Source organism: Macaca thibetana, chromosome 3 (assembly GCF_024542745.1).
Source record: "Macaca thibetana thibetana isolate TM-01 chromosome 3, ASM2454274v1, whole genome shotgun sequence".
NCBI lineage: Eukaryota > Metazoa > Chordata > Mammalia > Primates > Cercopithecidae > Macaca > Macaca thibetana.
This window is the reverse complement of record NC_065580.1, coordinates 15,142,122-15,214,210: the sequence shown is the minus strand read 5'-3', so window position 1 is coordinate 15,214,210 and position 72,089 is coordinate 15,142,122. Positions and strand designations below refer to the sequence as shown.

Sequence of the window (72,089 nt, the reverse complement as noted above, 5' to 3'; positions counted from 1 at the left end):
GGCTTGATCCCCTGTGCTGACACCCTGGTCCAGGTTCCACCACCTCTCTCGGACTATGCCAACAGTTTCCTAAACAGGTCTTCACCTCTCGGGTCCATGGGCCACCCTGCAGCCTCAGTGACCATGCAATGGAGGCAGGCCATCACAGCCCTCCCTGAATACAGATTCCTCAGCTGTTTCCAAGGTCCCTCCCAACATGCCCCAGCCCCTGAGAAGCACTTTTGCTTGGAGCATTCTGCCTCCTTCTCTTCACCTGGTTAACCCCTACTTATCTTACAGTTCTCCGCGTAGCTGTCTTTCTCCCTAAAATACTTCCCCTGACTCCCCTCAGCCTCAAAAAGGCTAGCAGGGGTAACGTGTCTTATGAGCCAGTCCACCCATCTCTGGTTTACTCCTCACATCTGGCCTTCTCACCTATGGGTCTAGGAGCCTCACGAGGCCAGGAGCTGTGCCATCTTTATCACCACCAGCCCCGCACCTTGCACGGGCTCCAGTACACAGGAAGAAACTCAGCAAGTATTTAGGGAGCCACTAAACCCAGGTCTCGGGCTCTAGGCCACAATGTCTTGGCAATTCAAGGGAAGAGTGGAGGATGGGGCAACAGCTGGGAGGCTGTCCTTGTGACATTTCCGAACTCTTTCCTGAATGCAGTCCTTGAGTCCCGTTGGTGACTTTCCCCATGCAGACCCCTCATGATGGAGAAAACCACAGAGCGGAGCCGCCCCCTCTGCCTGGTCCGGGCCTGTATTCAGAGCTCGCCAAGATCCCCGCTTGGGGCTTGGCCTGGCCGCTGGCGCCCCAGCACCCTGTGCAGGGCGGCGGTGATCTCGCGGTTGCGCAGGCTGTAGATGAGCGGGTACAGCAGCGGCGTGACGTTGGTGTAGACCAGCGCCAGGGTGCGGTCCAGGCGCGGGGAGTAGCTGGCTCTGGGCCGCACGTACATGAAGGTGGCGCAGCCGTAGTGCAGGAAGGTGACTGTCAGATGCGAGGCGCAGGTGGAGGCGGCCTTGCCCCGGCCTTCAGGGCAGCGCAGGCGGCGCAGGGCAGCGGCGATGGCGCCGTAGGAGGCCAGGATGAGCACCGAGGGCAGCAGCAGCAGCACCAGGCAGGCGCCCAGCAGGGGCAGCTCGTCGGCGTAGCTCCGCGTGCAGGCCAGGTGCAGCAGCGCCGTGATGTCGCAGAAGAAGTGCACCAGCAGGCGGGAGCCACAGAAAGGCAGGTGGAAGACGGCCACCGTGAGCCCCACGGACACCGCCAGTCCCCCGAGGCAGCAGGCCAGAGCCAGTCGCGCGCACAGCCCGGGGGTCACCACTGCCGCGTAGCGCAGCGGGTGGCAGATGGCCACGTAGCGGTCATAGGCCATGGCGGCCAGCAGGAAGCACTCGGCCCCGCCCAGAGCCACAAACATCTGCATCTGAAAGGCGCAGCCCAGGAAGGAGATGGGGCTGCCCCTGCGGTGGCCCGGAGGCGTGCTCAGGTCGACCAGGGAGCGGGGCACGACCACCAGCGTGTAGCAGAGCTCGATGGCTGACAGCTGGCACAGGAAGAGCAGCATGGGCTGCCGGCTGGGCATCGAGGCCACGGCCACCAGGATGAGTAGGTTCCCGCCCAGGGTGGCCAGGTGCACCCCCAGCAGCAAAAGGAAGAGCACGGGTCTCAGGTGCGGGAACTCGGAGAAGCCTTGAAGGAGAAAGCCGCAGGGCACGGTGGCATTGCTGGGGCTGTCCATGCACGAGCCCGCCCACAGGCACCTGCGGGAGAGAGTCACAGGAGGGGAGAGCTTGTTGGGTACGCATGCTCTGGCCCTGCGTGTGGAGGAGGAGTCGGGTGGAAGGTAGAGGCTGGACCAGGAATGGTGCCTGCAGAGAGGTCGCAACAGTTCTTGGGTCCATTCCCAGTCCACCACTCCCACTCCTTCTCACAAGGAAGTCTTAGTGACTTGTTCAGAAAAATAGTTCAGTTTTTGCTGCCTCCTGGACAAGAATTCCTATAGCTGCTTTCTCAATGTGCTCTTTCAAAAGAAACCTGGATTTTAGCCGGACAAGAATTCCTATAGCTGCTTTCTCAACGTGCTCTTTCAAAAGAAGCCTGCATTTTAGCTCCTTTCCTTGCAATCATCACTCCTGACCTCTACTTACAAAGAATTCATGTGCCTCTATAGTCCAGTTATTATTTTGTGGGTCCTATAGGGCTGTGAGTATTGTGTCTGCTGCAGCCTGAGACATTTCCTTCCCCATGGCAGGAAATGTCTTTAGTTTCCGCTTCTGTCTCCTCCCGCCTTCCCTATTCTGTCATTTCTCAGTTGCCTTCTGTGGTGTATCATAGAATCACAAAAACATAATGCAGGTGAGGGCCTTAGGGATCATCTCATGTAGCTTCATAATTTTAAGGAGGAAAATAAAGTTCGGGTTGGGGGGAAAGGGGATTGTTGAAGGACGGATTGCTCACAGGAAGTTAGGAACAGAATCTGCATTCTGAGGCTGAATCCAGAACTTTCTATGACCCAGGTCCTGAAAAAAGGTCACTCAGGTCAAGGCAATCCATATTTATTTAGTTTTAAGTAGAGACCCAGATCTGTGCCAGGCTCTGGGGCAGGCACTAAGGCAGCAGAACACACTTTGTGAGAAGACTTCCCTGGGTGCATCAGGAACGACATGTCCCTAACATTTTTATTAATGCTTTGTCAACATGAGAAAAGGTGACGTGTATTTGTTCTAACTTGACTTTCAGTTAGCAGTACATTCCAAATTTGCCATCGGAACACAGTTTCATTCTAAGCATTATACGGTGACTCATTTGCAAGTAACATTTGGAAAACAGTGACAGTGTGCAGGTCAGCTGCATTTCTCATAATCTTCCGGGATGGAAGAACCAGGAGGTAGAAAGAGATTTGAGGTCATGCAAGCTGGAGGAGGAGGTTTAATTTTTCCAATAGATACTAATGAGCTATCTCTTTTATTAATTTTTAATTTTAAGTGTAAGCTCAACTATTTGCTCTTAAAATCACTGCTAATCAATGTTGGAAGTGGAATTTCTTCATAGTTGTTATATCCTAGAGTAAAAGAGCAATAAAGCTGGGTCAAAGGGCAACAGGAAAATCAGATGAAAGAACTGGAAGGAATGCAAAGAGTTGGGCTTTTGCTATCTAATACTTTTTTTCTTTCTTTTTGAGACAAAAAAAAAAAAACCAGTCTCAGACTGTTGCCCAGGCTGGAGTGCAATGGCACTATGATGGTTCACTGCAGCCTTGAACCCCCGGGCTAAAGAAATCCTCCCACTCTGGTCTCCTGAGTAGCTGGGACTACAGGCACACACCACCATACCGAGCTAACATGATGGGGTTTAGCCCTGTTGCCCATACTGGTCTCAAACTACTGAGCTCAAGCAGTCCATCTGCCTTGGCCTCCTAAAGTGCTGGGATTACAGATGTGAGCCACTATGCCCTGCAAAATACCTTTTTTTGAGAGGAGAATTCTAAGGGTTTTTATTTCTCTGTGTCACCCTGTGCTCTTCCTCATGGTATCTGAGGGCAGGACTTTCAAATGGATGTTTTCCATTTGAAAGAAGAAGTCTTCCACTGGAAAGAAGACTTTCTAAGGAAAGAGCAGGGTTGGGTTTTGGGTAGGTCTGAGGGAGGTGGATTCATTTCCCATCTGTTTTAGATCATTCACTTTTCAGTTTTTGGCCACCCTTCATGCTACTGAGCAAATGTAACAAACCTGTGTTACGTGCCTCCTCTTCGCCAATTGTTGTTTGCTATGAACACGAGAGAGAGGCCTGGCTGTCTTAGAGGATTCCTAAAGTGCCAAGACAGCTCTCTTCTCTCCGCCTCCGCTCTGTCCTCTACTTCTTCCTCTCCATCTCCTTAGAGAAGTGTGATGGGTGCAGGGGAGTGCATAAGAAAAGAAACAGAAACATCGCAGTTCTTCCTCCATGTTCATACCACACAGAAATGTAGATGACAAGCAAGGCCCGTTGATGGCACCAATACCTAGCAGCTCAAGGTACATCATGTTTTAAAAACACTCATGTGGAAGTTAAAACAAGTTGATCTCAGAAGTAAAAAGCAGAAAAGAGGATAGTAGAGGCCGGGAATGGTAGGGGGAAGGGGGCTAGGGACAGATCCTTTGTTAAAGGATACAAAATTACTGCTAGATAGAATTTCTTATGTTCTATAGCATTGGAGGATGACTGTGATTAACAATTTTATATAGTTTCAAATAGTTGGAAGGAGGATATTGAAGGTTTGCAATGCAAAGAAATGATACATGCTTGAGATGATGCATATACAATATCACTATACATTATACGTTTCAAAACGTCACTAAGTTCTCCATAAATATGTGTAATTATTATTTGTTAGCTACACGATAAAATTTAAAAAATCAAGGTGCTGTGAAGCAAGTCAAAGTGGCTAATTAAATGGAAAAGAGACTAAGGGGTGTTTTTGCTCTTAGAGTTTTTAGGAGGAATTGTCACAAATTCTAGGAATGCATGTTCAAGAATCTTTTCTCTGGGAGAGGGAGCGAGAACAGATACTTTCAAAGCTTCAGTGATTCAAATCCAACTCTACCCTTGCAGGAGAAGCTACAGAGAGAGAAGGAAACACCACAAGGCCTGCCTAAGCCACCTTCCTCCCCCAGGGAGAGGACAGATGTTCTCACTCTTCTGAGTGACGAATAACATCAGCCATAACAGCTAACATTTAAGAGAATGCCAGGCAATGCTCACAAGGACTTTGCAAATTTAATTTACTTATTCTTAGTGAGAGCGCAATAAGGTAAGTGGACTCTCTGCATACCCACGTTATAGATGAGGAAATTGAGGCCTAAGGAAATGAAACATCATGTAGCTAATTAACGGTAGAGCCAGATTTATACCCAAGCAATCTAGTCCCCAATAGTCCATAGTCTTATCCATATATCGTCGCCCTTATTTATACTTTTTCCAAAACTTCCTTCCCTCATGAGATATATCTTACCCTTTTTTTCATATCTCCCACCTTCTGCAGAAGAGAAATTACCCACAGTCTGTAGGCATTTCTGTCCTCAGATTTCCCTTTGTTGACATTTTTCTTGAGGACATGTAGATGTGAGCAGCAATGCAGATAATCTAAGATAGCAAATCTAAAAATAATTTCTCCTTAGCTTTGACATTCATTGCTGCTATTGTTATTGTTCCGGCAGATTCACTTTTTTAATTGGATAAGACTCCATGGAGCACCCACAGAGTCATGGCTGGCTGGTTGCCCAGGACATCTGGATGTGGCTGAGAGCCTCGCTGGGCTGGAGACGCAGATCTGGGATTTGATTTTTTGCTGTATAGAATAATTAAAATGATCTGCAATCATGATGTTTTTAATCGACCATTTCAACAGTTAGTGGAAGCACCCCTAATGGGTGGATGTGAGATGGGAGATGTGAGACCGGTCAGTCAGCCCCTTTCAGGTTTTGAGGATTCCACAGAATGCTGAACTGGAATGGAGCTTAAAGGTCAAACATTCTAGGCCTTCATGTGAGGTCCAGAGATGTCACTAATCAGACTTGGATCTCACCATGGTCTTTTAGCAGCAAAACTGGATTAGAGCCTGGTTCTCATACTTCTGGCTGAATGGTTCTATTTCTGTAAGAATTGTCTTCCAGAGTAGACCTGAGCTTACTGATCTGCTATTGTAGTTTACAAAAGCACCAAAGGAGGGGTCACAGCAGAATTTTATCATTGTCCTATAATATTTTAGGATAAAATTGTATCATTTCCCTGATCTTGTAAGAAGTTAAACTTAGAAGATTATGAATATGCCTGGATTTCTTAGCCTCATGTAATAACTCTTCATGGGCTTCGGGTCTATGAATTTACATAAGTTATTCTGAAACCCATTTTTATCCAGTGCTTCCTTTTAGGAATAACACACTATACATTCATTTATTTATTTTTTTATTTTGTTTAGCCTTAGTCCTTAGTGAAGTAAAAGGAGTCTCCATAGTTTATATTTCTACTTTGTTGTTTATAGTTTATATTTCTGCTTTGTTGTTTTCTGAATGCTTGATTTGGGGAAGGGGCAAGGTAATAAACTCTTCCAAAGCCTCAGACTCCTCACTGATTCAATGGGGGGTAACGAAAGAGAGGCTTGATGATGATTCCATGGAAATAACATGTACACATTTCTGGTACAGACCTGATACATAGTAGGTGCACAAAAACACTGAAAGCATTTGTGCTTTTATCGTTTATTACTTGACAGGCTTAGGTCATATTTTCTCTGAGTATTCATCCTCCCACTGTGGAACTCTCTGTAAGTGTGCTGTTTCAGGGGATTTCCTAGTGACTTTTCTCTTTCTGAGGTGCAAGAAACAAAGTGAGTGTATTCTGGGTGTAGGAACCTTATGGGGAGATGAGTAGACATAGATGTAGGGAAGTCTGTCTGTCTGACTATCTGTCTGTCTATCTTCTATCTATCCCCCTATTTCTATTCTTTCCACTTTTTTATCCTCTTACACTTCCTACTGTCTTTCTGAGACTGTACAGGCTATGGAAGAAGACATCACTAGATTAAAATCCTAGCTTAATCACTTATGTGCCACATTGAATTTCGTTGATGTACTCAATTTCCCTGATCCTCAGTCTCTATATCTAAATGGAGATAATGACGCCTAATTCACAGCATTGCTGTGAGAATCAGGCATATTATAAAGATAGCCCATTACACAGTGCCAGGCACAAAGAAGCTAACAAAAGGTGGTTTCTAATCATTTCATGTGACAACTCTCACTTCTACAATGTCATGTCAGTCTTTGTGCTCCCTTTGCATAGTAGCTGACAACTGCAATTACTGTAATGCCTCCTTTCCCTACATCATACAGGCCTTTTCCTTGGTTTATGACAGATAACCTGAAAATCATTAATTTACATATATTTGCATTATATATGTTATATTCAAATTTGTTTTATAAAATAAAATATTTTGAAATAAAACTCATTTACTTTTTTTTTTTTTTTGCTGTCATGCAGACTTCCACATATTTTAGTGTTTTTTTTTCCTCATCAATTTGGTAATTCCTTTACTGAAAGGAGCTAAATGTCATCTCTGGATTTATCGATTTCTTTGTGTTGTCCCTCCCCAACCTTTTATAATCTCAGCCTCCATCCCTGGGATATGTGTTATTTGCCTGCATGGTGTTTCTGTCTTGTGAGCCAGTTCCTTTTACATGATAAAGCCGCCTACTGAATCTGTGATGACTAAATTTGGTATGAGATCTTGTCAAGGTCTTTTGAAAGTCTAAATAAAAGAGACCCTCTGTTAGTTTCTTGTTAGCTTCTTTCTCTCTCAAAAGCATTTAACAATTAACGGATTCAATAGGGAATGTTTCCCTTACACAAACATTCTTGCTTTTCCCCCTTTATGGTGTTTTCTGAAGTGTTTAGTGATTCTGCATGTTATACAAATGAGATATCCTGGGTAGTTGTGGCATCGGCCCTGGAGCCCTTCTTTAACATGATGGTTATATGGTCAGTCTTTTAGTCTGCTAGATCTGGGTCAATATGCGACCTTTGTTTTTGCCTTTTGACCAACATGTTCCCCTCAAGCTTCCGGACAAGTCATAATTACCAGTCCCGACAATATGTGTACCTGTGTTTAGACCTCCTGAATAGTTGCCACTGTTAGTTTTCTTTTCTGCAAAGTCGATGGTGGGATCAGGGCTTGGAGGAAAGCATCATTTCAGGCTCCCTGTTCTCTTTCATTTTCATCTGGAGAAGAGCTTTGATCCAGGAAAATCTAGGAGTCCTGCTGATATTAGAGCTGACTTTGATACTTAAAAAAAAAAATTCCCTACTTCAATGAGGCAGCACCCGTTTTAACTAATGTCTGTCACTCAGGCTTCTGCCAGCAGACGAGGGATAAGCTTCAAAAATGAGGACTTTAATGTTCCACATCAAAATTATCTGGTGGAGAGACTGTCCCAGTTCTAGTGCTGTGAAGGTCAACTTCATCACACACAAATGTATGATATTGTACTTTCACATTCTGAAAACGACCCTAGGGCTGAGGATTAGTTACTTTATCTACTTGAAAAATATTAGTGTTTAATAGGGAAGCCAGTTTGTTTTCAAAATTTGTTTCTAAAAATAACTATCATTTTCCATGAAGTTGGTTTTAGTCAGCTTGAACATACTTTAAACTTCTGAACATCATTTCATGCTACAAAACAGCAAGAGATCTCCCTCAAAAACCCAGCAAGACCCTCCTTCTAAAAGATGTTTTTCTGTTTCTTGCTGGCCATGGACTGAGAGCTGGAATGAAGTACCAGGGCAAGGGAGCTGCTTGGATGAGGAAACCAAGGCTATCTCAGCACTGCCAAGATGTTTTCATGATTCATCAAAATGTAAAAGAAAACACGGTGAGAGAAACACTGTTGATCTCCCAGGCAAGCCACTTTCCAGGAGTGTGGCTGATTATTTTCAAATGCTGCATCAGGAAGTTGCAGGCCCCTTGGAAAATCTGTCACCCCTGAGAGTGATGCGAGTGATTTTGTGATTTTGGCTTCGGGAGTTCTTTACAATGGGATCATTTCCCTGCCATCCAATTGCCTGCCTTAGGGTTTCCAGAATGGATCCCTGTGGTTGCTGATAAAGAGCACTAAGTGACTAAATGATTCAGGAGGCCCGAGGCTGGGCTTTGAGGGGGGCCCAGTCTCTTCAGTGGGGAGTCTTTTCAGTGGTGGACCCTGTTATTGATGTGGTCTGGGGCCTGGGGATTTTGTTCTTTGACCAAGGAATGTTGAGGTAATACATGGAGCCTTTCCTTCCTAGGCTTTGTCTGAGGTCAAATATTTGTTCTCCCATGGAGCTAAAAAATAATCAAGGATATCATCTTCTTGAATATTCTCTATTCTGCTTCTAAGAGTTGAAGAAATAATATTTTCCTTAATTCTATTTTTACAGATTATTCTATAGAAACAACACATCACTGGATGCCTCTCACCATGCAATCCTCTGTGCACTTGAGAAGAAGACAAGACTTTCCTATTTTTAGATGGGAAAGCTGAGGCAAAACGGATGCACTTGGGCAAAATCATTTGATAAAAATGGAAGCAGAACCTCCAAGTCCTGGCATCGGTAGCTGCCTCATGTTCCTCCCACCTCACTCCACCTCAGTGTACCCGCGACTGGAGGTGCCACAGGCTGGGGCACACAAAACACTGTGTGCTTCGTGATTTCTGATGTGGGGTGCCAGATCCGGTGGAAGGAAGGTGGCTGCGTGGGAACAGATGCTCGTGTCACAAGGAGTTGTCTCTTGTGGGCAAAGCAAGCTGGAAAGTGTTTTGATTTCTTTATTTTCATGCTCTACTCTTGGTGCTTCCTTCTCCTCTGCCCACCAATCCCCCCAGTGCCAGGCTTCTCCTTACCTGGGTGCAGAGAGGGGAACAACTTGGAGGTGGGCGGAGAGGAGACTCAGTTCATGGTACTTGGAGGTGGGAGAGCTCCCAGGCAAAACAGAGAGGAGACTGTGGAGATGCCGTGGGCAGGTGGGGAGGAGAGGGAGAGCTTGAACAGTGAAAAACAAGAGATGGAGAGGCTGGGAGGAGGGTGAGCAGCCAAAGTGGGGATTTCCACAGTAGCTTCTGATGAGCTGTGTCTGGTCAGAACTATAACCTTAGCTTGCTTTATTTCCCTGGAGGGGTGGGGAGATAGGAAGGAGAGGAGTACACTAGTCTCTTCCAAAGGGAGGGCCAGAGCAAAAGCATCCTGTGATTAATTACTCACCACAAAATCCCTCCTCAAGGTTGGAGACCTAGGAGGGGCTTGGCACACAGACAACTCCTCTGCAGCTGTCCAAAGAAAAACAGCTCTTCCCATCTCAAGCTGCCCACCTGCCCAGTGTGCTATCTGTCCCACAGGTGACACACTTTCCCTAGAGTGCTTCTTGCTTCTCTCACAGCAATTCCCATTTTGCGTGCTGGACCAGGCGGCCCCCTCCAGATCCCATGGTGAAGTATCAGGTGCCGACAGGTCTAAGACGTCTTCATTTGTTCAATGGCTAGAGTAGGGAGCTGGCTGTTTAGATGCATGAATGCATTCCCTAACTCTCACATGTGTGCAGGAAACTGCCGTAGGAAGCCTGCACCAGTGGATTGCAGATCCCCTCAAGTTTGAGAGCTTAAGGCATGCTTTTGAGTGTGTGATTATGATCCTGCCTGTGTATATTTATGTCAGAATCATAGAACTCTAGAGGTCATCTGTTTTAATTAATTAACTCATTGATTGATTAACACATGCTTATTGAGTACCTACTATGTGTCAGACTGTGATCTGGATACTGAGGCACAGATCAGTAAGCAAAACAGACCAAAAGCTCTGTCTTCATGAAGCTTATATTCTACAGAGAAGAGATACACCATCATCAAATTAAGTCAATTATGCAGCATATTAGAAAGTGATAAGTCCAGTGGGGAAAAATAAAGGAGGATAATGGGGAATGTGAGGGGCGGCATGCAATTTTAAATAGAATGTTTGAGGAAGGCTTTCACGGGAAAGTGGTATTTGGTGCAAAACGTGAAGGAGGTAAAGAGGTGAATTATTTGGCTATGTGGGGGATGGACATTCCAGGCGGAAGAATTAGCTAGTCGAGGCTCTGAGCAGGGAGCAGATCTGGCATGTTGCCATCCCAGCAAGGAGGCCAGTGTGGCTCTGGTGGAGGGAGTGAGGATGGAATTGCGGCAGGTGAGTCCAGAAGAGTGATAATGGACAGCCAGTTGGGGGTGCCTTCCAGGTGATTGTGGGAACTTGGCTTTATTCTGAGTGTGATGGGGAGCCACGTGAGGCTTTCAGGACACGATGGTTAAAAAAAGGATGATGCTGATTGCTGTGTTGGGAACAGACTGTATGGGACCAGTTAAAAGTGAAGCAGTCAGTCTCACAATAATTCGGGTGAAGGAAAATGTGACTTGAATCAGATTCGCTGTAGAAGTGGTGAGATCTAAGTGGATTCTGGATATAATAAAAATATAGAGCCAGCAGGATTTCCTGATGGATTAGCTAAGGAGTGTAAAGAAAGAGAGGAGTCAGAGTGACTTTTTCCCCTGAGCAACAGAAAGTAGAGAGGTATCATTTCCTGAAAGGAGGAAAGCCTCAGGTGGAGAAAGTTTTAGAGGAGGTAAGATCAGAGGTTTAGTGCAAGACATGCTAAGTTTGAGATGTCTATTAGATACCCAAATGGATCTGTCTAATGGGTATTTGGGCAGATCCACTTAGACATCTGTCTCAATGGACATGTGATCTACATGTAGTTCACAGGATAAGTCCAGTTTAGAGGCACACATTTGAAGTCATCAAATGTAGGTGGCATTTAAAGTGATAAAACTGGACTGAGTGCAGTGGCTAACACCTGTAATCCCTGCACTTTGGGAGACCAAGTCAGGTGGATCACTTGAGGTCAGGGGTTTGAGACCAGTCTGGCCAACATGGTGAAACCCTGTCTCTACTAAAAATACAAAAAATTAGCCAGGCGTGGTGGCGCATGCCTGTAATCTCAGCCTTTTGGGAGGCCGAGGCAGGAGAATTGCATGAACACAGGAGGCAGAGGTTGCAGTGAGCAAGATCGTGCCACTGCACTCCAGCCTGGGTGACAGAGTTAGACTCTGTCTCAAAAAAAAAGTAAAAATAAATAAAAATAAAAAATAAAGTTATAAAACTGGAGGAGATCACTATGAGACTGAGGATAGCTAGAGAAAGAAGGGGTCCAGAAGGTTATCCCTGCTGTGCTCCAAGGTGCTGAGTTTGGGTAGATGAGACAAAACCAGAAACAGAGACCCTGGGAGAGTCTCTGGTCTCAGTTTTTCCGCTGAGCAAACCATAGGCTTGTGTTCTGCCTATCTCCCACTTTGCACATGTACAGCATTGTGGAATATTTACATGGAAAAGGATTCTATCATATAGTAGAGTGATGTCCCCTATTGATAATAAACAATTATGTCAGTCCCTACACAACTCTATGCTAAAGGTGATGGGGAGGGTTTATGGGCAGCTGAGGATCCTACTTTTTGCCATCTCCCCAAACCCCTAGAAGAAGGTAAGGGTTGGAACAAAATTCTGGGTTGTAAAATTCTAGGGTTTTATGCGGTCTTATCTTACATTTCCTTTTTTTTGGCTACGTATACTTTCAGAAAGAATTTACCTCGCCTAAGCCTTAGATCACATGACTAAAATATAACAATAGTAATACCCGCTGTGTCTAATTGGCAGGTTGTTTTGAGATTTTAAATGAGATCTATTTATGAAAACATGTTGTTAATCCTAAAGCACCACACCAATATTACCTATTATATTGTAGAGCCATGATCAATACAATTTCCAATATAGAAGTCCCTCTCAACTTTTCCTGGGACTGAGCTTTCAGGACATAGAGTTCCTTCCCCTTCTCATTCTTTTTCTGCACATAGTCTCCCTGTAAAGTGAAAACCAGCTGAGAAAAGATTTGGTCTGGACAGGCCTCCTTGGTGATTAAGAGTCACAAATGTGATGATATCATTCACAAACAGCAGTGTAGTCATGGTTCAGAATTTTGGAAACAGTGCCAGGAGGATCTTGGACATAATTTTCAGGATGTATAAGCCCTGAACTAAAGCAAAGTTTACCAGTGCCAAGAGCTGGACGTTTTCTTCTTCATGTTTTCTTTGGCTGGAGGCTGGCTTTAGTTCAAGAGTTCTGTCAACAAATGGAATTCTCTATATGGGGCTGGGATTCTTCAGATTGGTGGTACTTCTGTCTCCTCTTGCTGTGAGTTTCCTCAAACTTAGAGTCCTGTGGGATCTGTGTTTAAACAGAGACTGGAAATACTTACATCATCTCCACATTCCTTAGCCATTTGTCACCAGACTACAGATTGACTGGTGGGATGCCTGCCTCTAGAGAGAAGATACTGCTTTTCTCTGACTCCAGCTGAGAAGAGGTTGGTTAAATTACTAATTTGATGACTATCTATGAACCTAAGGAGGAAAAGTTAATTTCTTTTGAAGGTTTGCATAATGTTTTAAAACAAATTTATAGAAATATAGATGATGGAAAAAACCAATAGGGTAAACCTAAATTATTAAAAATTAATAATACATAAGGAAATAAACAGCATAGAAAATAAACAAAAAAGAGATTATTACCAAAAATCATAAGTTGGTTTTTTTTTTGAAAATTCTAAGAAGGTGGATAAATTTCTGGAATTTTCAATGAGCAAAAAAGTGAAAAGATACAAATGAATAAAAAATGAAAAGGTAGAAATTAAAATAGGTCTAGTAGAGATTAAAAATAATAAAAGAATATTATTAAAAAGTATTTGTGGATAAAATAGGCACATATCTGAAGATAAAAGCTGAACGGACCCCATAAAAAGCAGAAAACTTAGAATAATAATCATTAACGACATTAAATTGCTATGAAAAAGATAACATTTCTGCCCTTTTCACTACTCCCATGGAAAATAATTTTACAGGTAGATCTTACCAAAGTTTCAAGAGACACATGATTCCCAAATATCATGTAAGTTTTTTACAGAAAATGAAAAAAAAGAGAAAACATTGACAACTAATTTGATAAAATTTGCATAATTTAGAAAATGCATACACTAATCTTACAGTTAAAAACATTTAAAAATATTATCCAACCAGCTTCAACATTTTAAAAAGCAGCGTATTTTCACAATTTTCCCAGGAACAGAAAGATAGTTCAACCCCAGAAAATCTAAAACAGAGTCATCTCAATATACATGAAAAAAATGATGAAAATTATCAGAAAGCTAGAAATAGACAGAAATTTTATAATCTGATAAACCATATGTACAAATATTCTACAACAAATTTCATGTTTAATGGATAAATCTGAGGCACTTATTTTCAAGTCAGGAACTAGACATATATACTTTATATAAGTGATACCTATCAGCACAGTACTAACAATTTTAGTCAATACAGTGAAAAAGAAAATAATTGTTATAAATCATACATTGTAATTATTTGCTGACGATATGATCATTTATATTTAAAATGCAAGAGAATTAATGGCAAACTAGTCACACCAATAAGAAAGTTCAGAAAAATTTTCTAGCGTAAGATCAACATATAAAAGTAAATAAGGTTTCTCTATATCAACAATATTATATTAGAAACCATAATAAAAAGAAGCAACACACTCATAAAATATATAGAAATTAATTTTTTTAATGCATAGGATTTAAAAAAAAATTACAAAGCCCTAGTAAAGCACAAGAAAGAAAGTTCAAATAAATGGAGAAATATGCTATGTTCATGAATGGGGAGCCTTTGTCTTGTAAATACATCAGTTTTTCTAAGTTTGGAATATAGTTAATGCATTTCCAATAATAACTACTACAAGAATCATGGGGAAAATTCCATATTAATTTAAAATACATAGAGAAAAATAAAGGTCCTACAATAGTTAATACAGATTTTAACTTTTGAATTAAGGTGGAGAGAAGAAAGGATGACTAATCCTTCTAGATATTAACAAATACTGCAAAGCAACAATTAGTAAAATATATTCATTTTTTGTATAATAATAAGTAGATATACAGTACGAGATTGTCAGTCCAGAAACAGACTGATACCTCTACATGAACTTGGTAAATGATGGTGATGGCATCATAAACCAGTGGAAAATGCCTTAAGTTTAAAATACATGTTTTATGGAAAGTAGGCTAATCATATGAGAAATAATCAGTTAAATGCTCCAGGTATACCAACAAGATATAAAATGCATAGTACTTTTCAAGAAAAATTGATGGATTTGACTACAAAAATAAATAGTTTGGCTAACACAGGACAGCGTAAGTCAGAGTAATAGTCCAGGAAATGATACTTACATCATTAATGACAAAAATTTTAGAGTTATATAAGGAAATATCACTAATTAATTTAAAAATTAGACAAAGGATGCGACTAAACTGTGCAACATGCTTCCCATTCTTGACTATTTCTATTCCTCAGCTTAGCTTATAGCAAGGAGATCGTTAAGCCCCCTGACCGATTGTCACTAACCTTCCTCTAAGATATCTCCTGGGCCGGCGCGGTGACTCACGCCTGTAATCCCAGCACTTTGGGAGGCCGAGACGGGTGGATGACGAGGTCAGGAAATCGAGACCATCCTGGCTAACACGGTGAAACCCCGTGTCTACCAAAAATACAAAAAAAAAAAAAAAGAAAAAAAAAAAGCTGGGCGCGGTGGCGGGCGCCTATAGTCCAAGCTTCTTGGGAGGCTGAGGCAAGAGAATGGCAGGAATCCGGGAGGCGGAGCTTGCAGTGAGCCGAGATCGCGTCACTGCACTCCAGCCTGGGCGACAGAGCGAGACTCCTCTCAAAAAAAAAAAAAAAAAAAAAAAAACAAAAATTTCCTGAAACTTTTACCTATAAGCCCTTGTTTATATAGTGAGACTACCCACTTATAATTTCAGCCACTCCACTAGCCCTTCTTCTGACCAGACACTTAGCAACTTTTTCCAATACCAATGCCTGGCCAAACTTCATGTGGGTTCCTATAATTGCTTAATAATTGTCTGCTCAGTTGCTGATGAAATCTCCGTATCTCTGCCAGTCAACACTCTGCTTTTCTCAAGTCTACTCCTGCTCACTTTATTCTCAGACAGATGTTTTTTATTTATTATTGCTACTCCTCCTCCTTCTCCCTCTATCACTACCACTACAATAGCTTAAGAAAGCTCCTGGAACATACTAAACACTCAATAAATGTTCACTGCTGTTCTGACTAATGCTACTACACCACTGTTAAGTCTCCTGGGACCACCACATGGTGAACATTTATTATGTGTCAAGCCTTGTGCCAAGTATTTTACACACATCATCTCATATAATTTAATACATTTTTACTGAGAACATTGAAATCATTCAAAAAGTAATCTTTAGCTTTTTTCAAAACTAATTTCCTTAAAAGGTAATACCTTTTAATCTCACAAAAGAGGTCTGCTTACGCTGTCCAAGACCAACACTTTGATATATATTTTCATCCTCTGTCTTTTCTATCACTTCCAAGACCCTGTTTTGTTGCCTTCTGACTTCTAGATTCTTCAGTCTCTTCCGCTTCCTTTCAATATGCTTAGGTCTAACTGGTCTTGAAAACCACCAGGTCTGAATGTTTTTCTGTAAAAGATTTTTTCATATTTTTCTCCTTCCTACCATTGTGCACATATTTTTCTCCTTCCTACCATTGTGCACATACACATTAGGTATGTTATCAGTCTTTGCTATGACTTCTTCTTGACTGAATTATGTGCACTTGGAATCCATTTCTATTCTTTCTGAACTAATCATTGGTAATGATTTCCTAGTTACCACAGTCTTCTTCTAACTACTTAATCTCTATAGGTTTTTCTAATGCATTTTGCCCCTTTGACCACTGTATCCTTGAATCTCTTTCTTCTTTGGCTTTTATGATAAGACAAGTTCATTTCTCTTACATGCTCCCCTGCCTCTTTAAGGCCAGACGACGTGTATCATGAGGCACCATCTGAAGGATCTTGGAAGTAACCATGCACAGAAGGTTGGGAATGGGGCAGCAGTGGAGTCAGGATTTACATTGTCAGAAAGAATCAAAAGGACACAAGAAGGCAGAGAAAAGCAGAAGATTTGTTTTCCTGGCATCAATTAATAACAAAGGTTTTAGGAGAAATATTATTAATATTAGTCAAAGAGTTGACAAAAACTTATGGATAGCTGAGATACCTGCAGTAGTTTTAGGTGAAATATTATGAAGGTCGGGGCAGAGTTGGCCAAAGAGTTTTGGCTAGTTCAAAAACTGATGGAGCTGGAGCAAGGAAGGGCAGCAGATGTGCAGGTGGGCAGTTGGGTGGGCTGACAGGGAGGGAGATAGGTTGATGGACAGAAGAACACATAGAAAACAGCAAAAAAAGGCCCGGCATGGTAGCTCACGCCTATAATCCCAGCACTTTGGGATGCTGTGGTGGGTGGATCACATGAAGTCAGGGGTTTGAGACCAGTCTGGCCAATGTGGTTAAACCCCATTTCTACTAAAGATACAAAGATTAGCTGGGACATGGTGGCGTGTGCCTGTAGTCTTAGCTACTTGGGAGGCTGAGGCACGAGAATCACTTGAATCTGGGAGGCAGACATTGCCGTGAGCCAAGATTGTACCACTGCACAGCAGCCTGGGTGACAAAGCAAGACTCTGTCTCAAAACAAAAATAACAAACAAACAAACAAAAAACAAGAAAAACGATAAAGCGAAAGAGACCTAGCTCCATTTACTTACCTTCTCTTGATGGAAGTTACTCCGTGGTTGTTTTTGCTCAGAGGCCTGAGGGTAGTGACAGCAGGCTGGGTGACTGTGGGATTAAATGAGGAGCTGAGTTGAGCTGACCATTGGCAGTGAAATGAGTAGAACCTCATAGGGGTACAGATCTGATGGGAAAAGCACTAAGACCATCATCATCCTCCCTGTTTAATAAGCATCAGTCACCTATGCATTTTTACAGCTTTTTATTACAGAAATTTTCAAACATATACAAACATAGTATATTGAGCTGAGCCCTTATGTATTTATTATCCAATTCAATACCTATCAACATTTTTTCAATTACGTTTAATCTGTGTTTGCTCCACCACCCTTTGTTGTTTTTGTTTTTGCTGCAAGGTTTTAAGGCAAATCCACAATATCCTATTATATCACCCACAAACAATTTAGTACCCACAATTGTTTTAAATTGAAGCACCTGTATGCACTGGTGCATTTTCTACTTTTGCAAAATTATTGATGCGACTATTCAACAATGATACTTGAGTACCGGGTAAGTTTTTTAAAGAAGCAGTAGCTGAAAGCCCAGAGGGCTCTGGAAGTGGATGGAGTAGGAACTTTGGTACTAGTGCTTTTGGTTTCCTTTAAGTTTTGTGGCTTTGAGATGCCCAAGGACTAGACCTTATTCCTTAAATTAAAGCAGGGTTTTCATTTCTTAGGCAGTCAGCTTGCTCTTTAAAACTGAAATTTTTATTTTGGGTAAAAAGGACTCTGCTATTTGAATGTCTGTGATAGGTAACCATAGAACCATTATTATAATCAATGTAAATTCTCACTCTGAGAGATAAATAAGTACTAGAGAAAAATAGACTAACCTAGTAGGAGAGATCTGAAAAGACAGAAAACAGAATTAACAATGTAGTGCTACACAGAGTGCCTCAAATCAGCAATACAAAAAATAGGTGTGCTCAATGACAGTAAGCCAATTATATAAATTGGAAATTGGGATATGTAATTTAGGAAAGGATTCCTTTTCTAATGTGCAACTTATTACAATCATTGATGGATGCACTAATAAGCTTAATTGTAATTATTTCACTTTAAATGTATATAAAATTGTCACCTTGTGCACTTTAAACATATACAATTTTTTTGTCAATTGTAACTCAATAAAAAAATTTTAAATCAAAATAAATCTCTCAAAATAAAAAGTTCATTTCATGCTATGTTTGAATCATCTTTATTAAGAAGGACAAATTACATAAAACCAGGACCATGTAGAAAACCTGGGACATGTGGTCCACACTGCAGTGCATTGAATTTGGGACACTATACCTCAGGTGGTCAGAGAAGGGTGGTGTCAAACTTAAAGGTAGGACTTAGTTCAATTTGCTCAGCAACCAATTTAAAGACAGAAAGGATTTGTATAAGGTAGTAGTGGAAACTAAGTTTAGAAAGAGACATGGAGGTGAGGAGGTGAATATCTTCAACCGTTTTTGTGGAATGTTAATGCCAAGCAAATATTCACAGTTTTCACTGAAGAAAGTGCTCTGTGGTCCAATACATTTTGAAAATGTTGGCTTAAAAACATTTCCAGTGTCTTGATCGTATATTCAGATTTTTAGTGAATGTGCATGTACATGGAGAAGTAGTGATAGCAGGTAGCATTTCTTTTTTTCCTTTTTTTTTTTTTTTTTTAAATGAAGCATCTATTGATATTCAAGGACTCTAGTGTTTCTCAGCACATGGTTTAGGAAACAGCATGTTCAGACATTGAGAATGTATCCTAAAGGAAGTGCAGAACCACAGAAAGCTTTTCAGTGAGAGATGAAGTGGCATGTTACCAAGATTAATTTGGTGTAGTTTTCAGATGAAATGAAAAGGGAGAAAATGAACACAAGGAGAAGACTATGGTAATAGTTCAAGGGTGAAGTGATGAGGACGTGAATTGGAGCAGTGGGTATGTGACTGCAAAGAAGAAACATGTGGGAGACAACACAAAGGAAGACTCTTCAGCTTCAACTGAAAACAGAGTGTGATGGGTGAGGGTGAGGCAGGAGTCAAATGTTATTCTGAGGTGTTGAGTCAAGGAAACACTTGAGACCATTGATGGAAATGGACCCACACACATAGACAGCTCTAGCGAGCTAGAAAGGATGCTGAGCTTCACGTGGCTGTGCGGGTGATTATGTACAACAGCTGCTGATGTAGGTACAAAAGTTGAGGTGAGAGTCAAGGTTGGGCATATCGGCTTGGGAATTTTTATAGCTGGGCTTTGGGTGGTGGAGGGCTGGTATGAAGGGTGTGCAAACCTTATAGGCAGGTTGGAGTTTCAAAAGAATACAGTGTGTGTAGTCAGAAGACTTGATTTCTAGTTTTATCTCTGTCAGTAACTCTTTGCAGTTGTGGTCAAATTATTTATCTTGCCTGAACCTCCTTATATATTTAGGAACAATAAAAATGCCTGCCTCAAAGGATTGTTGTCAAGGTTGAATTAGGTAATGTCTGTGGAGTTGCTTTGTAAATTGTAAAGGGCTGTACCAGTTTTAGTTCTACTATGAGGGATAGGTCAATAGAGATGCAAACCTAAAATATAAATCTCAGGTTCAGAGTTTAGTCCCAGAGTAAGTAGGCAGTGAGTAAAAACATCACTCTAGTTCATGCCAACAGACATACCAGAATCCCTGGACCTGAACTACTATGGAGGAGGGAAGGAAGGGTCAAAGTGGTAAGTGGTTTGTAACAAGGACTTCTGAGAGCAATTATTAGGGATCCACTCTTTGGGAATCTGAGGCATGAGGCAGTGGGCCACAGGTTGCTCAAAATGAGGTAAGAAACCAAATCAGTAGGTCTGGGGTGGAAGATAAAGACATAAATTCCTGAGGCTTAGAATGCCAAGAGCAGAACAGAAACAAAAGCAAGCCTCCTGTCAAGGCCAAGCAGGTGAACACACAGCAAGAATTAGCCACAGAACTGGGAGCAGAACATACTTCAGGAAGTCCTTAATTAATAAAAACACAATTATTTTATAGTCAATGCTAGCACTTAGTGTGTGTGTCAGGAATTATTTAATACAAGCTCTTCTTGCAACAACTTACAATGACTAAATCACTTAATCCTCTAACAATGCCGTTATCACTAACATTTTTCCGATGAAGAAACTGAAACCCAGAAAAGCAAAGTAATTTGCCCAAGCTTACATAACTAGTAAGCAGCAGAGCCAGGATTTGCAGGCAGTGTCATTGGCCTCAGAGTCCAGCCCCTGTACCGCTGTGCTGCAGTTGCCAGCGTGGAGAGGGGGCTAGGAAAATGCAGGTCACCCATCCCACCATCCACATTGCCATGGTTTGGGGGTGGTTATTTGTTAATCTCTGTTCTCTCTATCTCTATACTCCTGATACCCTTCTATGCCATTGATCAGTGTATTCGTTATCACTGAGTGTTACTCCTAACACAAAGGATGGCTTATTTTCTTATTCTATTGGAATTAGAATTTTCCTCTATTATGGAGGCCGTATGAATGTAGAGTGTACTTTGGGTTCAGAGAAGGTTGAATTTGAGTACTGGCTCTACTCCCTCGTGGCTGTGTACCCTTGGCCTTGTTACTTCAATCCTCTAAGCCCAAGTTCTGTCATCTGTTGCGATAAGCTAGTGTTGTATGTGAGGAGTCTATGCACAGGCTTTGGAACTAGACACTTTGAGTCCTGGCTTGACCATTTTTTAGCTATGGAAGTTTGGGCAAATTTGAACTTTTCTGTTTTTCAGTATCCCCATCTATAAAATAGGATAATAGCAATTATACCTCTACCAGAGAGTTGTTATGAAGATTTAATGGAATATTGGTGCAATGCCTGAGACATGGTGAGTGCTCAACCAATCTTCTCTACAATTTATTTTTATAGGGTTATGAATTTATAACACAGTTTATATAGGGCTATAGTGAGGATGCAAAGTGGTAATTCTGTGTAGTGGTGAGTACAATGAAAGGCACAGAGCAGGTCTACACTAAACACCATGCGTTATTATTAACTTCTTCTTCTTCTTTTTTCTTTTTTATTTTTTGAGACACGGTCTCACTTTGTTACCCAGGCTGTGCAGTGCGGTGGCCTGATCACAGCTCACTGTAGCCTCAATGTCCCAGGTTCAAGCAGTCCTCCCACCTCAGTCTCCCCAGCAGCTGGGCGCACAGGCATGTCACCATGCCCGGCTATTGTTTTATTTTTCATTTCAAGTTTTAATGAAAGCTTGTATGTAAGATTCCTTTATTCCTTTATCCAATTGTTTCTTCCTTGTATTTGCCCTTTTCCCTTCCTACTTGGTGAGATTTGGCTTTCTCTTCAATAATCTTTTTGTAGTCTTTGTCCAATTTTAGCCTAGTGCTAACCACCTACATGGTACCTACATGGTACCTACATGGACAGTTGTGCCATTAGCCTTTTCCTGCTGCCCCTGTTCAATGTAGGTGACATATTTCTTCCTGCAAACCTGGACTACTTTGCCAATTTGCTGACCTTTATAGTGCCTGTGTATAACCTGAACTTCATCATCCTTTCAGATGGTCATGGATTGAACATTGTACTTCTGTCTCAGCTCTTTGCAAAGAGAGGAAGACCTAATATTCCTGAGAATGTGGGAAAGTGCATTGAAATGCCTTTTGCGGTACTTGCTTTGATCAGAAGTCACCAAGGGATTGAACTTCACTTTGGCCACTGCCACTTTGGTGATGGCCACAAAAGGGAAGAGCTTATTTTTTATTTTTTATTTTTACGTAGAGACAAGGATCTCCCTTTGGTGCCTAGGCTGGTCTTGAACTCCTGGGCTCAAGTAATCCTCCCACCTTGACCTCCCAGAGTGTTGAGACTACAGGCGTGAGCCACCGTGCCCGGCCTATTATCTTCTTATTTATCCTGACGCACAGAGCGACAGCAGTCTGCGGTCTGCATTCTTCCCCCTGATGGCCAATCCTCTGCATCCATCCTCAGGGTTATGTCTCTTAAATTAAAACACTGCTATGTATGCTTGAATCTAAAATTCAATCTTGTTACTGATTCCAAGATACTTAGAGAAAGTTTCCTAATAGAGCTATTGGCTGCAGGGCAGCATCTGCTCATTCCTTTCTGTTTTCTCATCTGAGGAATCTTCCTGCCCTTTGCACTCCATGACGATTTCCACAGCTGACCTCATTCCGCAGGAGGAACTTGAGGAGGCACGGTTCTGTTGGACACCTCTCCTTGCTGCTAACTGGGTGATTCTTTGTAAGCCCCTCTCCTGAATATTATTACATACCCTACTTCATCCTCAAGCTCCGGGCAAGAGAATACACTTCTTTTGTAGTTTTCATCAAAATTAAAAAATAATTAGGTAAGATTGAAAAAAAGTCATCAGCCCTATCCTGCCATTCCCCACTTCTGACTTATCAATTTAACTGTCTGAGCTGTATCTCTGCCTTTTATTTAAAAACCAGTCAATCTATTACTAGTTTATTTTTTCAGTTTTATACATGTATTGTTTCTTGACGTTTTACTGTGGAAGAGGATAATTTGACTTTTTTAGACCTCTTCTCTTCAACACAAATACATACAAGATAAACACACACGTATTTCCTTTCTCCATATAATAATTACATCATAATTTTGGTATAGAGCAATATTCACTATGAACATGATTATATCTATGTTAACATTAATTATGGCTGAGTCATAGATTATTCTGCTATCACCAATTATTAAGTTTCCTTTTTTTTTTTTTTGGGAGACAGAGTCTTGCTCTGTTGCCCAGGCTGGAGTACAGTGGCATGATCTTGGCTCACTGGGTTCAAATGATTCTCCTGCCTCAGCCTCCCGAGTAGCTGGAATTACAGGTACGTGCCACCGTGCCCAGTTGATTTTTGTACTTTCAGTAGAGACAGGGTTTCACCATGTTGGTCAGGCTGGTCTTGAACTCCTGACCTCATGATCCACCCGCCTTGGCCTCCCAAAATGCTGGGATTACAGGTGTGAGCCACAGCAACCAGCTATTCCTCTATGTTTTTTTTTAAGTGTGTAGTTTCTGTAGTTTTTCTTCTCTTTTTGTGTTACTCATGGGAGATATTCTATACCTCTCAACATTTTCGTTAAAATTTTCATTTCTACTCTCAAATTTCTTATTTGAAAGAACATTTTATTCTCTGATGTTCCTTTTTCTTGTATGATGTGATATTCTATTTGTTCTTATTTTATAGGTGCAATATCTTTTCTAATTTCTCTGAGGAAATGCATTATGTGTATTTTGTAATATCTTTCTTTCCCCTGAGATTTCTTTTTGTGTGTTTATTTTTCTAATATTAGAGGTTTTTAAAATGACTGGTGCTTCTTAGCTCTTTGTTCACATTCATAAATGAATCAAGAAAAATTATTTAGAAGCAAGGCATTCACAGAGGAAGCTTTGATTGGTGGGCTTCAACATTTGGGTGGGACCTCAGCTACTTCCCTGGGCCATCTCTAAATATCAGGACTCCTAAGTCTCTTCTGCTGACGTGTCAGTATACTCAGAAAGAGACCACCTAGTCCCCAGCCTGTCAGGTGTAAGCTGGCTGCCAACGTCCCAGGAAACTCAGAGAGGATGGGGTCTGGAGGGGGGATGGGGAAGGAGTCTTAGTCAATGCCCCTGTTTTCACAGGACTCTTGGTCTTGGATACATGTGTCGTCCCTGAGTACAGAGTGCTCTAGGTCAACTTTCCCTGGTTCCCGCTGAAGATAGAGTAATGGCAGCTCATTGACTTCAGAGATCTAACTGCTTCTGTGCAGACATTTTAACCAGCCTTTATTCAGCCTTCTAATCTCGACCATTTTTGAGTTCCTGAGGCTTCGTAATAATCTGTAGTATAAATTTGGGCATTAGGGCTACTGCACTTCCAGTTTAGGTTTCTATTTTCCTTGGTCTGCTAAGTCGGTTACCCATCCATCTGTTTTGCAAAACAGCACTTTGTTGCTGTCATCTCCATTCTCTTTTTGATTCTTGAAGGTTATGTCTTTTGCAATTTCTTAATTATCATTTCAGTGAGGCTTGGGAAGAAGCAAGTGTAAACTCACATGATAAAGCTCACAGGTAAATGGAAGTTCTTTGGGAGGTACTTCGTCTCCATTCTCTGAGGGGCATGTGTAGGTTTACCAAGCACAGAAAACAGTTCTTTTCTTCTTTACATACATTTTCCTTCCTATGAGCAGCCAGATTTTTTTTTTCCAGGATTTAACTCTTTTTTTTTGTTTGTTTGTTTTTTTTAGCTGGATGACACTGTAACCAGGGATCCTGCTCTCTCCTATTCAGGTCCTTTTCTCTCATGCTAAAGAACCAGTTTGATTCTTTCTTCTTGAGATCTGAATCTTCAGAAGAAGTAAAAACAAGTCTGAAAATATTTGGAAGTTATCCATCTCCCATCCATGGCATCCCAACCAGATTCCTTCTTCTATTAGACCATTCCTGGTTTTCTTGCCTTCTAGACTCCAGAAACTGTCTTGGTTCCTATTGATTTTCAGTCTGATTCTTCAGGCTTCCAGTCAATTCCATTAACTTCTGATAATGTTTCAATGAATGTCTCTTTTGTTTAAGTTAGCTGTAATGATGTACAACCAAAGAACCACAATTGATGCAGGAACTCAGTAGTGTATCTGATTTTGAAACAATTTATGTTTTGTAGTTTCAAGGCTGAGAAACAACAACAGAAAAAAGCAAATTTAGGTGTTTTCTTTTTCCACCAAAGTAATGGATTACTTCATGATATGAATTCATATTTTCATGAAATAAATTTTGTGAAATAATTGGGGGACTAGGACCCCAATATTAGTAAACTATTGCTGCAAAAAGCTATTGTGACAAAAAATCACAATGTATCACTGGCAAGTGATAAGCATTTATTTCTTGCTCATGTATCTGTGGGTGACTGAAGCGGCTCTTCTTCAAACTGCAGATTTGCAGATTGGCTGGAGCTGTTCTGTTCAATGCATTTAATTCTGGAGCCAAGCTAGAAGGGCAGAAGTTATTCAGGTTATATTCTTATTAAAATAATGGCAAAAAATGATGTAGGGAAAGCCCAACTGCATATATTAATTTCAAGCCTTTGTTCATGTCTCATCAAATATTGCATTGGCCAAAGCAAGTCACCTAGCCAAGCTCACAGTGAGAAGACAGGGAACTCTACCTACCATGAAGCCGTGTGATACGTGATGTGAGAAGTGAAGGGAAGTGAAGAATTTGAACAAATACTTCTACCAGTCTTCCCATATTAATCATGATTATCCACATGCTTATATTCCCTCCATCTTCATCTAACCCTGATATCAGGTCAGAAAGTCCAGGATTTTGTGATATAAAGCAAATCTAGATGTGCTTTCCTTTGAGTCAGAGATCTATGAATAATAAAGACAATTTTACTGTTTACACTTAACGTACAATTGTGGTGTGAGGGCACAGTAACAGAAATAAACGCTTTCATTAGAAAGAGAAAGAGTGGTAGGCATATAGCTGTTACTGCTCAATAGTTGTTCCCAAAGCCTGCTGTACAAATATTTCTGGGTCGTTCTATCCTGGGGCAAGGAATGTTTCGTGATTAAGTCTTAGTTATTTTCGTTAGGAGTTGCATCTTAATTTATTATTCTTCAAGCTCTTGTTTCTGCATACTGGAAGTCCCTTACTTTTCCATCCTTACCCAGCTTCTTAATTCTAGAAGACTGAAGACTCAGAGGTCATTTTATATCTCTTACAGTCTCAGCTTTTTCAGGTCCAGGCTGCTGACACTTTTGCCAATATAATTCTCTCAGAAACATTATGTGTTTTCTATGTATTTGATTCCATTTAACTCCATGTGCCAAAAACACACCACAGTTCTGGGTCTTAAAAAAATGAAATAGGCTGGGTGTGGTGGCTCATGCCTGTAATCCCAGCACTTAGGGAGGCCAAGGTGGGCAAATCTCCTTAGTTCAGGAGTTCGAGACCAGCCAGGCCAACATGGTGAAACCCTGTCTCTAGTAAAAATACAAAAATTAGCTGGGCGTGGTGGCACATACCTGCAGTCCCAACTACTTGGCAGGCTGAGACAGGAGAATCGCTTGAACCTGGGAGGTGGAGGTTGCAGTGAGCCGACATTGTGCCACTGCACTCCAGCCTGGGCAACAGAGTGAGACTCAGTCTAAAAAAAAAAAAAAAGATAGGCATACCATTAGAGTCTTGCTATATTTTTAGAACACATAAGAGTTCCAATGAACAGCGGTCTGTTGAGCCACAAAGACAGAGAATCATGACCCTTTACCTAATTCCCAGAAATGATTCCATCAGACCCAGATCCCTCCAATGAAGGAGACTATGTTCCTTCAAGGATAAATACTGCTATAATAACCACAAATGAGGTACATGAATCTTCTTTCAAGCCTTTACCAAAGGGTTCTAGTACTACTTACTTGGTTTAAATAGCTGTGAAAAAATGCCCCAGACTTTCAGGAACTACTTGATGCTGGCTCTGAGGAAATACTATTTCCCGAGGAATACCAATTACCACTGCTTCCCCCTATCAGAGAAAGGGCTCCTGAGACTCAAGAAACAAATTAGATCCTGTCCAGTTTGCCTCAAAATAGGTCAAACAGTTCCTGGAACCCATATGGTTGTCATTCTCCCGGTTCTTGAATGTTTATTTGGCAATGATATTCTTAACAATTGATAGAACTCCGTTTTCTGATAATTCAGAGAAGACATTCTCTTTCTTTTAAATGCCAGCCTCGAAAGTATTTAGAGAATATCTTCATATTTTTCCTTAGACTTTGATGCCTTAGAGTTTCTGATATCACATTCTTTCCTGAGTATTCACCTTGGGCCTTTTCCTCTGGGTGAACTTGACCTGGTCAACTTGCTTGTTGAAATGGTGCCCAGAATAGCATGGATTATTTCAGAAATGATATGAAAAGGGAATATGCTTGGGGATTATTAGTTCCTGGCAAAGAAGCATTATTAATGTAGCTAACATGGAAGTTTGTGTTTAAAGATATATCATACTACTCATTTTCAACTTATGAAAACTAAAGGTACAAAGATTTTTCACTTCATTTATTAACAAGACAGAGTTTTCCTATCCCATGCTTGTAAAATTGATTTTTTAAACATTTTTTAGGATAAAAAGTAGCATATGTTCACTAAATGAAAGTTGAAAATGTGAAAAAATGAAAAAAAAACCCATCGCCCATAAAAATAGGTGTATTTTCTCAGCAATGTTTGCTCTCCATGATTTAAAAAATACAAGCATGATTATAAAATTGAACAAACTAATTCTAAAATTATTTTTTCTGATAGAAGTAATATACAATATTACTAATAGTAGAAAAAAATTGAATACGGGAAAGCATAAAGAAGATAATTTTTACCACAAATGATACTGAGTGTTTCTGCCTGTGTTTATTTACCATCTGCATGTCTTCTCTGGTGCAATGCCTAATAAAATATTTTGACCATCTTAAAAATCAAATCGTTCATTTTATGATCGAGTGTTGTTGTTGTTACATAGCCAAGTAAGATTCACTAACTCTTTCATTTGGCATGGCGAAGGTAACTCTACTGTTTACATGGAAAAATTGCTCTAACAACCAACAGAGAAGGTCTCAGGAAAGTCCCCTTTCCGTGGGCGCAACAGCGCTCCTCTACCTTGTTTTCTACCCAATCTCAACTTTTCTTTAAAAGAAAATCAGAACTTATCTACAGATGTCCATGTAAATAGAAATCACTTTCTGAAATACTAATTGAAAATTTAGAACTATACCCTTAGAATTTTGTGAAGACAATAGAGTGAATGAGAACGACATTGCTCTTATCACCTAAAATATAGCCAGTTTTACTTCCTAAAACTTATGGATTGACATATAGAAGGTCAGGTAATAACTCTAGAGTTTTATAATAGAACATTATTAGCATTTATAAAAGATATTTCTTTAATTATATTATCACTTGACAATGACCATACAGTGGATAAGAGAGTAATTTGAAAATGTCCTTATAGTAACTTCTCTGCCTATAAGGAGATATTAGTAAATATGAGCAGCAGCCTGCCCCACAGCAAATGGTTGTTTAGCCCAAATATCTGAGCAGTAAACCGAGCTGACCTTTCTGGATAAAGGGTGGTTGAGCAGCTGAGACCACTGGGTGGTCGAAGAGAAGACCGCACATCCTGAGCTCCCCAGTCTGCATGAGCAGAGGGCAGCTGATAAGTGGACATGCAGTGTTCCCAGACGTCACTGGTCCCAAACCACTTCTTCTGCCTGCCACTGCCACAAATACAGTGGGAATGCCATCCTCTTCACACTCAGCTTTAATCCTCAGAGTTTTATCTGATCCTTTATGCACAGATGTAACTTGAAGTTCACATGGAATGCCAAGATTTCCACAGGACTTCTTGATTTTTTCACAGTGGCCAAGATCAGAAGTATAGCCTATCAATACTGCCATCCTGTGCGGACTTTCTAATTTCAAAAGCAACTCTTCTCTCTCTGAAACCCACTCTAAGTTTTTCCTTACCATCTTGAGCCCTTCAGGAGTTACTTCTTTGAGGTCCTGATGAGGCTGTTTGTCTTTCTGTTGGCTTCAATCCACTGATGGCCAGAGTCTCCAGGAATCATTATCAATATCATCAGCAAGAACAATTTCTTTGGGGGTTATATCAACACCAAATTTGATCATCATATCAACCAGTATACAGTTCTGGAGCAACCAAGATTTCTTCAGTATTTAAAAAAAAAAAAAAAGCCTATGTAGTATGACGTGATACCCACTTCAGTTTGGCCTATGAGAAGTCCGCCAAAGCAAAATTTTGGAGCAATTAGCTGTTCCTTTGATGACTGTGGGTCGTTACTGGCATCATCCTTGAAAAACATCTCCACTTTAGGTGGGTAAAACTTATATCCTTCCTTGTCATCAGGATTTCTTTTGAGAAAAGAATCAGTTGCTATTCTTCTGCAAACCCATTCAGTTGGAATCATTTCACATGCGGGAGCAGCAAAAGCTGTCTGTCTCCCCACATTTTCTGGTGAAAGCAGTTTTGACACTTGCCTCCTGTAACAACTGAAAAATACAACTGGTAATTTTATTTGCGATTCCAGCTTTTACTTCCAGGTGATTCTTTCTAACTGCATTTCCTGCTGTTATCTGGTCCTTGGACTGCGGGAGGATTTTTTTTCTGGACTATCTAATAATTCATGGACTTTGTTTTACCCTTATTCAGTTGTTTTTTGTTTGTTTGTTTGTTTGTTTTAACCAATACTTAGTGCCTCAGCTGTTGCCAATATCCCGAGCGGGCTAAGGGTTGTGACCCCACTGGGAAGAGAGGCAGAAATCTCGGATACAGGTTCTTCATCAGAAATGCCTTTTGCAAATATTTTCTCTCAGTGTATAGATTGTCTTCTAAGGTTCTGAACAGTGTCTTACAAAGAGCAGAAGTTCTTAACTTTGATGAATCACTATCAATTTTATCTTCATGATTGAGATTAAATTTCATATCTAATAAGTCTTTGTTTAATCCAAGGTATCAATTTGTGGTCTTATGATTTCTTCTGAATTTTTATTTTTTTACACTTTATGATTCATTTTGATTTAATTTTTACATATGGTATGAGGTATGGGTCAAGATTTAAAAAGTTTTGCAAATGGATGTTAAATTTTTTCAGATCATTTGTTGAAAAAATTCTCTTTTCTGCACTGAGTTTTCTTTGTACTTTTATCAAATATTAATTGATAATTTATATGTGAGTCTTTATCTGGACTTTGTTTTGTTACAGTGGATTTATGTGTCTGTCCTTTCACCAATACTACGTTGTTTTGATTAATGTAGCTTTATACTTTAATCCTGATCTATACATCTTGATTAATGTGTCTTGAAATGAAATAATTAAGTCCTCAGGCTTTGTTCTTTTTAAAATTATGTCAGCTCTTGTACTTCCTTTGATTTTTTCCATATAAAGTTTAGAATTAGCTTGTTGATTTCTCCAAAAAGAATATTGCTGGCATTTTCTACTAAGGTTGCATGGAATCTATGGAAGGTTAATTTATGATTAACATTAATAAATTAACATAACAATGTTGAGACTTGCAAATCTTGAATAAGGAACATCTCATATTTGTTTAGATCTTTGATTTATTTCATTGGCGTTCTGAAGTTTTCAATATGCAGATCATAACACCTGTATAAACATATTTTGCTAAATTTTTACCAAAGTATTTCTTATTTTTGTTATCATTACAATAGCACTGCTTGAAATTTTTCAGTTTCTATTGATAGTATATAGAATGTAGACAGAAACGTGATTTTGTGTATTAAATTTACATTGGCCTTCTAACTATTGACCTTGCTAAATTTACTTATTAGTTCTAATACCTTTCTTGTAGATTCTTAATAATTTTCTAAATATATAATCATGTCATCTGCAAAGAGAAACATTTTTACTTCTTCCATTCCAGTCTGTCTGTCTTTTTTTTCAATTTCTTCTCTTATTGCACTTAGAATTTTCAGTGTGTCTAAAAAGAGCAGTAAGAATGGACTTCTCATCCTTATTCCTGATCTTAGAGGCAAAGCATATGGTCTTTTAGTATTAACTCTGATGTTTACTCAGCAATGTTAAATTGCTGAGGATTTTCATTATGGTTGGATTTCAAATTTTGTCCAATGATTTTCTGCATCTCTTGAGATGAGCAATGTTTTTCTTCTTTTGTCTACTGATGTGATGAACTAATTTAATTAACTTTTGAATGCTTAACTATGTTTTCATGATGAAATAAACCTCACTTGGTAATGATATGTTATCTTTTTATGTATTGTTGGATTACAATTGCTAGCATTCTATTGAATATTTTCATATCTATGCTGTGGGGGATATTTGGTCTGTAATTTTCTTGTAATGTCTTTGTTTTTAATATATGTAATGCTGAGTTTATAAAATGAGCTGGGTGTCATTCCCTCCTCTCTTATTTTGTGGAAAAAAATTGTGTATAATTATATTACATTTTTCTGAAATGTTAGGAAAAACTTGTTAGTACAGCCATCTGGACTTGAAGATTTTTCTTTGAGAATTTTAAACCACAAATTCAATTTCTTTAATGTATAGTAGATTATTCAAGATAGCTATTTCTTCTTCAGTGAGTTTTGCTGCTGTGTCATGTATGACACATGTATGATTTATTTTTATGTTTATAAATAACTAGGATCTGAAAAAATTTTCCATCCTTCATTCCTAAAATTGTTAATTTGTGTCTTCTCTCTTTTTATCTTGGCCAATATGGCTAGTCACTATTAATTTATGAACTTTTTTCAAGGGAACAACTCTTTGGTCATTGATTCTCTCTTTGCTTCTCTTTCATTGTTTTTCCAATTCGTTGTTTTCTTCTGTTATTTTTATTTCCTGGAAATCCTGGGTGGATTCCTGAGGATCAACATTGTAGGCCATTGTTTTTTAAAAAAAACACTGTGACCTATAATAACAAATACTTTTTATATCGTATTTCGTTATGTGCTCGGAAAGCCCATTTACATACGATTAAAACAAACTTTCACAAAACAACACTCAGCCTTATTACATGCAATAAAGGTTTTTTTTTTTTTTTTTTTTTTTTTTCAATTCAATTATATTCTGTTCCAGCCTGGATGAATTCTCTTTTGTTAACAAAAGGCTGTTCACAACCTGCTAAACTATCTTCACAGACTAGTAATGGTTAGTGACCTGCGGTTTGAAAAGGATTGCTGAATATAATTCTGATAACAAGTCATGTGTATAACACTTGTGAGACTCTCTATTATTTCTCTTTTCCTTTTATTGATACATAGTGTTTTGCACATTTATGGGGGTACATGTGAGCATTTTTAATGTGCATCAAACGTGTAAGATCAACTCAGGGTATTTGGGGTATCCATCATATTGAGTATTTGTCATTTCTATGTGTTGGTAACATTTCAAGTTCTTTCTTCTAGCTACTTTAAAATACACAATATATTGTTGTTAACTATAATCACCCCAGTCTGCTATTGAAAATTAGAACTTATTTCCTCTATCTAACTGTAAGTTTGTGCTTCTTCACGAACCTCTTTTCATTTCTCTCCCCGCCTACCCTCACACCCTCCCAAACTCTGGTATTGGAGAGCAAGGTTTTTAGCTCCTGCACATGAGTGAGAACACGTGATATTTTGTCTTTCTGTGCCTGGACTATTTCACTTAACATAATGACCTTTATTTCCATCCATATTGCTGCAGATGACATGATTTCATTCTTTCTTATGAATGAATAGTATTTCATTGTATATCTATACCACATTTTCTTTATCCATTCATCCATTGATGAACACTTACATTGAGTCCATACCTTTGCTATTGTTAAGTATTCCCTTTTCTATACATCCTTGCCAGCATCTGTTTTTTTTTTTTTGTCTTTATAGGAATAACCATTCTAATTAGGGTGAGATCATATCTCATCATGGTTTTGATTTGCATTTCTCTGATGATTAGAGATGTTGAGCATGTTTTAAAATATGCTTGTTGGCTATTTGTGTGTCTTCCTTTGAAAATTGTCTATTCATGTCATTTGCCCACTTTTTAATTGAATTTTTTTTTTAAATTGTTGAATTGTTTGTGTTCCTTGCATATTCTAGGTATTAGTCCCTTGTTGGATGGATAATTTGCAACTATTTCCTCCCATTCAACAGTTCATCTCTTCACTTTGTTAATTGCTTCTTTCACTGTGCAAAAACTTTTTAGTTTACTATAGTGCCATTTGTCTATTTTTGTTTTAGTTGTCTCTGCTTTTGAGGTCTCAGCCATAAAATATTTGCCTAAACCAATATCCTGGAGTGTTTTCCCTTTGTTTTCTTCTAGTGGTTTTATAGTTTCAAGTCTTACTTTTAAGTCTTTGATCCACTTTGAACTGATTTTTATGTAAGGTGGAAGATAGGGATCCAGTTGCATTCTTCTGCATGTGAATATCCCATTTTTTCAGCACTATTTATTGAAGAAGGTATCCTTTCCTCAGTGTATGTTCTGGGCACCTTTGTTGAAAGTCTGTTGGCTGTAAATATGTAGATTTATTTTTGGGTTTTCTATTCTGTTCCATTGGTTTTTGTGTCTATTTCTATATCGATACCATGCCTTTTGGTTACTATAACCTTGTAATATATTTTGAAGTCAGGTAGTGTGATGACTCCTGCTTTGTACTTTTTGCTCAGGATTGTTTTGGTTATACTGGCTCTTTTTTCTATTCCATATGAATTTTAGAATTTTGTCTTCTATTTCTGTAAAAAATGACATTGGTATTTTGATAAGGGTTTCATTGAATCTGGATATTTCTTTGGTCATTTTGACAATATTGATTCTTCTGATCCATGAGCATGGGATATCTATTTGTTTATGTCTTCTTTAATTCATTTTATCAGTGTTTTATAGTTTTTATTGTAGAGATCTTTTATCCCCTTGGTTAAATTTACTCCTAGATATTTTATTTTATTTTTTTGTAGCAATTGTAAATGGGATTGTCTTCTTGATTTTTCTTTTGGCTGTTTTATTGTTGGTGTATAGAAATGCTACTGATTTTTGTATGTTAATTTTGTATCTTGCAACTTTATTGAATTTGTTTATCAGTTTTAGGAGTTTTTGGTGGAATCATTTTTTTTTTCTAAATATAAGATTATTTCATGTGCAAAGAGAGACAATTTGACTCTCTCTTTTCCAATTTGAATGCCTTTTATTTTTTACTCTTGTCTGATTGCTCTGGCTAGGGGAAATAGTATTTTTAGTGGTATTTTAAGCATTATGTTCAATAGGAGTAGTGAAAGTGAGCAATTTTGTCTTGTTCTAGTTCTTGGAGAAAAGGTTTTCAACTTTTCCCCATTCATTATGATGTTGGCTGTGGGTTTGTCATATATGGCCATTATTATTTTGAGGTATGGTGCCTCTATGCCTAGTTTGTTGAGAGTTTTTATAACGAAATGATGTTGAATTTTATTAAATCCCTTTTCTGAATCTGTTGAAATGATCATATAGTTTTTGCCCTTCATTCTGTTCATGTGATGTGAAACATTTATTGATTTGTATATGTTAAACCATCCTTGTATCCCTGGCATGAAACCTGCTTGCTCATGGAGTATTATCTTTTTGACATTCTATTAAATTCATTTTGCTAGTATTTTGTGGAGAATTTATGTGTCTATGTTCATTAGGGGTATTGGTCTGTAGTTTTCTTTTTGTGTGTGTGTTCTTGTTTGGTTTGGTATCAGGGCAATGCTGACCTCCTAGAGTAAATTAGGGATAATTCCCTGTTCTTCGATTTTTTGGAATAGTTTGAAGAGGATTGATATTAGTTCTTTTTATGTTTGTTAGAATTTGAAAGTGAGTCTATCTGGTCCTGGGCTTTTCTTTGTTGGGAGACTTTTTGTTGCTAATTTAATCTCACTATTCATTATTAGTTTGTTCAAGTTTTCTATGTTTTCCTGATTCAATCTTGGTAGTTTGTATGTTTCCAGGAATTTATCCATTTTATCTAGGCTTTCCAGTTTGTTAGTGTATAGTTATTCATCATAATCTCTGATGATCTTTTATGTTTCTTTGGTATCAGTTGTAATGTCTCCTTTTTTATTTCTGATTTTGTTATTTGGTCTTCTCTTATTTTCTTGGTTAGTCTAGTTACAGGTTTGTCAGTTTTGTTTATCTTTCTGAAGAACTAACTTTTTGCTTTAATGATCCTTTTCTTTTAATCTCTATTTTATTTAGTTCTCATCTTATCTTTATTGCTTCTTTTCTTCTGCTAATTTTGGGTTTAGTCTGTTCTTCCTTTTCTATAATAATTCTTTGAGGTGCATTGTTTATTTTAAAACTTTCTACTTCTTTTGATGCAGATGTTTATTGGTGTAAACTTCCCTCTTAGTACTGCGTTAGTTGTATTCCACAGATTTTGGCATCTTGTGTTTCAACTTTTATTTGTTTCAATAAATGTTTTTTTTTTTTTTTTTTTTTTTTTTTTGAGACGGAGTCTCGCTGTGTCTCCCAGGCTGGAGTGCAGTGGCGTGATCTCGGCTCACTGCAAGCTCCGCCTCCCGGGTTCACGCCATTCTCCCGCCTCAGCCTCCCAAGTAGCTGAGACTACAGGTGCCCGCCACCACGCCCGGCTAGTTTTTTGTATTTTTAGTAGAGACGGGGTTTCACCATGTTAGCCAGGATAGTCTCGATCTCCTGACCTCGTGATCCACCCGCCTCGGCCTCCCAAAGTGCTGGGATTACAGGCTTGAGCCACCGCGCCCGGCCTTGTTTCAATAAATGTTTTTATTTCCATTTTAAATTCTTCAGTCGGGACCATGTTGTTTTATTTTTATGTATTTGTATAGCTTCCAAAATTGTTCTTTGTATTAATTTTTGGTTTTATTCCACTGTTGTATGGGAAAATACTTAATATAATTTCAAGTTTTAAGAATTTTTTGAGACTTCTTTTGTGGCTGAAAATATGATCTATCCTGAAAAATGCTCCACAGGCTGAGTAGAAAAAAATGTGTATTCTGCAGTTGTTGAATAAAATGTTCTGTAGGTGTCTGTTAGGTCCATTTGATCTATAGTACATTAAATTCAATATTTTTTAGTTGATTTTACATCTAGATGATCTGTCTAATGCTTAGAGTGGGGTGTTGAAGTTCCTCACTATTGTTATATTGGAATTTATCTTTCTCTTTAGATCTAGTAATATTTGCTTTATGAATCTGGGTACCACAGTGCTAGGTGCATAGGTATTTACAATTATTATATCCTCTTGATGAATTGATCCCTTTATCATTATATAATGACCTTCTTTGCCTTTTCTTACTATTTTTGACTTAAAGTCTCTTTTATCGGATATAAATAAATCAACTTCTGCTCACATTTGGTTTTTGTTTGCATGGTATATCTTTTTTAATCCTTTTTCTTTCAGTCTATGTATGTCTTCGCAAGTAAAATGTGTTTCTTGTAGGCAGCACATAGTTGGATCATATATACTTCTTTTAATCAATTAAGTCAGTCTATATCTTTTAAGTGGAGAATTTAATCAATTTACATTTACGGTTATTATTGATATGTGAAGTTTTTTTTTTTTTTTTTTTTTTTGGACAAGAGTCTCACTCCCTTGCCCAGGCTGGAGTGAAGTAGTATGATATTGGCTCACTGCAACCTTCGCCTCCCAGGTTCAAGTGATTCTTCTGCCTCAGCCGCCCACGTAGCTGGGATTACAGGCACCTGCCACCATGCCTGGCTAATTTCTGTTTTTCTTTTTTAGTAGAGATGGGATTTCACCATGTTGGCCAGACTGGTCTCAAACTCCTGACCTCAGGTGATCTGCCTGCCTTGGCCTCCCAAAGTGCTGGGATTACAAGCGTGACCCGGCCATATGTGAAGTATTGTTTCTGTCATATTGTTCATTGTTTTCTGGTTGTTTTGTATTTTCTTCGTTCTTTTCTTTTTCTTTTAATGTTTGTCATTGCAGTTTGGTAGTTTTCTCTGGTGGTACAGTGTGAGTTCTTTCTCTTCCTCATTTGTGTGTTTGTTTTCCCAATGAGTTTTATACTTTGATGTGTTTTTGTGATGGTAAATGCTGTCTTTTTCTTTCAGGTTTGGGACTGCCTTGAGCATTTCTTGGAGGACCAGTTGAATGGTGATGAATTTTATCAGCTTTTGCTTCTTTGGGAAAGACTTTTTTATTTCTCCTTCATTTATGAAGAATAATTTGCTGGAAGTCGATCTTTCTCTGGCAGTATTTTTTTTTTTCTTAGCCCTTTGAATATATCATCTCATTCTTTCCTGGCAGAAAGGCTTCTACCGAGAAATTCACTGTTAGTCTGATGGGGGTTCCTTTAAAGGTGACTATATGTTTTCTCTCACTGTTTGCAGAATTATTTCTGTGTATTTTACTGTAGACATCTGACTGTAATGTTTCATGAAACCTTTTTTGCATTATATCTGTTTGGGGATCTCAGAGCCTCTTGTATCTAGACGCCTAAATCTCTTGCTAGACTTGGGAAGTTGTTATATATTGTTATGTTGAATAGTTTTCTAATCCTTTTGTTCTCTCTCTGCCTTCTGAGACCCCAGTAATTCAAATATTTGGCCACTTTATGGTGTTTCATATGCTATGGAGAATTTGCTTATTCTGTTGTCTTTAGTTTTGTCAGGCTGTGTTATTTCAATAGACTTGTTTTCAAGTTCTGAGATTCTTTCTTCTGCTTGATATAGTCTATTTTTGTTGAAGCTTTTGAATATATTTTGTATTTCATTAAATGAATTTTTCATTTTCTGAATTTCTGCTTGTTTTTTTTTTTTATTATCTCTCTCTTTGGCAAATTACCATTCATATCCTGAATTGTTTTTCCGATTTCTTTGTAAGTTTTTCAGAAGTTTCTTGTATTCCACTGAGCTTCTTTAATATTCAAATTTTGAATTCTTTTCCCATGATTTCATTGATTTTTTATTGGAATCTGTTGTTCGAGAGTTATTGTGTTCCTTTGGAGGTGTATTATTTCCTTGCTTTTTCATGTTTCTTGTGTTCTTACATTGATATTGACATATCTGAAATAATATTAGCTTCTTCCAACTTGTTGAATTTGCTTTTGTAGAGGAAGACTTTCTTGAAGATGTATCTATGGTGTTTGTTGGGTAGAACATTTGGCTTTGATTCTGGGTGCATGCAGTAGTGTAGCTTTAAACAACATCAGTGGTATCTGTGATTTCCTTAGGGTACAGCTGGAAACTGTAGTGAAGTTCTGCTGGGGACTGGGAAGCCAAGTAGGCCAGTTTTCCAGCCCCATTGGTACCAGTGTTGGGCTGAGAATGCCTGTTCTTGGACACCGGGGGCAGTGTAAACTGGCACTAGTATTAGCGGGTCCAGGCAGGCTAACCCTTGGGCCTTCTGCTAGCTTACTCACACGCTGGTAGTGGTAATTTTGGGCAAGGTGGGTGTCAGGTTCTTGGACCTCTGGACAACCAGTATGGCGTGGGCAATGGTAGAGTCAGTGGCAGAACAATCCTCTGGGTCTTGAGAAGTATGTGCTGGTGTTGGTGGTGGCCACAATGGGCTGCGTGGGCTAGTCTTTAGACCCGCGGGCGGCACATGTAGATAAGTGCCAGTTGTGTTGTTCTCATTTTGGTGAGTAGGTCCCTGGGAGGGGTGTTTAGGTTCCGATGGTGGTGAACTGAGTTGGGAAATCCCCTGACCCCTAGACTATGTGCTCTTGTATGGGAAGGGGGTAAATCTGGGTCAGGTGGGCTTGCCCTCAGGCCTCCAATGGCGTGTGGAGGAGCCACCCATGGTACGAAGGAGTTGGGTGATCCTCAGGCCACTGGTGGAATGCTTGCATGGGGGAAGCAACAACTGTGCTGTTATCCTGCCACTGGGGAGGGTAGTGCTCTCTTCAGTGGCAACAGCCTAGGCCAAAGGATGGGGAATGTGTGCACCACTTGCACCTCAGCCCCAGCAGCACTGCACCTTAGCCCCAAGTGTGATAGCCCAGGGTCACTCACTCCTAGATCTTGGGGATGCAGCCTGCACTTCTCTTGAGCCTCAGTTCCAGCACTGCTGGACTCCAAGACAGCATACAGTTTGTTGGGCCTCTACTATTTCTTGATCCATGACATTGATAAAAATTAAAAGCAAGTTGAATAGGACACGCATGGTCTAGACTCACAGCATATTCCAAGAAATTTCTCACCAGCTTCAAACAAAGTCATTAATTTCTTCATTAATTCAACAAATATTGAGCCATTACCTATGTGCCAGGTATCAATTTAGACACTGGGGATATAGCAGTGAACAGCACAGATAAAGTATTTGATCCATGAAATTTCTATTTTAGTGGGTAAAAACAGTCAATAAACAAAATATACAAATAAATTTGTCAAGAGACAATAAGTACCCTGAAGAGAAAGAAAGTAGGATAAAGAGAGACATGGGAATGCCATACTATTTTATTTGGGATGGTTAGTGACTATTTCTATGAAAAGGTCATATTTGAGCAAAGAACTGAAGGAGTGAGAAATATATGGGGAAACTATGTTCCCAACAGAGGATACAGCAAGTGCAAAGGCACTGAGGAAGGGTCATGCTTGAAATCAGAAAGGATTGCAGCCGGGGAGGGGAATGGTAGAGATGGGTTTAGAGATGTAGCAGTGTTCAGGCCACAGATTCTTCTACAAGCCATGGAAATGACAGATTTTACACTGAGAGAGAAGTGAGCTATTGGAAGTGTTCTGCAGCTGAATTATATGACTTGACTTACACTTTAAAAGAATCATTCTGACTGCTGTGGGGAGAACAGACTATGAAGGGGGGGCGGTAATATGGTAGCAGGGAGATCAATTAGGAAACTCTTGCAAAAGTCCAGGCAAAGGATGATGGTGACCTGGATTAGGGAGATAACAATACAGATGTAGAGAAGATATTAAGTTCTGTACGTACTTGGAAGGTAAAGCTGACCAATGTTCCTGATAAATTGTATGGGCTACAAAAGAAGGAGAGAAGCCAACCCCTATTCTCTATCATTCCATTTTATATATTTATATAGCTTTTGTTACCATTTATAATTATATTACGTATTTTTTGCCCACTTACTGATTGTCTTCCTTAACCAGTAGAGTAGGTATTCCATGATATCAGAAACCTCACCTATCTCATTCACAACGAAATTTCAGCACCTAGAAGAGTACCTGGTACACAGCAGGTGCTCAATAAATATTTGTTTGTATGAATGAGTGAAAAGAAAGGGATTTGGCATCTGTGATGAGCCCTTAATATATTTCTACTCTTTCCCACTCTAATTCTACTTCCGGGAATCTATTTTGAAGAAATTTCACAAAGGTAGAAACTTATCCCAATAGATACTCATCAAAGCAACCTATTCTTATAGTGGAAAATTAAACACATTCTAACAGTTCAACAGGAGGAAAATTTGGGACACTTCCCAAAAGGTTCAAGGAAGCCTTCACTTCAAGATATTTCACAGTGGAGGACCCCAGTGTTTCCCTTTGTCACTTTATAGGATTAGTTTGGTCTACTGTCATTCAGCTAAAATGCCTTGTGTCTCTGGTGGGTGTGAAGTCCATAACTAAGCCCACTTTTGGGACAGGATGGTCAATGGTTAGAAACAGTCAGAAACAGTCTGTTCTGCCAGGACCTAAGCACCCAGAGATCAGCAGACCCATGGGCACCGTGTTATGCCAGCTAGATGGCAGGGTTATGTTAGTTCATTTCAAACCATGCATTCTAATTACAAATTCTTAAAATCTCAAGGGTTTAATTAAAAAAGTTTTACAGCAGGCTCTGAACCAGTTCCTGGGGCCTCATTATTGTCAGCTCTCCTCACCACAGGCCTATCTGTTAGGAGTTTAGGGAAAATAGAGAGAAGACTATGGGGAAAAGAGGGGAAAGAGAAGTATATATGATTGAAGAGCCCAAAGGAAAGTGGGAGTAGAAGTTTAATTATAACCCAGTTGGGCAATTTGCATCAGTGAGTTTAACCCTGAGAAGGAAAACAGGCTTAGGAAATGCCATGTGAATGTGGGTATGCTTGCTCCCCAAAGAGCTAACATTTACAAAAGACATTGCACTGCAGCCATAGCATGTACTCAGCACCTTTCTGTGTGCAAACATGAACATATTGAAATGTACAATTTTACTAATTAAGGACCCCCTTTATTCTACTGAGTATAAAAAATAAACAAAATATAACCCCATTTTTTCTCCCCAAAGATAGAATTATTTTTTAACTTGCACAGCAATATTCTGAATTCTAGTACTCAATCTTAAGTATATTTACTCTCAAAGCAATGAATTTCTGAACTCAAAGGTACTTAAGGCACTTTGACTCTTCGTTTTTCAAATAAGGAAAATAATATTCAGAGAGTATCTCAACATAGTAAAGAAAGGAAGAAGATGCTTTATCTTTCCTGATCTCTATTTAAGCTCTCTCTTCATTATTCTGCACTATTTTCCAGTTATTTCTGGGATTGTTTATTCAACAAACACTCAGCCTTCTTGTGCAATGCACTGGTTAATCATGGGGGAAAAGTGCACACAACAATGAAATAGGAATAAATTCTATCTTCTCGAGTTGTATACTCTGGATGTAAATGTTCTTATATTCATTCTTTCTCTGTTTTCCTCTGCCTGCTTCTTAAAAGAACTTGAGGTGGTCAAGGTTTAGACCATTATATATTTAAGATGTTGAAAAGATTTCATTCAACAATGCTTTTTGCATCAATAACAATTTTATTCACTATTAGTCAGACATATTTTTTTCTTCAATTTAAGTCCTCTCCTTGACTTTCTGTAAGTACCTTAGAAATTTCCAAGTAAGTGTCATTTGCTTTGCCTATTGAAGTCAAATTATGTTATGTGTTTGAATTACAACTTGAAGGGGACTATGCTTTTAGTAACTCATTTTTTGTGTTCAAATGCAAAAATTATTGAAATTATTATATGCTTGTAGTCTATGATTGCTTATTCTGAGTTCCATTTGCCTCTTCTTATGAAATCGTTGTTGTCTAGGACATGAAAAAAGACAGGTCATATTAGTAAATCAGTATTTATATTCAAGAAAAAGATCTAAAATATTTTTAGAAGAACTATTCTCACATAAAAATAAATCATCTCTGATAATATGTTTTCTAAAAGAGTTTGGCTTTTATGTTTATGCAAGACTGACTTCCTGCCAAGCCTTCACTTCAAGATATTTCACAGTGGAAGGCCCCAATGTTTCCTTTTGTCACTTTATAGGATTAGTTTGGTCCACTGTCATTCAGCTAAAATGCCTTGTATCTCTGGTTAGTGTAAAGTCCATAACTAAGCCCAAGTATTTGTTATTTAAACTTTATAAAGTGGCTCTACCATTCACCCTCAGGATGTGCCATTCATCATACCTTCAATGGCTGGGGAAAACATACTGTCTCTTTATGGCCTTTTTAATGCTCTGAAAAATGATTTGTTAAAGGAAGGGTTTTGAAAGAAGTATTGTCCTTTTGGCTTAAAGTTTATAGTTTTTCAGCGCTTACTGTAAAAGGAACACATTCACAACCACATTTTTTTTTTCTAAAGGTAAAGGAATGGAATGTTTAGTCTGAAAGCTTAGAAGGAAGATGAGGCACAGCATGAAAACAAAAGCAAAATCGGAAAGCTAAAACCGTAAGAAAAGAGAGAAAAATCCGAGATGAATCGTAGCAAAGTGATATGTTTATCATTATCCCAGAATATATAAATTTCTTTTTTTAACCAAAATATTAAGTCTTTTGAAATGTTCCAAAAACATGAGAATCTAAAACTGATTCTCACTCTTGATTTCAACAATTAATATTTCCTGAGTTTCTGCCTCCTCTTGGTGAATTTTTTTATACTAACATTAGTTACACATGGCACTTTTTCATAGCATGCAGCGATCACAACACAGGCACCTTTATCTTCACAATAAACAGATATTGACCTTTGAAAAATAATTTAGACCATTGTGAGCTAAGTACGACCTAATATAAAGGGGAAAATGCAAGTACTATTTGGGTTTCCAGAAATTTCAAGAATTGGGTGGCATTTTTGGAGAAAAAGCCTGTCAGGTTGTCCTGAAGATACCGCAGGTGTGTTATATTTGGTGTATCATCCAGGGTTCTTGTTGGCAATCAACAAAAAAGAAAGCCTCAGTTAACTCTGCAAGGTAGGGATTTATTAGATGTGATTTGGATTGCTCTCATAATTGGTAGAGTATGTGGAGAACCAAGCCTGAATCCACCAGGAACGAGGATCCAGATGTTCAGAAATACAATCAAAATTACACCACCAGAATTGGTTATAATGCTATTGTTGTGGCCACTGGCCACTGAATGCCACTAACATAGTTATTCCATATACTCACACCTTCCTAGTGTCATCTGTGGAGGAGTCAATGGCCTCGTAGACTTGAACTGACTACACTCTAGCTACAAGGGTTGAGGGGAAGAAATATATGTATTTGGCATTTTAAGCTCGTGCACTGGCTAAGTGCATAAGTGATAAGAAGGGCCTATCTTCCACTATGACTGACTGTTTTAGGAGGCCCCCAAACAGAATTAGGATCCAAATGCTGAGCAGCCAAAAAAGAAAAAGAAAACTAAAAATGCCCCCTTGTCTGGTTAAAATTCAACTGAATCAAGTGAGTTGAGAGCAGATAGGCAGTCTGTATTTTTCTAGTCAAATCTGCACTTTTTCATCCGTAGAAAGTTTTGAACTATGAATTATTAATAATAAGCCTTTTTAAAATTATACTTTAAGTTCTAGGATACATGTGCACAATGTGCAGGTTTGTTACATATGTATACATGTGCCATGTTGGTGTGCTGCACCCATTAACTCGTCATTTACATTAGGTATATCTCCTAATGCTATCCCTCCCCCCTCCCCCCTCCCCACAATAGGACCCGATGCGTGATGTTCCCCTTCCTGTGTCCAAGTGATCTCATTGTTCAATTCCCACCTATGAGTGAGAACATGCGGTATTTGGTTTTCTGTTCTTGCGATAGTTTGCTGAGAATGATGGTTTCCAGCTGCATCCATGTCCCTACAAAGGACATGGATTCATCCTTTTTTATGGCTGCATAGTATTCCATGGTGTATATGTGCCACATTTTCTTAACCCTGTCTGTCACTGATGGACATTTGGGTTGATTCCAAGTCTTTGCTATTGTGAATAGTGCTGCAGTAAACATACGTGTACATGTGTCTTTACAGCAGCATGACTTATAATCCTTTGGGTATATACCCAGTAATTGGATAGCTGGGTCAGATGGTATTTCTAGTTCTAGATCCTTGAGGAATTGCCACACTGTTTTCCACAATGGTTGAACTAGTTTACAGTCTCACCAACAGTGTAAAAGTGTTCCTATTTCTCCACATCCTCTCCAGCACCTGTTGTTTCCTGACTTTTTAATGATTGCCATTCTAACTGGTGTGAGATATCATCTCATTGTGGTTTTGATTTGCATTTCTCTGATGGTGAGTGATGATGAGCATTTTTTCATGTGTCTGTTGGCTGTATAAATGTCTTCTTTTGAGAAGTGTCTGTTCATATCCTTTGCCCACTTTTTGATGGGGTTGTTTGTTTTTTTCTTGTAAATTTGTTTGAGTTCTTTGTAGGTTCTGGATATTAGCCCTTTGTCAGATGAGTAGATTGCAAAAATTTTCTCCCATTCTGTAGGTTGCCTGTTTACTCTGATGGTAGTTTCTTTTGCTGTGCAGAAGCTCTTTAGTTTAATTAGATCCCATTTGTCAATTTTGGCTTTTGTTGCCATTGCTTTTGGTGTTTTAGACATGAGGTCCTTGCCCATTCCTGTGTCCTGAATGGTATTACCTAGGTTTTGTTCTAGGGTTTTTATGGTTTTAGGATTTAAGTCTCTAATCCATCTTGAATTAACTTTCGTATAAGCAGTAAGGAAAGGATCCAGTTTCAGCTTTCTACTTATGGCTAACCAATTTTCCCCACACCCTTTTAATAATAAGCCTTTTGTTAATATAGGTGCATCCCAGATACCAAAGACATATTCTGAAGTAAGGTGCCATTACTGGGGGAAAACCCCAGATATTCTGCTATTTAAAAACAACCTCAGGCTGGGTGTGGTGATTCATGCCTGTAATCCCAGCACTTCTGGAGGCCAAGGCAAGTTCATTGCTTGAGCTCAGGAGTTTGAGACCAGCCTGGGCAACATGGTGAAACCCTGTCTCTACCAAAAACAGGAAAATTCATCAGGCATGGTGGCATGTGCCTGTGGTCCCAGCTACTCAGGATGCTGAGGTAGGAGGGTCACTGAAGCCTGGGAGGTCAAGGCTGCAGACATCTGTGGTCACACCACTGCACTCCAGCCTTGGTGACAGAGCGAGACCCTGTCTCAAAACAAAACAAAAACACCGAAAAACTCTGAGCTAATCAAATTTCTTTGAAAGAAATGTATTTTTTTTTTACACATAAGTTTCTTAAAAGTCAAGCATAGAACAAACTTCAAATCCAAATGAGTTGATAGAAAATTAGTTTGCCAGGCTGACTTATGGATCATGTTCTATCCAACTGGTTTCCTTTGTAAACTACTTTATAATTTTATATAATATTAAATTTAGTTTACTTTCCCCACTTTCCAACACATAAGTCATAATCTCTCTCCCCATGCTGGATTATTTACATCGATGTAAAAATACTCTCTATTATCTCATCACCTTAAAAAATAAGATCTTCTCTGGGTCCTTTATCCCTCCAGTTATCCCCTGATTTCTTTGCTTCCTTATCAAAAGCATTTTGAATATGAGATTTCTCAAGTTTCTCATTTCCCTGATCTCCTCAACCCACCCTAGCTGGCTTTCTAACTCATCTGCCATGTAACGTGTCAAGGTTCCCATATGGATAGATCCCAAGATTACTTTTTCATCTTTATTTACATGATTTTGCTATCAGCTTTCAACAACATATGACTGTTGACATCTTGCTCCTCTTCCCCTTAAAAAAAAATATCTTCTCTCCCACAGCTCTGTGATCCTGTAATAAACTTGGGCTTTCCTCTTATCTCATGGGGCTAGTCTTTCCAAATCTCTCTCTCTCTCTCTTTTATTTTGCCTCTAAATGTTAGTTTGCAGCATTTTCAATGTTCTTCTCTTGAGAATTCAATTTGGCCTAAAGCTTTAATATCATCTATTTTCTGATGACTTCGAAATTTATATTTGCAGACCTGACCTCTGCTCTGAAGTCTAGACTCATTATTAAACTGCCTATCTAATATCTGCCTATCTAATATCTTCTCTTCATTCTGTACCCCAAACTTCTAAAGTCTAGACTCATATCTCAAACTGTCTAGCTGATATTTCCTCTTCATCCCATACCCTCATCTTCCATTATCTCAGTTAAAGTTCTGAAAAACACTGATGGCTCAAGCCAAAAGCCTAGGTATCATACTTGATCTTTCTTTACCTGCCCCTATCACATCCAATTCGTCCACTAAGTCTATTAGATCCACCCTCAAATTATAAAGGATCATATTTTCCAAATATTATGACTTTTATTTATTTCTGTCCAGTTTGTTTATTTTTATTGTCTTAATGCACTGATAAGGACCTCTACGAGTATGTTGAAGGTAACACTGAGAGTAAACATTCTTCTTTTGTTTGTGAATTTAATGTGAATGCATCTGACTTTTTACAACTGAGTGTAATGCTTGCCGAAGGTTTCCGGTAGATACACTACTTCTTAGAGGAAGTTTTTTTCTACTTTATTGTGCTGCTAATGTTTAACCATCATCAGGACTTGGATTTTTTCAATTTATTTTTTGGCATGAGCATAAAGGTTTTTTTCTTGTAATCTGTGAATTCAGAGAACGAATAGATGTATTAGGAATACATTATCCTTGCATTCCTGAGACTTATCTGTTTCCCCCATCTGCTCCCTCTGGACTTGCAAGACCTCTTGTGGCCATTCGTGTTCTTTGCATCACTTTGTTCTGGGTGAATTCTTGGTTTTCTTTTACCATGTGATACCATCTCTCTGGATCTTCTACAGGGAGCCTGCCTTCTGTTTTTTTAATGCTGTGTTAGAGTTTTAGAAAAGATCTGTCTTTCTAGTAACGTACAGCGAAGTTGAAGAGGCTGGAGCCTGTGCTTAGGGTGCCATCTTGAGGAAAGTCAGGAAAAAACTCAAATTATATAAAGACACTTGGGAATCTTCCAATTTAGAGAAATGCCTTTGATCCAGAATGTAGTGACACAAAGCAGGACAAGGTAGATGATAATTCAGAGAAGAGTGTCTCCAAAATTAATATTGGCTGATGTTCAAGTGAGAAGAGAGAAGAAACAGGCATGGTAAGAGGTGAAGACAAGGACCATACAATGTCAAGGGCCGAGAAATTTAATTAAAAGCTAATTATTTCCTTTGAAAGTTTTCATCATCGTCCCCCACAAAAATATTGCTAAAAATATTCCCATAAGTTCTGATTCTTGCATATATAAAAGGAGAAAATGAGATCATTGCAAAGTTTCCTCTTATTCAATCTGATGACCAGTATTACCCAAAGTTTTATAGCCTGTTACAAGACAGAAAAAAATTGGGGAGATATTAAAGTCATATTGCAACTTCTTTCTAGAATAATAAAAGGATTTCTTTGATTTCAGTAAATATCATAGGCCTCTGTAGGATATTAAACAGGGACAGGAGCTAGAAATCCTTGATCAGACTTGTAAAATTTTATTCAGTCCGTGAAAACCTATGGAAAGCTTTTGATGTGTCAGGTACTGTGACTGGTATTGTGGATACATCTCTGAGAAATATAGACATCAGTCATCATGAAACATATTGTCTGGTGGGGTGAGAGAATACCAAATAAACATTAACCGTAAATGTGATGACAAGTATTGAACGAAGCGTGGGTGGTCTGACTGCAGGAAAGCAGTGTGCATAGTCACAATACAGCTGGGTATAGAGTTTTCTTGAAGAAATTATCTTTAAATTGAGGGAGCAAAGAACCATTAGTCAGTCTTTCCAGCTGTCTTCTGAAAGCTGGAAATAAAACCTGGATTTTTTGGGTCTAACTTATGTTTCCAAAGACACCTTTAAAATTAGGAGAGTGTGTGGCCTCTGAATTTTTGCATTCTAGGGCCCCAGGCCTCGGTATCCGTTGGCCGTCTTTACCATTAACAGTAAACTGGCAACTGAGTTGCATCATCACTGTTCCAACTCCTGCTGAGCTGTCGGCACCCATCATGAGTAGATGAAAGAGATATAAAACCAGGAGGGTCTGTTCCAGGGCAAATCCTCTGTGAAAAAGACAGGTGTCACATTGCTCTAAGAGCAAGCTGGAAAGGAGTTGAGGAAGGGAAAATGTTTTAGTTGGAATTTCCTGATAACAGATGATAGAAACTAAATTGAAACAGGTAGAAAAAAAAAAAAAAAAAAAAAAAAAAGGCTGTTTATTGATTAAGGAAACAAAAAAGTCTAGGTGTTGACCTGGAGCTTTAATCAGTACTATAGCTAGATTCTTTAACAATATCCCTAGGGGTATTGCTCTTTGCCTTTGATTTGTCATGTATGTGCATGCGTATGATGGGGGGTGATGGTGCTTGTTGTCCACCAAGCTCTCTTGGTGTGAAGATAATATTACAAGGCAATTCCAGGCTTAAATGGTTTGTAGAAACCATGATCTCAGAAGGAAAGAAATTCTTTCTCCATTAATGCCTTTATCACACTCATCTGGACACTGACTGGCTATACTTAGGTCGTTTGAACATTCATAGTCAAGTCACGAGGTCCAGGGCGCAGAATGCTAAGACTGGCCTTCTGTAGTCACACCTACTCTGATGACGACAATGCTGGGGTCCCTTGGTGGTCAGCCCCATTTCAATCAGAGAGAAAGTAAAGGCAGCCCTCAGAATAAAGATTCATAGAACAGATGAAAAAGCAAAAAGGGCCACTAAAGAAAAGTAAATTTTTATTTTTATTTTTATTTTTTCCACTCTAAGCATATCTTGGGATCTTGCAATTAGGAAAAGAGTAGCTATGATGCTATGTTCTCTCAGTTAAGGACACTGATTCTGGAATTTAATGATCTGTCTCACATTCTTGCTCTACCACTTACTCGTTTTTCATTTTGAAATTTAGTTTTCTTCACGTGTCACTGAGGATTAATTATGGGCTTAGTAATGGGCTTAGTAATGCCCATTCATCATGGATTTGCAGTGGCATTGATCCTTCAGCACAGAAGATCCTAGCACACGTTCCTGACCAAAAAGCAGCCATTTGTGTGGCACAAGCCAATATTTATTGCACTTTCTTGCCTTGGTCTATCTTTCTGACATTAACACCAACTTCTAAGACAGAAGACTTCTTACTCTCAGCAAGTAGTTTGTTTCTCAAAGAAAAAACATGGGGTGTTCAGTTGGCTGTGCGGCTGCTCCCATCTGTAGAGGTGAGGTGGATGTACGTAGTCTTCTATGCTGAGAGAATAATTCTAAAGAATGCTTTGAAGGTAAACATATAAATCAGTACACTCCTCCAACTCAATACCTTCATGAAATGTATCTTCATGAAGTCTGCCTATTACATTAAAGTTTTTTTTTTGTTTTTTTTGTTTTTGTTTTTGTTTTTTAGACAGAATTTCGCTCTTTTTGCCCAGGCTGGAGTACAATGGTGCAATCCTGGCTCACTGCAAGCTCTGCCTCCTGGTTTCAAGTGATTCTCCTGCCTCAGTCTCCTGAGCAGCTGGGATTACAGGTACCCACCACCACACCTGGCTTATTTTGAATTTTTAGCAGAGACGGGGTTTGTGCAAGTTGGTCAGGCAGGTCTCGAACTCCCGACCTCAGGTGATCTGCCTGCCTCACCCTCCCAAAGTGCTGGGATTACAGGTGTGAGCCACCGAGCTTGGCCTACATTAAAGCTTTAATTTCCAGGAAGACACTCCAACTTGAAGCAGAGTGATACGGTTTGGATATGTCCCCACCAAATCTAATGTTAAATTATAATCCCCAATGTTGGAAGCAGGGCCCGATGGTAGGTGTTTGGGTCATGAGGGTGGATTGCTCATGGCTTGGTGCTATCCTCACCATAGTGAGTGAGTTATCAGGAGATCTAGTCATTTATAAATATGTGTAGCAGTTTCCCTGCAATGCTGTCTTTATTGATCTTGCTCTTCCTTGTGAGATGTCTGTCTGCTCCCACTTTGACTTCTGCCATGAGTAAAACCTTCCTGAGGTCTCATCAGAGGCCGAGAAGATGCTCCCTGTACAGTCTGCAGAACCATAAGCCTATTAAACTTCTTTTCATTGTAAATTACCCAGTATCAGGTATTTCCTTCTTCCTTTCTTTTCTTTTTTTTTTTTTGGAGGGAGTCGGCAGGGACAAGGTGCTGATTTTAAAAGATAAACAGGAGTTTTCCTGTTGTAGAAGGAAGGCAAAACCATTTCAGGAAGCTTCGTTATAGAAAGAAGGGAAAACTATTTCAGGAAGAAAGAGTAGTATTTGTAAATGCACAGAAATATGAATCATGGTGAAATGTTCGGAAAACAATCATCAGTTTGGACTTGCGGGAGAAGGGGTACAAAGGTGGGAACCTGGAACTTGAGGCAGGAGGAGAAGGCAGACCCTGATAAGGAGAAGGTTGGCAACAGGAATTTACTGAAGAATTCTACCTGAAGGCAACAGGAATTTACTGAAAGTTTTTAAGCTGAAATTTATGCTTAATTTGGCAGCATTCTGGGAGACAGCTCAGTTGGGATTGTGGCTAGGGGTAGGGAAACTAGTGAGGAGGCTACTGGAACAGTCCAGGTGAAAGGTGCTGAGGACTTGAACTTTGACCATGGGGATAAGAATAGATGATGAAGAGTTAGGGAGGTGTTTGCCTGGTGTGGACTCAAGTCTCAGAACCCAGAGTAATGGACGTCTACACAGAAGGCAGTGAAGACAGTCTGTTTCCAGGGGCTTTGAAATGAGCTTGGATGTCACACTTCTGGCTGACACTAATGATTGTCTCATGTGTGACAATTCAGACAGATTACTTACTAATAATGAAAATGGTATAGTCTGAAAGTAATCTCAGGCTCTTTGGAATTATGAAGACAGGGCAAAAGTCAAGGGACAGTGTGTTTTTGTGCCAAAGATACGGAGGTCTAATGTTGAACCTGAGTTTTAGGTCTGTCCCTTTCTAATTGATTGTAAGGTCAACTTCAAATTGTTTTTGTCTTTTAACCTCAAGGTTCTGAATCTGCCAAATGGGGGATGGAATAATACTTCCTGTAATCTATTTCACACAGTTAGCAAGAAAATACTTGTAAGGCATACTTTACATTCCTGACTGAGTCTCTTTCCTCATGAAATAAAATCATTAAGAAATTTTTAGTAATATTTTAATTAAAAATTTAAGTATAGAAAGAAGATTGTATAGCTCTGCATTAAAAATAAATTAGTACATGACTTGGCTAATTGACACCAAAGTAGCTGGTGTCAGATTCACCCTCCCACCATAAAAAACTACACAATCTGGACAAAACATAGAAAAAAATTCTTGGCAGGTATATTAGTCTGTTCTCATGCTGCTAATAAAGACATACCCAAGACTAGGTAATTCATAAAAGAAAGCAGTTTAGTGGACTCACAGTTCCACATGGCTGGGGAGAACTCACAATCATGATAGAAGGCAAAGGAAAAGCAAAGTCACATCCTACATGGCAGACAAGAGAGAGGGCATGTGCTGGGGAGCTCCCCTTTGTAAAACCATCAGATCTCATGAGACTTATTCACTATCACAAGAACAGCACGGGAAAGACCCGCCCCCATGATTCAATTACCTCTCGCCAGGTGCTGAGCATGGTTCAGGTAGGCAAGGCTACACGTGGGAATTATGGGAGCTACAATTCAAGATGGGATCTGGGTAGGGACATGGCCAAACCATATCAGCAGGCATTGAAGAACATTGTTGTACCAAGTCAGGTATGAGATCTTTAAGGAAGGTGAGGCACATGAGGTTACTATCACATTTGCCAGGATTTCCCAGAAAGGCATCTTTCTGAACTTGGTACAGGAAAATGGGACTCAACCAAGGATTAGTGGTCTTGGTAGCCAAAAGAAGCAATGAATAGAGTTGAAAGCTGCTAAGTTGGTTGGGAATTGGGGGTTAATGTACCATATGGGAGAGAGAGAGAACCATAGAAATAGGTGTGTAAATGTTATTTTGGTCCTTCTGTGACTCTTCAGCTATGTGACAGTTGGCTAAGAAGAGGAGAGACATAGGAGAAAGCAACTGCTGGCATACAGAAAGCAGAAGAGATTATCAGGACTGAAAACTTCCTGGACAGCTACTGGAGTTCAGATCCAGCCAGATGGGGAAATGTTGGTAAACAACTGAGAAACTTAGTTGGGACTCTTAAAAATTATCTTAGGAGAGGTGCAATATCCTAGGAGTGAGGCATATGTCCTAAGAGGAAAATAAAACATCATTACCATAACACAGCTTAAAACTAGGTCTTGAGAGCAGCAAGGTGATCTACAAGTAATATAACGTCTGCCCAGAAAAACAATTCAAAATTTTTGAGTATCTCTATATCATATTATCCATAAATTCAGCACACTTTTAAAAAATTACCACATATACAAAAATGCAAGAAAAACAGACTGATAAGAAATAAATCAGTTATTAAAAACAAATTCACAGATAATCCAGATATTGGAGTTAATAGATAGGGCATCATAATATCTATGATCAATATAAAGGAAAGAAAGAAAAAATGAAAGACAAAACAGGTTGTGTCAGATTTCTTTCTGGCAGCTCTAAAATGCTCACTTTATTTTCACAGATTTCAATTTCCTAAATTATGTCTGATGTTTCAAGCAAAAATGGTGGCATTGTCTAGTGTTATTCTAAATGTATGTAAGACAATTATACTATAAATTTGAGAGGGTAAAGAGACATAAAATGACATAGGGTTGCTATACTTCACTCAAACTGGAATACAGATGACACCAATTGACTGTGATAACGTATATATAAGGGAATATCTAGAACAACCAATAAGTTATAAAATGCAACCAGAAAACTATAAAAAAAGAAGATACACCATAAACACTATGAATAACAAAACGAAATTCTAAAGCAAATGTTCAAATAACCCACAGAAAGTCATGAAAAATAAGCAGAGAAACAAGAGTTGATAGAGAAAAGAAAAAATGTCAGGCTTATGCACTAAAGTATCAGCAATTCGTTTAATTATGAATGGTCTGCCAATTGAGAGACATGTAATGGAAGAGTATACTTAAAAGTATGACCCTTTCGTATAGGTTTCTTGTGTGCTGTGTACAAGAAACTCACTTGAAATTCACCAATACAGGGCAGGACAAATTAAAAGGATGAATAAAGATATATTACGCAAACATTAGTGCCTGTATGTATATCAGCTAAAGCAGAGAAAATTACCAGAAACAGAGATTACATAATTATCAAAGGTTTAATCCCTGAAGAAGACAGCAATTTTAAAAGTGTATTCACCAAACAACAGAGCTTCAAAATATGTGATGTCAGGCAGGAGGATCACGAGGTCAGAGCTCGAGACCATCCTGGCTTACATGGTGAAACCCCATCTCTACTAAAACACACACACACACACACACACACACACACACACACACACACACACACACACACACACAGAGAGAGACACTCACACACTCACAATTAGCCGGGCGCGGTGATGGACACCAGTAGGCTACTCCAGAGGCTGAGGCTGAAGAATGGCGTGAACCCAGGAGGCGGCGCTGGCAGTGAGCCAAGATCGCGCCACTGCACTCCAGCCTGGGCAATAGAGCGAGACTCGACCTCAAAAGACACACACACACACACACACACACACACACACACACACACGCACCACAAAACAAAATATGTGATGTAAAAACTGCCAGAACTAAGGCGGGTCAGGCTGGGACCTGCGCTGCCTCAGGATGTAAAGTGTAACAAGGGGGCAGGGGGGATGAGGGGACAGCAGCATGGGCCTGTGAGGCCTGTGGGGTGCCCGTGTTCCCCAGATCCCCCCGCAGCCGGCTCTGCAGTGGTCCGCTCCGCTTGGTGGCCGCGTGCGGATTCGGATTCCAGACCCCAGGCTGCGTGTTCTCCACCGCTTGTTGTGGCCAGTGTTACTGCGGAGACCCCAGAGCAGCCTCGGCGCTATGGAGGAGCCGGGCGCTACCCCTCAGCCCTATCTGGGGCTGGTCCTGGAGGAGCTACGCAGGGTTGTGGCAGCACTGCCTGAAAGTAGGAGACCATATTCGAATCCTCATGGTTTTCCATGGGAACTGGTGGTATGTGCAGCTGTCGTTGGATTTTTTGCTGTTCTCCTTTTTCTGTGGAGAGCTTTTAGATCCGTTAGGAGTCGGCTTTATGTGGAAAGAGAAAAACAACTTGCTGCAACGCTTTCTGGACTAATTGAAGAAAAATGTGAACTACTTGAAAAATTTAGCCTTATTCAAAAAGAGTACGAAGCCTATGAAGCAGAGTCGTCTTTAGAGGATGCCAGCTTTGAGAAGGTGGCAGCAGAAGCACGAAGTTTGGAGGCAACCTGTGAAAAGCTGAACAGGTCCAATTCTGAACTTGAGGATGAAATCCTCTGTCTAGAAAAAGAGTTCAAAGAAGAGAAATCTAAACATTCTCAACAAGATGAATTGATGGCGGATATCTCAAAAAGGATACACTCTCTAGAAAATGAGTCAAAATCCCTGAAATCACAAATAGCAGAAGCCAAAATCATCTGCAAGATCTTTAACATGAGTGAAGAACGACGCGAGATAGCAATACAAGATGCTTTGAATGAAAATTCTCAACTTCAGGAAAGCCAGAGGCGGCTTTTGCAAGAAGCTGAAGTATGGAAAGAACAAGTGAGTGAACTTAATAAACAGAAAATAACATTTGAAGACTCCAAAGTACACGCAGAACAAGTTCTGAATGATAAAGAAAATCACATCAAGACTCTGACTGGACGCTTGCTAAAGATGAAAGATCGGGCTGCTGTGCTTGGAGAGGACATAACGGATGATGATAACTCGGAATTAGAAGTGAACGGTGAATCGGAAAATGGTGCTTACTTAGATGATCCTCCAACAGGAGCTTTGAAGAAACTGATTCATGCTGCTGAGTTAAATGTTTCTTTAAAAACCTTAGAAGGAGAAAGAAACCACATTGTTACTGAGTTATCTGAAGTTGATAAAACAAAGGAAGAGCTTACAGAGCATATTAAAAATCTTCAGACTCAACAAGCATCTTTACAGTCAGAAAACATGTATTTTGAAAGTGAGAATCAGAAGCTTCAACAGAAACTTAAAATAATGACTGAATTCTATCAAGAAAATGAAATGAAACTCCACAGGAAATTGACAGTAGAGGAAAATTCCCGGATACAGGAAGAAGAGAAACTTTCTAAAGTGCGAAAAAAAGATCAGCCATACCACTGAAGGGCTGGAGACCTATGGAAAGCTAGCCAAAGATCTTGAAGAAGAATTGAAGAGAACTATTAATTTTTATCAAAGGCAGGTTATTTCCTACGAGAAAAAAGGACATGATAATTGGTTGGCAGCTCAGACTGCTGAAAGAAACCTCAATGATTTAAGGAAAGAAAATGCTCACAACAGACAAAAATTAACTGAAACAGAGTTTAAATTTGAGCTTTTAGAAAAAGATCCTCGTGCACCTGATGTTTCAAATACAGCATTTGGCAGAGAGCATTCCCCATGTGGTCCCTCACCATTGGGTCAGCCTTCATCTGAAACGAGAGCTTTTCTGTCTCCTCAAACTGTGTTGGAGGGTCCAGTGAAACCCTCTCCTGTGCTTCCGGAGGGAGAAGGAAGAGGCCCAAGAGGCCCAGGGAATCCTCTGGACCATCAGATTACCAATGAAAGAGGAGAACCAGGCTGCGATACGTTAACCGATCCTCACAGGGCTCCTTCTGACAGTGGGTTCCTGTCATCTCCGTGGGAACAGGAACGTAGGATGATGTTTCCTCCACCAGGACAATCATATCCTGATTCAGCTCCTCCTCCACAAAGGGAAGACAGATTTTATTCTAATTCTGATGGACTGTCTGGGCCAGCAGAACTCAGAAGTTTTAATACGCCTTCTTTGGATAAAATGGATGGGTCAATGCCTTCAGAAATGGAATCCAGTAGAAATGATGCCAAAGATGATCCTGGTAATTTAAATGTGCCTGATTCATCTCTCCCTGCTAAAAATGAAGCAACTGGCACCGGCTTTGTTCCTCCACCTCTGGCTCCAATCAGAGGTCCATTGTTTCCTGTGAATACAAGAGGCCCATTCATGAGAAGAGGACCTCCTTTCCCCCCACCTCCTCCAGGAACCATGTTTGGAGTGTCTCGAGGTTACTGTCCACCAAGGGATTTCCCAGGTCCACCACGTGCTCCATTTGCAGTGAGAAACATCTATCCACCGAGGGGTTTTCCTCCTTACCTTCACCCAAGACCTGGATTTTACCCCAACCCCACATTCTGAAGGTAGAAGCGAGTTCCTGTCAGGGTTGATTCCGCCTTCCAAGGAGCCTGCTACTGAACAAGCAGAACCACAGCAAGAAACCTGACAACATTTTTGCTCTCTTCAAAAGTAATTTAGACTGATCTCATTTTCAGTTTAAGTAACGGCTGTTACTTAAGTGATTATACTTTTCTCAAATTGAAGTTTAAGGAATTATAGTTCTTAGTAGTTTAAAAATAAAGATGATTTAAATACAAATCTATGAGTAAATCATTTCCATTTTATTATATTCTAGATAGTATAAGTACTTTAATTTGGTGAACGAATCCACTTTTATAGAAACAATAGTGGGAGTTTTATATATGTAATCTTGCAGGTGGGGAGGTTTTAAATTCTAAAGATTGTGTCTTCATGCCAAGAACTGTATTCACTGTGGTTGTAGATAAATGTGAAAGTAACTTTATGCTTAATTAAATAAATTTTTGTTGACTTTTTTAAAAAAGAAAACTGCCAGAACTGAAAGGAGATATAGATGAATCCACAATTATAGTTAGAAATTTCCTCATGCCCTTTTCAATAATTGATAGAACTAGACAGAAAATCAGCAAGGAGTGTTGGCTTTGGCAGCACTTTCTAAAATTAGAATGATGTAGACAAGATTAACATGGCTCCTGCATATAGATTACACAAAATTTTGTGAAACATTTCATATTTTTAAAAAGAGGAAAAAAAAAAAAGAAAATCAACAAGAATATAAAACAACTCAAAATGCCATTAACCAAAGGAATCAATTTGGCATTTACAGAATATTCCACACAACAACAGCAGAATACACATTTTTTCTTGAGTGCTGACAAATACATGGCAAGATAGAGCTATCCGAGGCCCTAAAACTTGCCACAATCAATTTAAAAGACATAGTAATCATCCAGAGCAAGTGAAAACCACAAATCATTGTAGGGAATCCAACTGGAAATCAGCATAAGAAAGATATGAAAATCACTAAACTTTTGGAAGTTTAAAAACACACTTCACAATAATCTATTTGTCAACAAAGAGGTCTCAAGGAAAAATTTAAAAATACATTGGACTGGATAAACATGAAACTGTGACATATCAAAGTGCTGAGAAGGAAACTTATAGCAATAAATGCATGCATTAGGAAAGAGGAAAAGTCTCGAGTGAGCAATAGATTTCCACCTCAGGAACCTAGAAAAAGAAGAGCAGAATAAACTGAAAGCAAGTAGACGGTGGGGATTAATGAAGATAAGAACAGAAAACACTTACATTTAAAAGAGAAAAACAATAGTTAAATCAATGAAACAAAGAGATAGCTCTGTTAAAAGATTAAGAAAATTTAGCAAACTCAAGCAGAAATTAAAAGGAAAAGAAAAGACATACATTTTAAATATCATAATGAAACAGGCGATATCACTACAGACACCGCACATCACAAAGGACAATCAAGGAATATTACAAACCACTCCACACACATAAATTAGACAATTTAGACAAAATGGACAAAATGCAGTGTTCCTGCTGCGACACAAACTAACTCAACCCACCACGCAGGAATAGACCATTTGAATGACTCTATAACCATTAAGAAAATAGAATTCCTAGTTTTAAAACTACCAAATAAGAAATCTCTAGGTTTAGATGGTTTCACTGGAGAATTCTAACATGTTTTAAAGAAATTAACACCAATGCTACACAATCTTTTCCAGAAAACAGAAAAGGAGAGAACACTCCCCAATTTATTTTGTGAAGTTATTATTACACTGATACCAAAACCAGGAGAGATACCAAAAGCAGGGTGTGTGTGGATATGTAAAGATATGTATAACTTAATATTAACAAATAGAGTTCTACAGTATATTAAAAAAAATGTACCCCATGTTCAAGGGGGGTTGTTGCCAGAAATACAAGGCTGATTAAATCTCAAAAAGTCAATCAAAATAATCCACCATGTTAACAAACAAAAGAAGGAAAGTTACATTGTATCAGTTGTTACATAATAAACATTTAACACATTTCAATATCCGTTCATGATAAAAGTTCTCTATAAAGTGGGAATAGAGGAAACTTTAGCCACTTGATAAAAAGCATCTACAAAAAGCTAGCATTATACAGTCATATGTTGTTTAACGATGCGGATAGGTTCTGAGAAATGTGCTGTCAAGTGATTTTGTCATTGTGCAAATGTGGTAGAGTGTACTTACACAAACCTAGATGGTATATAGAGTAGCTGCTATACACCTAGGCTATATGGAATAGCTCATCGCCCCTAGGTGACAAACCTGTACAGCATATTAGTGTACTGAATACTACAGGCAATTGTAACACAGTGAGTGTTACATTTATGTGCTTGAAACCCAGGGCCCTGGTGGCATAGGCACCCGGGGAATCTACTGGTCTTCTGGTTGTGAAGAACATGGGACAAGTGCAGTATCTGGGCCGGAGTGCATCATTCCTCATGGCACAGTCCCTGGAGGCTTCCCTTGGCTAGGGGAGGGAGTTCCTTGACCCCTTATGCTTCCTGGGTGAGGTGAGGCCACACCTGCTTCAGCTCACGCCCCATGGGCTGCACCCACTGTCTAGCCTGTCCCAATGAGATGGCCAGGTACCTCAGCTGGAAATGCAGAATTACCCACCTTCTGCATTGATCTTGCTGGGAGCTGCAGACCAGAGCTGTTCCTATTCGGCCAGTCACAACTTTATTTCTTATTTTCTAAAAGATTTTATTGAATACACTTTAAGTATAATACAAAGTATTTTTTCAAATAGTGAAATAATCATTTTTTTCCTTTTTCATCTGCTGCTATGAGTGGATTCATAAATTAATTTTCTAATGCTAAAGCAATATTGAGTCCTGGTATTATGTGCATTATGATACGTGTAAGTTATTGTTATAAGTTTAATATTGTTCTGGGGATTCTTATATCCATATTTAGGAGTTAGACTAGCCTGTAGTTTTCTCTTCCAGTGTACTTGTTATGTTTTGATATCAATGTTACATCTTTCCTCATAAAATACATTATTGAATGCTCCCTCTTTTTTTTCTGGAAGTTGTCATAAATATTAAAATTACTTGTTCCCTAAATATTTGAAAGAAGTCACCCAACATTGGTCTGGAAATTTCTTTATAAGAGGTTTTTAACAAGCTTGGGATGCTGAGACAGGCGGGTCATGAGGTCAGGCGATAGAGACCAGCCTGACCAACATGGTGAAACCCTGTCTCTGCTAAAAATACAAAAATTACCCAGGTGTGGTGGTGCTCGCCTGTAATCCCAGCTACTCAGGAGGCTGAGGCAGGAGAATCACTTGAACCCAGGAGGTGGAGGTTGCAGTGAGCCGAGATTGCACCACTGCACTCTGGCCTGGGCAACAAACTGTGACTCCATCTCAAAACAAAAACAAAAACAAAACAAAACAACAACAGAAAAACGTTATTAACTACTGCCAGCATTCCCTCAGTAGTTACAGAATTATTGATAAACTTCTTAGTTCAGTTTTAAAAATGATGCTTTTCAACAATTTGTGTGTTTTACCTAAATTTTCAAATGCATTGGCTTAAAGTTGTTTATTCATTTCTGTATTATTATTTAATAATCGCATCATCTGTCATTTCTTTCCCTTTCATTCCTGATGTTATTTATTGGTACTTTGTGTCACTCCTCTTTTCTCCTTACTCGGTCACACTAAAGATTTGTCTCTTCAAAGAACCAATTTTGAGTTTAGTTCTTGCCACCTTCTATTTAAATCATATCTGTTCTTAGTTTTATTATTTCCTTTCTTCTGCTTTTTGAGGTAGGTGTTATTTTACTATTATTATCTAACTTCCTAATATGATGTTTAGCTCCATTTATTTTCAGTGTTTTTTTTGTATCTAATATTAACTTTTAAAAATATGTATTATTTGAAGCACTTTGTACCAAATGAACAGTATACATATATGTCATACAAATAGCTGAAAGGAACAAGTAAATTCTGCAAATTAATCACTATGGACACAAGTAACTGGATTAGTGAATGGGTTCCAGTGAATGAGTGTGTGAAATACTCACTCTTGGTGAAGGGAATTCCAGAACTTTGGCTCTTCCCGAATCATCAGCACAGACCCAGGAGCCTCTTCCAAGGAGACGCTCCAATGGAACAGGCCCAGAGTAGTCATAGACCTCACTGTTTCTGCTTATTTTAAAAATGGTTTTACCTCTGACAACCACCATTTCCTGTGATATTTATCAGCGTTCCTCACTACACATGGTAGAGGCTTTGCAGAGATTCCCTTGCTCACCACAGAGGAATGCTATCATGCAGAGCATAAGGCCAACAACTGGAAAAAAACTTGAAGAAGGAAAATCTCAGAGCCTACATCGCTTCAGTCTGGGATGCACACCCAAACTCCATGAGAAATAGCCCAGGAACTTATGAGAGGCACCACCTGAGTGTGCTTTAGGTATTCAGAGAAGCCTCCCAGCCAACATCACCCTTTCAAAAGGAAGCAGGAAGAAAGATATTCCCAAAGAGAGTCACTCGTTCTCCCTGTAGATAGCATCTCCAGATCATCCACTTGTCATTTCCACATAGGTGTCTCTTCTCCCCACGAGATCTGAGCCATCCACGGGACATCCAGACATCCAGGTGAGCTCCTCTGTTTCTGGAATACAAATGTTCCTGCTCTGCAGGCATGGAGGCAGGTGTTACCGATGTTCTTTGTGTGTTGAAGCTGGCAGTGGTCAGCCTGGGGCTTCTGGTGACCCTGAGGAGATTGAGCTGTTAAGCTTTTGCGTTAGTAAAGGACAACACGTGTGTTTGAATTGAAGCCTCCAGGTGCCCAGAGTGCATTCCTTGCTGTTCATCTCTTCTCTGTTTCTGATTTTCTTTCTACTCTGATTCTTTCTTTAGATCTAGCCGCATTTATCCTTCTTTGGTCTTATCATACACGAGTCTGATTTTGTCTGTTTTGCTGCCATAGGTAGGCAGGGAATCAGGGCTGAGGGAAATTTACTATCCATGCCATGTTATACTGCAGGTGAGAAAACTATGACCTGAGAAATAAAAGAACTTGCTCTATGTCACCAGAGATCCAGCGGGTGAGCCACAACAGCAGCAGAGAAGATGCGTCAACAACAAAAATAAAATAATTTCCAAAGGAATTTTTGTATTTGATATTGCAAAAAGGAAACTGAAGTAGTCACCGAAAGAAAAATCAGGATTTTGTTTTTCTTTTCTAGCTGAGTAAATGGTTTGGTTTTTAATTACATATGGAATGTGTGAAGGGGACACCACCATCGGTCAGAGCTTTAGGCTCCAAGGTGATTGAATTGCTTCAAAGTGTCATGCAAGTGGTGACAAGGCACCATCTGTTTCTGTTCTCATGATCCTTACTCCACAACCTCAAGAGGGAAAGAAATGTCACCTACTATATCTTCTTTCAATTACATTAAATTCTACTAATTATAGCCTACTTCCTATTGAACTAGCAGGCAAACTGCTGTCCAGCAATTAAACACTGAAAATGAATGTCTGAAATCAAGCTCAGAATCTTGTAAAAGTGCTTAAGTGAAGCAGAGACATTTAGAAAGGTTTCTCTAGTCTTCGGTCAACATTGGCCACAGTTAAGAGGCCCACTGTTTACAACTCCGTGGTCCCTTGAAATCAAATGGTTCTGCTGCTGCCTTAAGCTGGGACATCTTCACAGACATCTCCAGTGACTGGGACCAGTTTCTCTAAACGTAGCACATAAATCCTTTCTCATAATTCCCTGAAATCTCTGTCCTCAGATCCTTCCACCTCCTCTGGGACACTTCACAGAGGCTGCCTACATCCTGTCCTCACAGAACCCACACAACCGCTTTGCCTTCTCACTGTCAGGGAATCTCACGCCTCATTCTCACTGATTCCACTCATGTCTCTCCCTCCTCCCACCACCGAGGAGTTCAAACTTTGGTCAAATAACCAGGATGGGGGCTGTCTGTAGATAGTTTCATTTTTTTGTTTTGTTTCTAAACCTCCTCCTTAGCTTTAAGGCGGCTACGTCATGGCTGACTTTTGAATAGAAATGTGTACTATTCCCCAACCTGAATCTTCACCCTTGCATCTTCATCCTGAGAGTTCTTGCCCTGACCCCCACCCCCCGCCCCACAGTCATAGAGGCTCAGGCTGGTATGTTGAGTGGAAAGGTACCTGCCCTGTGTATGGACAGCCCTATGCTCACCAGTATCTATCACCAGCTTGGGGATCCATCACATTCCTCTCTCCCCTTATGATTCCTGGTAAAGGGAAAGGAAAATGGATGCCAACTACACCTAAAACCTCTGATGAAACTACAATGGCCATATTGCCCTGTACCTGTCTGTTCTCCCAAGTCCTTCTCCAGCCAAGCATACCTCTGCTTCTCCTCAAGCAAAGCTAAGAGATGAATTTTTATCCTTCTCTAAATACTTAACTGTTGTCTCTAAAGTAGTTTCCTCAGAGATTGAGTAGTACACTTCCAGGATTTGTTCAGCAAAGCAATGCATCCCTTTGTCCAGGCAAGAGTGGTTTTGCACATGCCTCTGGCCACTCCGTTGATAAATCGAAGGACATGCTTACTGGGCAGAGTATTAGCTAGTCTGGGCTGCAGGCACTGAAGGAGCCCACAGAGGAAATACTCACTCCTAGTCGTCCTTAAACTCACAGTGGGGTAATGGGGTCTTTTTACCATTTGAAAACCAATTACCTGCCAGAGCTTATAGAGTATGGGCTAATTCTGAAACTGAAACTCCTTGTCTAGCCTCCTTGATTCTCATAATAAACACAATTCTCCTCCTTCCCTCTCTCCACCAACTTCAACAGTTAGAAAGGTGTTATTCAGTCCCCCTGAGCAGTCAATAGAGTGTACATCTCAGCTGTGTGCCTGCTCACATCCCGGCTTCAGAATGGACCGAGACCATATTTCATGGGTCTAAAGATCCCCTGTCCAATGCTTTCGGTAAAAAAGACTGTCCGACTGTCCTGAGAACAAATGCGGCAATATTTTCACCTGCCCCTTACTAATAATTTAAAATTAGATTAATGAGAATTGGCAAAAGGGAAGGGAAGAAAGGGAGACAATGAAATTCTACAGGAAATGACCTGACAGATACTAGAAACCACAGGTCGTGTTCCAATTTCCCAAGCAGAACAGAGTCTGTACAAACCGAGCAGCGCTAACTAGAAAATCTGAAATCCAAAATGCCCCCAAATACAAAACCTTTTGAGCACTGATGTGACCCCACAAGTGGAAAATTCCACACATTAATTCTTAACACAAACTTTGCTTTTGGCACAAAGTTATTTAAAATAATATATAAAATTACTTTCGGGTATGTGTACAACTTATTATGAAACATAAATGAATTTTATATTTAGATTTGAATCCCATTCCCAAGATAGCTCATCATATATATATAAAATAAAATACATCCAGAACCAGGAGATTCCCTGGGGGTTTACTGCATTATATATATATATACACACACACACACACACACACACACACACACACACACAATGCATTATATATATGCAAATATCCCAAAATCTGAAAAAAACTCTGAAATTTGAAATACTTCTGATCCCAAGCATTTCAGAGAAGGGATACTCAATCCGTCTTGAGAGAGGTAATAAAAGAAAAGCTCAAAAAACCATCCCAAGGCAGATCCAGGACACCTCTGCTACCAGGATGAAAGAAGTCCCAAGCACTCATGTGTTATTCGTGGTGAAGCTTTGAGGGCTTCTTATCAAGGGAGTTTATGAGAGATCCAGCGTTTCCAGATGAAAATCCTGACCCAGGTTCGTGGCAATAGGCATGGAAACTGAAATGAACAAGCACTCGACAAAGCTCAATGACTAAATGAGTGTGCAAAGCGGAGAGAGGAAGAGGGCAATCGTGATTCTAAGACTTTGGTGGTACCTATCATTTTGAGAAACCAGGAAGAAAGATAAAGTACAGGAATTCTTGAAACCCCGTCTCTACTAAAAAAATACAAAAAACTAGCCGGGCGAGGTGGCGGGCACCTGTAGTCCCAGCTACTCGGGAGGCTGAGGCAGGAGAATGGCGTAAACCCGGGAGGCGGAGCTTGCAGTGAGCTGAGATCCGGCCACTGCACTCCAGCCTGGACGCCAGAGCCAGACTCCGTCTCAAAAAAAAAAAAAAAAGTATAGGAATTCTCTTTTGATATTATAATGTCCCAGGCTCAGAGAAAACCAGTGGCATGTATTGGTTCCAACAACCTTCACATGAAAACCCCTCAAGGTTATACTATCTTCCCGACAAAGATGGGAAAAGTAAGCTTAAGTATTTTCTCTAAGAGGAACCGTGGAGCGGGTAGTTCAATTTCTTCCATATAGATTTCAGCTGATAACTGTGATGCTCCTTAAGCAGATCTATTTAAAGTCCAGGCCAGGGGCAAACCATGGAGATCATTTACAGCTGTTACAAATGAAGGACAACTGTCAGTGTAATCCCTGATGCAAGGAAGGGGCTACAAGAAAGGAGAGTTGAGTGGTGGAGGACAGAGCTGTGGAAAACATCTAAGTTGGTGGAGCTAAGGAAAGAATAAGAGAGAATAAGAGGTGATGTCTGCATAATAAAAATAAATCAAGAGAGTGAGACTTCTTAGATATTGTACTTATGAAGTGTTCTAGAGTCTGGGAAATCAAGAAAGGTAACTACATATAACCTCCATGAGTCTGGCTATAAGCTCTATCAGGCATGGCGCTGTGAGAACGAGGGTAACTTGCATTTATCCATTTGCTTGTCGTTCATTCATTCACCGTACTTTCCTTTGCAGCAGCTGAGAGAACCATGGCGACAACTCCCACTGCTGCTTTCAGGGCCCTCATGGATGGAGTGACAAGATCTCCCCAGAGTCCCCGACCCCAGTGAACTCCTTATTAGAGAATCTACCTTCCCCGTGATGGTGAATGACAAGGGCCAGGTGCTCATTACTGCCTCCTGCTAGGGCCAAGACTGCCTCGTGGTTGTGTCCCGTGAGGGCTACCTGTTGCATGCTGGTTTGGCTCCATGTCTCCTCAATACAGTGAGCTGACTCTGTCCTTGTCCCGGGGATCCCATAGGAGTACACCCATCCTTGGCACCACTAGGAAATGTCCTACAGGACTCTGGTGTTGAGACACAGATTGATCCAGAACCAGGACTGCCCTGGGGGTTTACTGCATCAGTGCCTTCGATGACACCATGACTGCAACGCCGATCCAGTTTGGGACATGGAAGGGGCTTACTTATCCGGGGCCGGGCCTGGTACTGGGTCAGCAAGTTCGGCCATGACAAGGTGCTGTCCAGGTTCCTTGGGATCAAGGTGACCAGTGTGGCTGGAGTGTACTTCCCCGACACCTGTGGGGACACAGAGCGCTTCAAGGTCTCTTAAGAAGGTTCCAAGATCTCACTCCATGTCAGGGGAGTGTCTGCTCCCCCATTAGGGAGTCTGACTCAGGATAAACAACAGAGTTGGTTTCCCTTGTCAACGAGCTTCCATTTCAATACAGATTGTTTTTGACTCCGTTTGGAACCACCACAAATCAAAAGCACGATGATTAAAAGGCACCAAGACACAAGAGAGGTGGGCCCTCACTGCCACTCCCTCCTGTGGCCAAAGCTGAATAGAAAAGCTTGTCTTACTCACCACTCTATTTCCCTGCCTAGTGCCTGGAACACGGAGTGTTTATCAATATTTCTTAAATAAATGAAGTTGCAATACGGCTTTAATCTTTCCCCAATTATTCTGTACAAACTTTTGGTCATGTTGGCGGTCATACTGGATAAGAGAAAACTTTCCAATTGTCTCCTCTTTCCCACCCTTGCATATATGCAGGAGTCAGTACTTCTGAGAATATTTTTAGCAATATTTTGTGGGGGATGACGATGAAAACTGCCAAGGGAAATAATCAGGTTTTAATTAAATTTCTTGCTCATTGACATTGTATGGTCCCCCTTGTGAAGTGACCCAGAGAGGTGGAAGAATCTAGACGCAGACTATTCAGGGAATGATAGAAGGATTTATGTGCTATGGCTGGAGAAGTGTGGCTGCAGTGTACTTCATTGACACCTCTGGGGACAGAAGCCAGTTTGAGGTCTCTAAGAAGTGGCTCAATATCCCACTCCATGTAATGTGAGTGATACTTCGCTAAAAGGAGTCTGAACCATGTTAAATATCAGTCCTATATCCCCATTTTCAAGGGGTTTTCAGTCTAGCAGAGGAGAAATTGGTCACTGTGTAATGGAAGAGTTACAAATCGCCAATGTAATTCTAAATCTTACATGCTATGGATAAGGGACAACATCTTCTGGTTTTTCTGTGCTATGCACTGAGTATTAAATGCCTTCAGAACAGGTTATTTTTCTGTTTTATTTGCTATTGTGCCTCCCAGTTCTAAATAGTTAGAAAGAGATGGTGGATAAGTGGAGAAAACAACTATAAAATTCATGGGAAACAAGAATCGTGTCTATTTTGCTTACCACCAGATCACTAGCATATAGTGCAATATCTGGCTTACAGTAAGTGCTAAATAAACATGGAGTAAATGAATGAAATCTAAGGCAACGTAGTCCAGGGACAGCAGGGAGACTGCAACATGTTACAGTCTATGTCTGTAATTCAGGGATTTCCTTCCCCAGGCATGGAGTGGGACCCCTGGGTGAGGGTATGTCTGAATGGAAAGTGGGGCAGCAGGGTGGTGATGAAGCCAGAGGAAATCTTGTAGCAACTTCTTCCACAGAGGAGCAGGATCACTCTGTCTAAAGGTAGAGAAAAATGGGACAAAAGATGAGATTTCTCATAACGCTAAGATTGGATCGAATGAACTATGACTGTCCTGTGACTCGAATCCCAAGAAATTGACAAGTGAAGCTCTTCCTCATTTAACTAATTCCTTTGTCTACACAAATCTACTTTAGTCTTTGGCACAGATGAATAGTGTTCCATGGGGTGGCCATAGTATGCTTATTCAACCATGGAAATTTGGATTACATCTAATGCTTATTGTTACTCAAAATTTGAAAATGACTGATTTTATATGTCATTGCATACAAGTGCAAGCATTTCTTTGGCATACGGTCCAAGAAGGTCAGCAGCTAGTTAAAAAATATTTATTTTTGAAATGACAGATGCTGACAAATTGTCATTTTAAAAGGGTATACATCAATTTGCACTTATAACAAAAATACAGCCCTAGACTGTTGCTAGTACTGGATAGAATGAATTTTTGTTTGATATTATTGTCAGTATAGAAGTGAAGAAATGTTATTTTAATTTGTGTTTCTCAGGTTACAAATGCAGAGGATGATTTTATATATTTATGTTCATTTATATTTCTTCTATAAATCATCTATTTCATTCTATTTAGCATTTGTCTTTTCCTTCTTGATTACTAAGTGCTATTACAGAAAACACTTCTTTGTCTATTTTACATGTTGCAAATATTTCGTTCCATTTGTTTTTTATCCTTGTTTTTGGTGTAATATATATGTTTTATATCTGTATGTGGTCAAATCTATCAGCCTTTTTCTTTATAACATCTTTTATTGTTTTGAAAATCTCCCATTACAAATGTATTAAAATATTTTTCTATATTTTCTTCTAATACTTTCATGGTTGTACATTTTACATTTAGCTATTTAATTTATATGAATTTTTGTATTATATCACGTATATTATTTCTAAATGTATGGCCAATTATGATAGCATCTTTGACCTTTCAAAAGTCAATATTTTATTGATTGACTTTAATGGTTACTTTTTCATATAATATGCTTCCACATTATATTAATTTGCTCTTCCAACTCTGTCCTCTAGACTACTGACCTATTCATCTAATTCTGCACCAACCATACTGCTTTTGTTACTGCAGCTTTGAAGCAAGTTTCACCATCTGAGAAAACAAATTCTTCTCTATGTCCCTATATTATGTTACTCAACATTTCCAAAAATCTTTTATGTGTTTTTTTTGATACTTATGTTTGCAGATTAAACTATAGAATCAGCTTATCAATTTCCTTTAATATATGTCAGAATTTTTAGCAGGATTATATTCAAATTAGAGATTATTTAGGGATAGTTAATATCTTACTTTTCTTAAATTTCCAACTTTTATTTTAAGTTCAAGGGTACATGTTCAGGATGTGTGGGTTGTTACACAGGTAAATATGTGCCATGGTGGTTTGCTGCACAGATCATCCTATCACCCAGGTATTAAGCCCAGCACCCACTGGCTATTCTTCCTGATCCTCTTCCTTCTCCCACCCCCCACTCTTCGACAGGCCCCAGTGTGTGTTGTTCTCCCCATGTGTCCGTGTGTTCTCATCATTTAGCTTCCACTTACAAGTGAGAACATGCAGTATTTGATTTCCTGTTTCTGACTTACTTTGCTGAGGATAATGGCCTCCAGCTCCATCTGTGTTCCTGCAACTGACTTTATCTCATTCCTTTTTAAGGCTGCATAGTATTCCATAGTGTATATGTATCACATTTTCTTTATTCAGTCTATCAATAATTAACATCTTAAAATATTGAATCTACTCATCTAGGAACAAAAATGTGTCTTCATTTATTCAAGTATTGCTTTCTATTCTTTGTCAAGTCTTATAGATTTTCCCAGAAAGCCTTTGCACAATTCTTAGTAGAATTATTCTTGGTCATTAAAATTTGTTGCCATTTTATAAACTATAAAATTATATTGTTCTATTAATAATGGAACATTTTATCATTATCTATTCCTACTTAATAGAACAATTATTAAAATTTGTGTTTATCTTGAATTTAAACAACTTGCTTAACTCTTTCATTAGTTATAATAGTCTGTCAGTTGATTCCTTATGTTTTCCACTACTTCCCAGCAAATAATGGAAACTTTTGCTGGTTGCATTGTAACGTTTATTTATTTTGTTAGCTAGGATGTCCATTATCCATTAAAATTATGATTGGTATCAGTGACAGAGAGCAGCCTTGCTTTTTTTCCTGATTTCACAGGAATGCTTCTAATGTTGTGATATTACTTGTGTGTGTGTGTGTGTGTGTGTGTGTGTGTGTGTGTGTGTATATATATATATATATATATTTTTTTTTTTTTTTAGAAGGAGTCTTGCTCTGTCACCTAGGCTGGAGTGGTGCGGAGGCACAATCTTGGCTCACTGCAACCTCCGTCTCCCTGGTTTAAGCGATTCTTCTGACTCAGCCTCCTGAGTAACTGGGACTACAGGCGTGCACCACCATGACTGACTAATATTTGTATTTTTAGTAGAGACGGGGCTTCACCATATTGACCAGACTGGTCTCAAACTGGTGACCTTGTGATTCGTCCATCTTTGCCTCCCAGAGTAATGGGATTACAGGCGTGAGCCACCGCGCCAGGACCAATAGTATACATTCTAACAGATACTCAATCTATACAGATAAGAAGGTTTCCTTCCTAAGATTTAGTTTGTTTTTTTAAATGAAAAATAAATTTTGTCAGCTGCTTTGTTGTTATCTATAGGAATAGCGAGAAAATTGATTGCTTTATTTATTTATTTGTTTGTTTATGCTGCATCACATTAATTCCAGAGTCAGAGCATTTAACCACTAAGCTATACTGATATATTTTAGAAGCCTCTCTCTCCCTCCAAAAACTCAAGAGTTGAAATAAAATGGATGTTTCTGCTTATGCATCACTAGGCTTAATATTTTGTTAACTACAACATCCCTTTCTCTAGATATTGTTGTTTCATGGTAACAGCAGCAATGTGTGTTCACTCCTAGAAAATCTCAACCACAAAGAGTTTTTCTTTTGTTTTGTTTTTGAAGACATTAACTTGAAAAATTAGTCATGAAACCTCTAGGCAGAATTGATGCTCAAGTTAAAATGCTATTCATTGATTTGAAAGTGAAAAGAGAAACTGTCAGAGTGCATTCTCAACTTTATGCTGAAAATGAATTAAGAAGTAACTTACAGTAGTTACAAAACTTACAAAACTTACAGTAGATTAATCAAAAGAGCATCTGACTTTACCCCTAAGCGAATTCTCCTTTCTAGTTTCTTAGACATTGTTTGATTGCCTCATCCGCACATGACCTTGAAGAATACATGTACATAGAATGTGACTGTGAGTGTTATCATTCATTTTACACCCATTTTTAGGTGAGTGGTGTGCCAGGATGTCCTGAGTCTGGATTTGGGACTCTGAGGGGAGACAGTAATATTCTCACCTCTCCAATTTAGTCTTAATTCATTTTATGGAATCTTTTTGAGATCCTGAGAATGGTAAACAGGCTTCCTCATTTTTTTTTCTAGATATCCACATTTTCTCCCATTTTCTGAAGAACCAACAAAATCTTTGTCATCTACTCAAAGCTTTTGAGAATCCCCCTACCTCGACGTCTGGCCACTTTCCATTGCCAACTCTGACCCCAATTCAATTCTTCCGTGAAGTCACATGGGAAGATTCTGGACTTATTTTTCCCTCATTCTTACTATCTTGTGACTCCTCTTTTCTTGAAAATTTAAATGATAATTTACCTGTTTGCCCATGAACATGATTGACAAGATCCTAAGTGTTGTTATGCACCATTTCACCCACTGATCCCAGCAACATTATGCATTGTAATTCAATTATGTTTGTTCAATTGGAAAATAAATTTTCAGAGCATTCCCCAGGAGGACGCAAGAATTGAGATCTGCACATCAGTTACAATGCTTTCTGGATGGTGGAAGGGAATGGTTCTGCTACCAGCCTGGCCACAGCCTGCGTTATTTTGTCCCAGAGGTAGAACACAGGCTCGGGGTCCTCCACTGTCTGAAGGTTTGCTGTTGGCATGGTCAGGATGACGTTGTTCATGGCCACCTCTCCCTAGGGAGCTGGATTCTCATTACGCCTCTTCCACTCCTCCAGGGATGTCTGACCTGGGAATGAAGGTTAAAAGAAGGTGATACCTGCTCTGTATGCCTGGAGGGGTTTTTGAGAGAATCCAAAAAATTATTGAAAGCGGAAGTAAAAGTGCCATGAAAAATGTCAAAAGTTAACTTAAATGGGGGGGTGGGGTGGGGGAAGAATGCTTTACCTTCAATTTACCCTGCCCTACACCGTGTTTTCTGGGTTTAAATGGTAGCACTTTGGCCACATCGAGAGATAACTTGGTGACTAATAAAGTCTTTGTTGTTGTTGTGGAATGAAATGCACATCCCTGTTCCTTTTCCATCTTTCTCTCAGGGCTCTAAGGATAGCGGGTCCATATCGCCCAGACCACTGTCAGCCCTCAAGACTCCCTCCTCTTCTTTCCATCACTCAGCCCCTACCCCTCACACAACGAACCCACTCCCACCTCCAAACTTGCCTCTCCTCTGAGTCCAGCCTGAACCTGAATCCCCCGCTCATCCAGCTTGAAGTATGGACCCGACACAGCCCCACGGATGATGACGGACACGGGGCCCAGTGTATCTCTGGGAGGCACAACAGTGTAGAGGGGTCCCCCTCTCTCCCAGAGGCAGGAGATGGACTTCTTTGTTCTGTCCAAGATGTACTGACACGACAGTCACCACAAGGGGGCAGAAGTAAGTTCCCAGTGGGCTTAGGTTATCCACGTGGCACCGGATCAGCACCTGCCACAGTGAGAAACCAGCAAGAGTGGGTGAAGGGACTTGTGCTGGGGATGACTGAATGTGTGTGTGTGTGTGTGTGTGTGTGTGTGTGTGTGTACATGCATGTGTGTGTTCATGGCCAGAAAGGATAGGGTCGGCCTTGTCCCAAGCAGACCTAGGAGGAGGAGCGTCTGAGAGTGACCCATCTCTTTGGAGGGAGTG

At 39.6% G+C, this 72,089-nt stretch overlaps 2 protein-coding genes, 1 non-coding gene and 2 pseudogenes across 3 annotated transcripts; 2 read left to right on the top strand and 3 right to left on the bottom strand.

The window, feature by feature from the left end:
- Nucleotides 1–684: 684 nt before the first annotated feature.
- On the bottom strand, nucleotides 685–1,829 carry LOC126951048 (olfactory receptor 10AC1). The gene has a single exon (XM_050784931.1). It carries the CDS (start codon nucleotides 1,727–1,729, stop codon nucleotides 749–751), a length of 981 nt encoding a protein of 326 aa, XP_050640888.1. The 5' UTR covers nucleotides 1,730–1,829; the 3' UTR covers nucleotides 685–748.
- A 19,709-nt stretch (nucleotides 1,830–21,538) lies between these two features.
- On the bottom strand, nucleotides 21,539–23,375 carry LOC126950793 (60S ribosomal protein L26-like; annotated as a pseudogene).
- Nucleotides 23,376–28,294: 4,919 nt separating this feature from the next.
- On the bottom strand, nucleotides 28,295–48,011 carry LOC126950792 (bifunctional phosphoribosylaminoimidazole carboxylase/phosphoribosylaminoimidazole succinocarboxamide synthetase-like; annotated as a pseudogene).
- A 5,875-nt stretch (nucleotides 48,012–53,886) lies between these two features.
- LOC126951047 (cTAGE family member 15-like) lies at nucleotides 53,887–56,432 on the top strand. The gene is given in 3 exon segments (XM_050784930.1): nucleotides 53,887–55,213; nucleotides 55,215–56,278; nucleotides 56,280–56,432. Coding segments are annotated over 3 exon segments (2,412 nt in total). The 5' UTR covers nucleotides 53,887–53,962; the 3' UTR covers nucleotides 56,377–56,432.
- A 451-nt stretch (nucleotides 56,433–56,883) lies between these two features.
- LOC126951779 (U6 spliceosomal RNA) lies at nucleotides 56,884–56,986 on the top strand. Its single transcript, XR_007724642.1, has one exon. It is a non-coding gene; the product is annotated as a U6 spliceosomal RNA (small nuclear RNA).
- The last annotated feature ends 15,103 nt before the right edge of the window (nucleotides 56,987–72,089 follow it).

Coding starts and splice junctions, on each gene's coding strand:
- LOC126951048 (XM_050784931.1), bottom strand. CDS start 1,729: ATGGACAGCCCCAGCAATGCCACCGTGCCCTGCGGCTTTCTCCTTCAA.